Source organism: Leucopleurus acutus (assembly GCF_964270905.1).
Source record: "Leucopleurus acutus genome assembly, chromosome: 13".
Classification (NCBI taxonomy): domain Eukaryota; kingdom Metazoa; phylum Chordata; class Mammalia; order Artiodactyla; family Delphinidae; genus Leucopleurus; species Leucopleurus acutus.
Window position 1 is genome coordinate 60,898,535 of NC_139155.1, and position 71,771 is coordinate 60,970,305.

Consider the following 71,771-nt stretch of genomic DNA (forward strand, 5'->3'; position numbering starts at 1 on the left):
CTTCTCTAAGACTCAGTTTTCTCACTTGTAAAGTGGGGATCATAATGGGACTTACCTCAGTGGTGTGTTGTGTCGTAGGAAATAATGGCTGTGAATTCATTTCAGGCACTGGGCACAGCCTCACGCACAGAGCAGCCTCCAAACCCAGGCTGTCATGAAACTGTCAAGGAGGACCCTTGTGAGAACGAAGAGGGCAAACCGGCTGTGAGCACCACCCGGATACAAGTGGTTGCTCCTTGTATGACGTTCAGTTGGAAAAGGTTGCAGGGGATGCCCTCGCTGGCACTGTGAGGCATCTGTGAAGTAGGGGTGGGTTGCGACAAGGACCGGAAATGGAAAGTGATGAAGCTGGAGCCCCGGAAGAACCGGAAATGAGGCCAGTCAATCAGGCAGACATGAATGAAGGTGAGGCTACAGGTAAGGGGGAGGGAAGGGGGACCTATGCGCTAAGGGGGTTGGCTGCAGTGTCGCACTAAGCAGACAAAGTTGTAGTTAAACAAAAAACCTCCATGAAGATTACATGTAATCGCATGCTGCTTGGCCTTCTGCTGAATGTGATTATGCAAATGAATACATCTGTTATAAGACTACATTCACGAGCTCTGAGAATGACACCCGTCTTCCTTGGAGTAGATGATCAGAATTATTTTGTTTCTTCTTTGGCATTTTTATTTTTTTACCCTTTTCTTCAGAAAGTCCATCATTACAGGTTCTATCCAGCCATGTGACACTCCTGGTCCCAGCACACACCCGGGAGGCCTTTGTCCATGAGGTCAGCAACGTTCAACACACACCTGCGGAGCGGTCTGAAGTCCTACAGGCCATGGACACACTCCCACCTGAGCAGGGCAGTGACACCCTCAGCTCCCCAGCCCAAACTATCCCCCCCAAGCAGGCTGACACCCCCAATTCCCCAACCCAAACCGTTCTGCCCGATCAGGCTGACACCCTCAATTTCCCAGAAGAAACCATCCCACCAAAAGAGGGTGACATTCTCAATTTCCCAGCCAAAATCATTCCACCCAAGCAGGCTGACACCCCCAACTCCCCAGCCGAAATCATTTCACCAAAGCAGGGTGACACCCCCAGTTCCCCACTCAAAACCATCCTGTGCAAGCAGGCTGACATCCCCAATTCTTCAGAAAAAAATACCTCGCCCAAGCAGGGCAATACCCCCAATTTTCCAGCAAAATTCATTTTACCCGGGCAGGGCCACACCCACAAGCTCTCAGCCATTCTATCCAAGCTGTGTGACACCCTAAAGTTCTCAGCCAAAACCGTTCTGCCCAAGGAGGGTGATGCCCCCACGTCCTCAGCCGAAACCGTTCTGCCCAAGGAGGGTGACACCCCCAAGTCCTTAGAAGATACCATCCAGCCAATAGAAGGCAACCTGCAGTCAGCAGATGAAGCCATGGAGGTCCTGGAGGAGGACCTGGTGAAGGTGATCCTGAGCAAGGAAGACTTCGAGGTGGCGCTGAAGGAAGCTGCGGAGAGACTGGTGGCTGTGGACTTCTCGGCCATGTGGTGCAGGCCTTGCAGGTCAATCAAGCCCCTTTTCCGGTCCCTGTCCATGAAGCACAAGGATGTGGTGTTCCTGGAAGTGGACGCTGATGAGTGTGAGGGGCTGGCGAAAGACTGCAATATCGTTTGCGTCCCAACCTTTCAGTTTTATAAAAAAGAAGAAAAGGTGGGCGAATTTTCTGGTGCCCTTAAGGAAAAACTCGAGACATTCATTACAGCATTAAAGTGATCGTGTGTTCCAAAAGCATTAGGAACAGTCGGCTGTTCATAGCTTGTGATTTTTTATTTACAAAAAAAGATGAGGGGTAACAAAAGTGTGTGTCCAAGTGGCACCTGCATGTGCATCAGAAACAGTAGCTCAACCCTTTCCAAAAAGCAGTCAAAGCCCTAACGCCTATTGTGACTGTGTTCTTGTTGATGGGACAGTGTTGATATTAGAATTTCCTTTGGTGGAGATATTGGAAGTCCAGTTGTCCCCTATTTTTTAATCTTGATTTTTTTTTTCACTCACTCTTGAAAATTCAGCTCGTGTAATCCTAGTGGCAACGCTGGAAATTTAGACAGTTTTTCTGTAGAAGGACATGTTTTAATGATGAGTGGAAATTTCTGATGTTCACATACCTTTGGGATATCTGATAAGAAAGTAAAGAATTTGAAGGATTCACATATGTCTAACCTCCTTCATGTGCGGGAAGTGCTATGGAGGCCTCAGGAAATGTCACGGGCTCCACAAACATCTAGGGGATTCTTTGGTATCAGAGCTGAGACCAAGGCCATGTTTCCAGATTTCAAGTTCAGGCTTCTTTCTACTGATCCAGGCTCACAAAAAAGCTCAAAGCTTCTGGTTTTCTCAGACCAAGAGATTTATGGTTCAAGTTTAAATTAGTGTGATCCTTGGTGCCATTATGACATCAGCAACCCAGTAGCAGAGTTCCTGCTTTGTCATCCCGGTAACTGGGTTTCTGATACCTGTTCTCAGATGTCTCAGAGTGTGTGTGTGTATACACATATATATTGCACATATATGCATATATTTAATATATACAATTTGGTGAGTTTGGACATATGCATACACACGTGATACCATCACCACCATTGAGGTAATAAACCTACCCATCATCTGTTTCCACAACTTTCCCTGTGTGTCCCTTTCCTTGGTGTGTGTGTGTTAAGAACACTTTGCATGAGATCTACCCTCTTACCACATTTTAAGTGTACTATAGCATATTAACTACAGACACTATGCTGTCCAGCAAATCTCTAGAACGTATTCATCCTGGATAACTAATTTTATACCCACTGAACGACAACTCTGCATTTCCCCCCATTCCCTGTCAGCCACTGTCTTATCTTCTGCTGATCTAGAATGTTTTAAAGAATTTGAGGGTTTCCCTCGTGGCGCAGTGGTTGAGAGTCCGCCTGCCGATGCAGGGGACACGGGTTCGTGCCCCGGTCCGGGAGGATCCCGCATGCCGCGGAGCGGCTGGGCCCGTGAGCCATGGCCGCTGAGCCTGCGTGTCTGGAGCCTGTGCTCCGCAACGGGAGAGGCCCGCCTACCGCAAAAACAAAACAAAACAAAAGAAAACAAACAAAAAACTGATTCCAGTTGGGCAGCGCCAAACCGTTAATGGTTGGGGGGCTCAGCCGACAAGAGCTGGGCAAAGACTGACACGGAGAAGGTGGGGAAGCAAAGCAAGGAAACGGTTGGACTGCTGCAGCCTGAAGCCTGGTTGGCTGTGATCCTCAGGTTTCAATTTCTTACCCTTGAGGCATCTCAGGCTTTGGTTTTGGTTGGCGTGCAGAGGCCACCAAAGCCCTGGAGCCACTTCTGTCTAATGGGCTCCTTGTTTAGTTGCTTTAACAAGGGCTACAGGCCAGAGTCCTCCTGGAGCAGGCTGTGGGGTCTGGGTTACATGCCTCCTAAGGGTCTGGCTAGACGGAGGGCCTTCCTTCCCCCAGTCAATGCTTATAAGGCATATGGGGACCAGAAAAGCAGGACTCTGCTCTTCCAAATTCACTCAGAAATGAAAAATGGAAACAAGAGAATAAAAAGGTCCAAAGACGAAGAACAGGATGATCCCTATTTTATTTGAAAGTGGAATAAAAAGCATCAAGTGTTGTCATTGGCTCTCTCTGTGTGCATATTTTTTCTTTCATTCTATTTTTTTCCGCTTACTTATAATAGAAGAAAAACAAACAAACAATTAATAGAGTACTTTGGAGACCCCAGTTGCTTAGAAACTGCTGGGAAATACAAAATTTGGAAGGACAAAGCAAAGGGGAGTGAGCACGCTGGCCCAAGGTCACGGATGCTCTGGTGGAGTCTTTGAACGCTGAACTTAACCGCAGGTTCTGTGTTCCAGTTGTGCACTCTGGGCCTTCCCGGCTTTACAGGACAGATGGTCATAGAGACTAAATCAGTAGCAGTTCCTCCTTTGGAGATGAACTGCCTTGGTGATCTTGGGTGTCGTGGGGTAGGTGATATATTCGCTTTTTGGTGGCAAGTGACGGAAACCCAACTCAAACCTGCTCCAGCAAAAATGGAGGGAGTACTGGATCTTGAAAGTGGAGATTCTAGGGGGACAAACTGCTTCAGGTGGGTGTGAGTGTTCAAACAACAGCATCAGGACCTGATGTTCTCCACCTCTTGGCTCTGCTGCTCGTGTTGATTTTAGCATCACTTGCTTCGCTGGCTTGTGAACACAGATAAAAAGTGAGCCTGTTTCCTAATAAATCAAAGTCCCTGGGAAGACTTTGACTGTCTAGTCATATGCCAATCCCTGTACCATCCTGAGTACTTGGGGGAGACCTTGCAGGCCTGGGTCAGTGCCATGAAAGCATCAAAGCTAAGCAGGACCACGGGGGCAGGGGGAGGAGGGAAGAGGTGCTGGGCAGACTCGTGTGTCTGCTGCAGGGGATGGCGATGATGTTGGACACACTGCCTTGGACCAAGGGCTACACCAAGAATGTGGTCAGCGTCAATCAATTCCCAACCTGATAAGAAGATGCTGTGCACTTACCCAGTGCCTTTCAAACACCCCTTCTCATTTCATTGTAATCCAGTCTGATTTCCTTAAGTCTGTATCTATAGGACTTAGAAATCAATACACTCCGTGCCTTATTCAAATGACAAGTTATCTTACGGTAACACTTGAGTTTCGCCAAAGATGGCATACGGAATATGAATCCAAAGACAGCATGAAACACTTAGCAACTAGATACTCAGAAAGATGCAAAGGATATGAACAAGGTAAGACAGTTTTGGGGTCTAAGTGATGCTTTAGAAATTTATTTTTCTGTATGAGCAATTTGATTTCATAGTGGGGATCTATACAGACTGTTCCTTGGATTCTCAACACGTTTGTCTTTTTGAGGCAGAAATGTTCAAATAAATTATACTTAGCAAATATGGAAAAGATGTGGTATATTGTTGCTTAGAGAATTCCACTGTGATCTGGGGCAGGTTTTTAAGATCTTGCAAGGGAACTGTGAAATGGTACATTCTATGGAGATAGAAGTTAACTAAAAAACAAAATAAACCAAAAAGTACAAGGAGAAGATGGCTGCAAATTCTGAAATAATAGTGACTCTTTAATCAGGAGATCCTTCAACACCCATGGTAAAAAGTGTCAACCAGGGCAACAAGGACACACACTGGGATCAGCATAGCAGGGATCCAGGTAAAGCCTCACGGTTTAGGAAAATCAGGATTTTTTCAAATTCTAGAATGGAAAAAAATGATTGACGTGAATATGAAAAAATGGAAAGCGGTACACATGAAGTTAAGGTTGGTAAAAAGGCAGTGATTGAAACGGAAGAAGGTGAACTGTGAAAACTGAAAGAAAATGTGATCATTCTGTCGCCTATGGATAGGAAGTGTAGTGCTTTTATGCTCACATGTTGAGTCATCTTCTTTTAGGTTAAGATGGCGACTTCAAGCAAGAGTGAGACCTGGCGTGGGAAGCTCGGAGAGGAGCAGGGTCGTTCTGGCATTGAAGGTGTCTGTGGGCTTGATTGCTGCTTTCACTAAGCACCCCGGGGGGTCTCCGGCCTTTGGAGACCACTTACTGGTGGGGCTTGAGGAGGGTGGACAGAAGGGCTGCTTCTCTCTCCGTGCCCTATGGTCTTTGAAAGGCAAAGCTAAATGCAGGTCTAATGACTCATAGATCAATATCTTTCAGGGACATTAGGACAACTTGGAGGAAGTTACCAGTCAGCTAATGGTTCTCAGTGCAGAAATGTCAGAAGAGGCTAGCCGCCTCCCAGAGACGGCTTTAAAGAAGATTTCCTTTAAATCATGCCAGTTAACAAGGGCCAGCCTATAGTGTGTTGTCATGCTCTCACGGACAAACAAATGACTGGAACTGGAGCAGCCTCTCAGTGAAACGATTCAACATTAGTGGATTTGAGTGAGCTCCTCCCCGTGTCCATCCCCTTAAATAATTTGATCTCTCCCTCTGAGGGCGAAATCACTCGTATGATAAAGATGATTACTTTCAAATAATCTCTGCTTTTGCATCTGAGGTTTTTAAAAAAGCATTTACAAAGCCAAATTATAATCCCACTTTATTTTGGATTGCTACATTCATATATGTCTATAGATGTAAAAATGCTAAAATAAAATGGGTAGATGTATATGTGGCATACCAGCAGCCATTGTGTCTCCTCTTCAAGCCCCATCCATGGTACCGATTCTTTCCTTGTGTGCTTTAAAAAGAAAGGGGCCAAGATTTATTATGTGTGGTTCAGACACTAAACATGTTTATAGTTGATATTCAGGTTGAAGGCAGAAAGATGGGTGCATACGTCAGAAATGAGCTCTATTCAGAACTGACAGAGAAACTGTTTCGAATGAGGTGAATATTTGGAAACCACAGGCCGTCCTCTGGGAAAACTGTTTACAGGTACATGGAGTACCAAAAACTCCTCTGTTTCTAATTAAAATTAATAAATTGATTTCTAATTCTCAGGATTCTTCTCTACCTCATTGACTTGCTTAAATGTGAGATCTTGATAACCCTTGTTTATTCTCTTGGATGGAGATTCGATGCCTTTCCAACAATTCAAGTGAAACACAACCAAACGTCCCCTCTCCAGGAGGGAAGAGTTGAGCTGACCAGCAGGGGCATGGAGAGTTCCTGAAGGTCAAGGGCAAGCAGAGGTCTCTCATCTCAGGCAGCAGAGGATGCCAACAAGCTGAAAATGAAGCAGTGAAGATGAGACCCAAGAAACCTGGAGGGGACTGCAGAAGTTTCTGAAGCCATAAGGGTGATCTGTGGGTAAAAAAGTCAGAACCTGGTTACCGGACATGGGAACAAGATGCGCTCAGGGAAGATGACGGGGCAAGGGGTGGGAAGTGGAGGAGGTTGTCACCTGGGACAACCAGGGATGAGTGGGGCACAGGTATGGTGCAGAGGTGGGTCACCCTGAGTTCAAGGGCCGTAGTCAGGGTGGACAAGATCTTGGCATTTGAGTGCTGCCCTAGCTATTGCACTTACACTTATGATTTCTTAAGTAGGTCGTGGGGCTACACCAGAAATCTGAAACTGTATTGCTTATGAAAGTTTGAGAAACTGGATGGCTGTAACTAGATTATGTTTACCAATCTCACTCTAAATTAAGTAATAGGATGGGTGGCCAAAAAGTCCATCTGAAATACAAGATGTTTAATCCTGTAATGGGGTTTGCTGTCTTTGCTGTCCCTTGATTAAAGACAAAGCATAGTTTACATATATATATATATATATATATGTATGTGTGTATATATATATATATATATATGTATATTCTTTTCCATTATGGTTTACCACAGAATATCGAATATAGTTCCCTGTGCTATACAGTAGGACATTGTTATTTATCCATCGTATATATAATAGTTTGCATCTGCTAATCCCAAACTCCCAACCCTTCCCTCCCTCCCCTCCCCTCCCCCTTGGCAACAACACGTTTGTTCTCTATGTCTGAGAGTCTGTTTCTTAGATAAGTTCATTTGTGTCATATTTTAGATTCCACATATAAGTGATATCATATGGAGTTTGTCTTTCTCTGTCTGACTTACTTCATTTAGTATGATAATCTCTAGGTCCATCCATGTTGCTGCAAATGACATTATTTTATTCTTTTTTATGGCTGAGTAGTGTTCCATTGTATATATGTACCACATCTTCTTTATCCATTCGGAAAGATGACCTATAAGTGCTCATTAACACATTCATTGGAAGGCAAACAAGGCTATAGGAAAATAGGAGATTGCAAGGTGGTGTTTGAACAGAAGGCATTTCTGGGACTTCACCCTGGATGGGTGAAAGGGTACGTGCGGGAACAGAGGAGCAGTTAGCCGAGGGGAGCTGCCCCAATAAAAAGCCACGTTCCTGTGCTCAGTTCAGAATCCACTGGTGGAAGAGATGGCTAAGTCCCCAGGAGGAAGGAAAGAAACACTGCGATTCCCTCAGGACTGCCCAGAGGGACCTCTGGCCATTGACTCGGGTCACTATACAATGCGGAGAAGGAGGTACCCAGACTTTCCTAGGGTTGTTGGGCCAGTCTCAGCTGACATGGATACCGGAGATCTGAAATGCCACCTGTGTGTGCCCCTCAGCCTTTCCTCACCTCAGAGTCCTGGCTTAAGGGTGCCTTACAGTTGGCCCCTTATGGCCACACATCCACCTGACAGTCATTTTCCTGGGCCATGAGTGTGTAACTGTCATCGCATAGTTTCATGAAAGAGAATGTACAATCAGGGACAAAGCATCCTTTACTACACTGCTAACATGCAGTAATTTATATGTAAATATAAATTCTGGAATTTATGTACTCATTTCCACGATTACTAGGTCGTCTGGGCAGGCACAGTCTAATTACACCTTAATGTATTTCTTCTGAAACTGAACCAAACTAGTAAGATGCATGCGTGATAAACCACACATTATCCAGGCTGTACTTTATACAGAACTACAGAAACTTAAAGGATGAGTCATTCACGTTAAAATCCATAGCTCGCATCTGAATTGTGATTTCATTTCCATTCTTTAGCTTGACAGTCCTTCAAAATTCATGATTCTCTTGATCTTCGGCCAGATTAAAAATAGGAATAAGTATATCCCGTTGGCCACGTGTTCGTTTTATTTGTCTGAGCTTGTCAAATCACCTGGGCCAGGACAAAGGGGAAGAAGCATCCTGGCTGACGGCTCAGCCTGCTTGCTGACTCTCGCTTGTCCTGAAGGTGAAACCGGCCAGAGCAGGGGATGGAGGCTGCAGTGGAGCCTGGATGTGTGTGTCACGTGTCTTTGCCAGCAGGCTCCAGCCCTGGGGGTCAGTCACTTAAAGGGAGGTGGGGGGAAGTAAATAGCGTGTGAAAAAGATAAGCCATGCATGTGTGTTTTCAAGGGTTCCAGTAGTTTTTTAAAATCACATCTGTAAGGAAGTAAAATCTTGTGAACCACTGAGGCTAGGATAAATTAAATTCCTCAGAGCCTTTTTTAAAAAATGGAAATATAGTTGATTTACAATGTTAATTTCTGTTGTACAGCAAAGTGATTCAGTTATACATATATATACATTCTTTTTTAAAATATTTTTTTCCATTATGGTATATCATAGAATATTGAATATAGCTCCCTGTGCTATAGAGTAGGATCATGTTTATCCATTCTATATATAATAGTTTGCATCTGTCTCAGAGCCTTTTAATTCCAAAGAGATCCTCCATCTGAGGAAGCAGCTCAGTGAGTGTCCATGATATAGCCATGTAATTGCATTGGACTAAAATTAAATCTACGTACTTGGCTTCAACTGCTAATAAACCTATAACAAATAGACAATGGCTAGAGCCATGGTACCAAGTAAAATGCTAAGGACATTTACAGTGTTGGATGCTTCCTCTATCACGCTGTGCTATGAACTTGGTGTACATGTTTCATGGTACAAACTCTCCAGGTGAGAGAGTCCATGGGGGTCAGTGGGGTCCGGCCATACCTCCACACTGACTTGAATGAACCGTGACTCTAGGGTCCCCACCCACCTCGCAGGTGCTCCGGTTGTGGTGAGTGAACACATCACATCCATGTTTAGAATGAACTTTTCAGGTTCCTGATTGGTGACTGCTCAGGCCCCGCTAGGCTGGGTTTGTACTTAATCCTGGGGTCACCCAGCCTTCATTCGGGCTACAGGCATAAACCACTCCTTGAGGACTACAGGTCCTTATTTATATCTGCATTAAAAGGTGACCCCCCCAAATGCATTCATATTCCTATTTTTTAATCTCATGACTAGGAACTTAATATGCTGATGAGATATAGTCCAGACTTAGGCAACAGCACAAAGTTCAACAGGAGAACTAAAGAGAATTCCTTTGGGAGTAACTCTGCCAGATTGTGCTATTGAGTCTCCAGTGGTGACAGTTCAATTTTTTTTGATTTATTATTTTCTTTAGATAAAGTTATGATTCTAGTTATCCCAAGCTATATAACCTCTAAAAAGGGAGCCAAAAATGGACATTCATGCCTGCCTAAGAATGAGCAATTATGAAGTTAATAACAGCAATGGTGACATTTACTGGGCACTTACGAGTGCCAGGTATTGTGCTCAACCATTTACAAGTATCACCTCATTTAATTTTCACAACAACCCTGGGAGGTAACTAGTTGTTTATCCCCTTAGAAGTGAAAGGCCAGGAATTGAACCCAGATTGGAGTGAGCCTAAGCTCAGATCCCCAATATTGTTTAAAATGGCCAGGAAAAGTGAGGTAAAAAGAGCCCTTGAGACAGCAGACAACCAGAACACTGTTACAGATGGAAATGATTAACCATGTGTGCTAAACAAAACCAATACTTTTATTCTTTTATTTTATTGGGGTAAAATATGCCTAACACGAAAATTACCATTTTAACCATTTTTGAGTGCACAGTTCGGTGGCATTAAGTACATTCACATTGCTGTGCCACCGTCACCATCATCACCTTCAGAACTTTCTTCACCTTCTCAAATGAAACCCTGCACCCATTAAACGCTAACTCCCCCTCCCCCTCCCCCAGCCCCTGGCCACCACCATCCTACTTTCTGTCTCTATGAATTTGACTACTTTAGGTCCCTCATATATTACAGTAAATGGAATCATACAGTATTTGCTTTTTTTTTTTTTTTTTCTTTTTTGGCCACACGGCTTGTGGGATCTTAGTTTTCCGACCAGGGATAGAACCCCGGCCCTCGGCAGTGAAAGCACCGCGTCCTAACCACTGGACTGCCAGGGATTCCCAAGAATCATACAGTATTTGTTCTTTTGTGTCTGGCCTCTTTCACTTAGCATAATGTCTTCAAGATTCATTTGCATTGTAGCATGTGTTAGAATTTCCTTTTCAAAGCTGAGTAATATTCTGTTGTATGTGTATACCATATTTTGCTTATCCATGCTTCCAACTTTTTTGTTCTTAAGAAAAAACAAAAACGCTTTAGGAAAATAAATGAAACGTTCTAGTAGAAAATCTTAGAAAGGTAAGTGTGTGTGTGTGTGTGTGTGTGTGTGTGTTTACCTGGCCATAAAAAAATGCCATGATCTTGAAGTTGTCAGATATATTTGAAGCACTTCCTAGCTCTCCCAGAGTTCATTTTTTTCAGCTCCTACTCGTAACGCACGTCACGCATTGGATGATGCTTGCTTAAGTCCATTTAGACCAGTACTGAATCAAGTATTGAAATTCTTCACTACTGAAATCAAGTATTGGTTTCCTTTGTGTCTGCCCGAGCCTGTGAGATAGAGCACTTTGTCCCAAACAAGACATCAAGTAACAGTTGGAATAAATGAATACAAAGAAACCAAGGCTCATTATTTTCAGAAAACCCTAGAAAACTCTCTTTTGTTTATGAAGTATCTCATTAAGAAGATAACATTTGGTTGTGGATTTAAATGTCCAACGACTTATATAAACGTATGGCTGATATTTCAAAGGGGATATCAGATTGTGGGATCTATCATACAACAATCATTTAGTAAAAGCTTACTATTTGCCGAGCACCATGCTGAACACTTTGTACTCATGAGCAATATTAAATAGCAGTTGGACTGTTGCCATTTTATAGATAAGGTCATGAGTTTAATTGCATAACAGGGCAAAAAGTGATGAAGCCTGGATTCCAGTCTGCTGATGAGCAAATTTGTGCTCTCCACCCAGTGTCTACTCCAGGTTTTGATAGGTTCAGAGACTAGAAGGGGTCAGATAAGGTCAGATGTGGATTTATTGCTCATAGGCATCCTTGGATTTCTTCTTGGTTGGTTTCCTTTAGGAATAACTGTATTTGTGGGAGAAAACACATTATTAACTGCAGAGAATCTGGTGCTTTACAGGTGCTCTGATCTTTGTACTCTAGAGAAAGAAAATGGAATAAGCAGGAGGAGAAGGTACATTCAATGAACAAGGATGGATTTAGGAAAGTGTACAATTTTTGAGACCAAAACTATTGACCCAAACAATCCAAGGATACTTATACATGCCCCTCCTTCAGTTGCTGGTGAGGCTACAGGAGATGGACACTCTCATAAGTTCCTGATGGAAGTGGGAACGGCTGCAACCCTTTGGATAAAATGTGTGCAATATATATCGAAATAGGAAATAGCCTTGATCTAGTGGTCCCATCACTGGGCATCTCCCTGCAGAAATAAAAGCATCCTATGATAAGGATGCGTGTATAAGGACGTTTATTGCAGTGCTGTTTGTTGTGATAAAAGTCTAGATCAATTTACACGTTCATCAATAAGGGAACAAATGGTACCATAGTAGGGTAATCTAATCTATGGATTCAGCTATTAAAAGACTGAGTTAGATCTTTGCCAATTGACCTGATATCCATAATATACTGTCAGGTGAATAAAGCAACTGCATACGGTTTTACATATTTTACAAGAATTCTTATGAAGAAACGCAAAACCCAAATAGCTATGTTTTCGTAACTATGGATAAAGTTCAGGAGTGGTACACAACCCAGGCAGTTAGCATTGGTCACTCCAAGTGGAGTGAAAATTGGGAGGTATAGGAGGAAACTTTTTATTCATATGCCTTTGGGTTGTGTCACTTGTTACAATAATCACACATTGCTTTTACAGAATAACAGATTAATTGAGAAAACATTCTTCAAATGATTTTTCATAAACAAAGATTATTCCTCTTATAGTTTTAACTGCTTTACATAGTCACACAAAGAAAAAGTCCCGGGATAAGTTTTTTTCTAACTCTTCTTCCAGCCTTGATTTTATCTGGTGAAGCTTCCACCTGCCTGCTCTTGGAATCTCTATTTCTCAGGGAAGTCTGACAAATATGCTACAACAAGCACCCCCATCGTACCACACTTCCATGAGCACTGCATCCCTGTCATGCTTCCCGACCTCCTGCATGTTTCAGGTGGTTGTCACTCTCTACCAATCTATATGTTTTAGAAAGAGCCCATGGTGTGCAGTGACTGTGTTTCGTTCCCGTTGTAGCCCCAGCGTCCCCCTTTGACTCCGTGGGGTGGATGGCTTCCTGTCCTCACCTTACAGGACCGCTGAGCAGATTGCTACACCACTGACCTCCTTCTTGGTCCGCTCCTGGCTTCCCTGACGCTTCCTTCTCCGCAGCCCTCTATTATCACAGGCAGGAAGCAATGCAGCAGGGGGAATTAGGTGCTTACACGGTCTGGGGAGGGGAGGAGGGACGGGCTTTCCAGGAATGACTCCCAGGGCCAGCCCGAGCCGCTCCACAGGGCAGCTGCTCCCTCCCATGCTGCACGCCCTACCTCTGACCCAGGGATCTGGAAGCTGCACTCAAGCAGGAGCCGCTGCTCCTGCTGACCCTGAAACAACTTACCGCCTCTGGATACAGGAAGTTAGTGACTGGGTGCTGGAACGCTGCTGCAGAAAGCTTCCAGGTTCCCGGCTGCCTCGGCAGAAAACAGACAGGGGAAGAAAGCCGGCCTCCGTCTCACTTTTAAATGTCCCAGGAGTGTAACTCACTGGTCGAACTTATTCCAAGAACAGAATCCTACTTGCAAAGGAGCTATTTCACGTTTGTCTCTCTTGCTTGGATGTAAGCCTGTAAGGGCAGAGACCATGTTTACTGGCTCACCACTGAATCACCCATCACATGCCAGGCACAGCAATCATTTAACATTTAACAATGATAAGGTAACAGTGCTGGAACGAGGCACTATTCTAAGCTCTTTGTGTGTATTAACTCATTTAATTCTCACAACAAACCTCGGTTGTAGGTTTCGTTATCCTTCCAAATTTACAAATGTACAACAGGCACAGAGAGGTGAAGTAAGTTGCTATGACCACATAGCAGAAAATGGTGCTTGAACCCAGCCTGTACTCTGTATCCTTCTGCCTGAATGTCTGCTGAAGGTACGCTCATTTAAATGCTTACTGAGTTGAATTACGCAGAGGATTGATCATAAACAAATTCGTAATTATAGACCACCTCTAGAGTAAAGGTTAACATATTTAACTATGGAGAAGAAGGTAGTTGTACTTTGTTACCATTTGTACTGGAGATTGGTGGGTTTTTTAAATTATTATTATTATTGCCAAACGCATAAGAGATAATCTGTGCAAAGGTGAAAATTATTCATGATTCAAGTAGGCTGAAGTAATATTCAAGGACTTCATACCTCTTAGACTCATGAAAACTTGGGAGTTAGAGAGTATATGCTTGAGTATATTTTTTGCTAATAACTTATTAAGGGATCTTTACGTAGCCACATTAATCAATGTAAAAAGAGCAATGAACATTGGGCCCCTGTTTCTCCATTCCAAACAATAGATATCAGTTACATTTAAAATTGTTGCCTTAATGACTTTTGGGTGTCATTTTTCGTGGCTTTGGGAAGAGCAAAAATGCAGAGTAGAAAATTGTGCGACTTCCCTCCCCCACCTTCCTCCCCCCTCTATTTACTGACATAAGACGCTCTCACCTGTGTTTTCATTTCCATATTTAACAACAAAAGTAACACTTGCTAACTGTTATAAGGTTGTCCTGAGTAGCTGTGTTGTTTGTAAAGTTCTTGGAACTGTTAGAAGAAAGGTATTAATACCAAAGCACAAACCACTTAAATAGTGCACTATTGAATGAGGGTATGCTGTGCTCTAAAATAGTAATAGGCGAATTATTCCAAGCTCCCATCCTCCGAGGTCTTCCATTGCTCTCCTTTGGCACAGTCTGGTACGAATGCTAGGTTGGCTGTTCTGGAGAGCTATTCCCGGCTGGGGTCCGATGGCTGGACTGCTGTGAGAACGTAGACTTTGTGCCCGCGTCTAGGCCATGGTTCCATTTGTCTCATTTGTTTTCTAGACCCACTGGGCTGCTCCTTCATGGCAGCAGCATCAATTTGTCCTTTGTTTCGTGGTGCTTCCTAGGGATTTGAATTTGAGCAGCACTGTAACGGTTTATTTACGGCACATTCATTTTTTTCACGTTCTTGTCCCCTATTACCCTGGCAATCCGTTAAAGATTGGTCAGCAACTTTGCTGTTGGGATTTTTCTCCTTCGACTCAGTTTACTACAGGCTACCGTAAATGCTGCAGCTGGAATTCGTTGCCAACATGTGAACGTGACACTGTTTTGGTTTGGGCTTATCACTATCAGTCAAAACTGAAGAACAGATACGGCAACAAACGTTGTAGATTTTGACTTTTATTTCCAGTTTGATAACGTGTGCCTCGTCAGATCCCCAACTACGCGTCTGCTGCTTAAAGGAGGCGTGTTTCCTCTTCGGCTTTTGCATTACTGGAGACAATTCAGGAAGGAGGAGAGCTTGGACTGGAGAGCCATAGAATTTAGTTCTGCCGACGGAGGGATGGGTAGAATTAGGGAGCACGCTGACAGATCCACGCATGTTTTCCACAAGGCATCTTCTATATTTCTAATCAGGTGAACCTCGGGTCAGTCTCCAGAAGCTGTTTTTCTTTTTTAGCGCAAACGAGACACCCGCTGGGAACCAAAATGAGTGTTGGCGCGCCCCACCTCAGTCGACCCTTCTCCTTCCCGCCCGCTCACAGCCGGTACTACAACTCCCAGCAAGCACCGCGCAGCACCACAGGGGACCAGCTCCGGCGGAGGCCCCGCCCCACGCGGAGCATGCTGGGAGTTGTAGTCAACAAAGCCTGACCGCTCCTCCTGCTATTAGGCATTCCCGCTTGGGAGATGGTAATTCGCTGCCGTAGCGGGTTCTCCAGTCTCGCAACCCTAACTACGGCTAAACGGGACCGAGGATTGCGCCTTTTCGCCCGCCGTGCGCGCCGCATCCGTGCCCCAGAGCTGAGCTCCGCCCCGTCGACACCCGCTCCCTTGACAGCTAGGCTGGGCTCGGAGCGCGGCGGGCCGGGGGTGCGCAGGCGCAGCAGCCGGCCGCGCGGGGCGGTAAGGAGGGCGGGCCGGGCGCGAGGCCTCGCAGCAGCCGGGGCGCGCACGTAGGCACGCAGAGGCGTCACGTGGGGCGCCGAGGATCGCAGTGCGCGTGGCCGCGGCGGCTGGTGTGGGGTTGAGTCAGTTGTGAGACCCGGAGCTGCGGACGGGCGGGCGGCCCAGCGAGCCGGCGACAGAGCGGCGGGCGTGGGGTTCGGGAGCCGAGCGCTGGCCCCGCGTCAAGTCGGGCCGAGCCGCGCCGCAGCCGCCGCCGCCGCCGCCGCCCCCCGCCCGCAGCCAGCGACCCGCCGCGGGCGCGCCCCCGCTCTGCGCTGTCTCCGATGGCGTCCGCCTCCGGGGCCATGGCGAAGCATGAGCAGATCCTGGTCCTCGACCCGCCCACAGACCTCAAGTTTAAAGGTGGGCAGGGGCGGCCGGCGGGAGGGGCGGACGGGCGGGCGGGAGGTGGCGGCCGCGCCCGGTGGGCCCCCTCCCCCGCCGCCCGCGCTCGGCCCCGCCCGCGGGGGTGCGCGCTCCCTTGCCTCCTCCCGCCCGGCGCGCCCGCCGCCATGTTGCGGCGCGCGGCCGCCTCGCTGCGGCGGCGGCCTCGTCCTTGGCCCGCGGGCCGGGGCGGGGTCCGGACGTGGGCGGCGGGGCGGGTGGGGGTGTGTGTGGGGGGTGGGGCGGGCGGCCGGGCGCGGGCCGGGCTCTGCGTCAGCGGGGACAGGCGGCCGGACGTCCTCCGCGCTGGGCGACACCTGCGCCGGGGCGACACCTGCACGTGGACTCCGGGGGCTGCTGGGCCCGAGGGAGCGCCTCGGGCGGGTTTCTCCTGGGGATGCTGAGGGCGTGCGGGGAGCCTGCGGGGAAGCGGGTTCCGTCCCAGCTCTCGTCACGGGGAGACCGAATCCGATTGCTTGTGCAGGAGTCTGTATGTTGTCCTTAATTCAGGGACTGTGCAGAGCACGGAGCCTGTGAGATGCGTGGCCGCTCTAGTGCTTAAATCAAATCCTTCGTTGTAGTCCAAGGTTGAGTCCGAAAAGAAAACAGATTGTTTTCCATAGGAAACGCTTTAAATAAGTTTAGGAGTTTTAAAATGTTGTATTCCGACGTTATGAGAGGAGTTTTGTATAAAGCCTTCATTTTGGGAGCTCTAGTGCGTTTCCGAATTTCTTTGAATGGAAATGTCAGTGAGCTGCTTGTTAGGTAAAGATTTGGTTTTAAGACAACTCCATGAAATATTAATATTTTGAGAGGCGCTAAGTGCATTTTATTGTAGCAAGTTTATGTGCGCGGCATGATTTTACATAGTTTTAGGCGAAAGGAAAAAAAAACTTTTGGGGAATCATGAATATGATGATTTAGATAATACCTAACTCAAATAGCTATTATCTTAGGGTGGAGGAATTTAATGTAAACCTTTATGGTGTGTGGTTCTTCCGAGAATTTTAGTATTTTGCTTTTATTTTTTGGGAGGCTGAGTTTACAGAGGAAGTTTCCTCTTCTGGTTAACCTATTGATGTTGCCATAAGGGACTTGGATGCCGTTAAAACTAGTTTTAGGTTAAGAAATGTTCGCAGAGTTTGATGCTTTCTGCTTAGAGAAGTTGTAATGTTTCCATAGTAAGACACTAGTAATAGCGAAGAGGCAAGTTAAAAAAACAACCAAAAACCCTACACAGTGACTTGCCAAATAGTTAACTCATTTCAGGTGTTGAAGATTTACTAGCTCTGATGATAGAACAGGTTCTTGTGTTATGGATGAAAGTAGTTCACAGGGCCTATTAAAGTTTGGACACAAGTTGACTTAAAAAAAAAGAGTTTCACTGGAAATTTTATAGGGACACACATTCACTTGGGCCATTTACTTAGCAAACACTAGTGAAAGCTTTGTGCTGAGACTTCCTTGGTGGTCCAGTGGTTAAAACTTCACCTTCTAGTGCTGGTCGGGGAGCTAGGTTTCCACATGCCTCACCGCCAAAAAACCAAAAACATAAAACAGAAGCAATATTGTAAGAAATTCAATAAAGACTTAAAAAAAACTTAAAAAAAAGATTTGTGTCATCTCTATATTTGATTAAGAGTATTCAACAATGAGTAATTTATTCAGCAGGTATCAGCTTACATTTGGGGATTCAGTGCTAAGCAAGGTGGAGGAAAGGTCCACAGTTAGTTTGGTTTAATGGGGTAAGCATACAATCAATAACAGTAAAATGTGCTAGGTTTTATCTCAGCCCTTGAAGAACTCCTAGACGGAAAAGACATATAGATGCTGTAACAGAGGCAAAACAAGTATGAGGAAAGAAGCCCCTTCTTCCTTCCTCCCCGCTTGCTTTAGGAAGCAGCTTGCTTTCAAATGGGGAAGGGGGAGGGCTGGTCAAGGGAATGGTTTGCTCCTTTACTGATGTGAGAGAAGGTTGGCTTGTACTTAAATACCCAGTGGGTTGCTGTGTGCTTCGGTTTAAAAGTGGGGTAATGGGGAGGATTGGGAAAGAGGAGGGGTAGGATGAATTGGGAAGTGACATTTGGTGTCATTTGAACTTCTTAATAAAAGTTATTCTTTTAGTCAAAGGTAAATAGATTGCTCTGATGGAAAGCTGTCTGTATTCCGAAGAGCAGTTCAACGCTAAGTGAGGAGACTCAGTTAGAATCAACAATCTCTTTATGCTTCATTTGATGGTGGTATAAAAAGTCATTTAACTCTACCGTGAATTACCTGTAATTTTCAGTTTAAGTAAAAGTCTATTAAAGGATAGTTTTGCCAAATGTCATCTGCTGGTAGGTTTATTTGAATTAGTTTGACTTTACATTTGATTGAGATGGTTTCTCCAGGAGTGAGTCATTGAATCATTCTGAGGTTGGGTGGTGAATTTTTCTGTTATATGCATAACAGAGTCATCTTGATATGAATTATCATCACTGCACAATTGTGGAGAAGCAGAGAGCAGTTTAATAGACTTTCCACATACCTCTATTTTATTGAAGTTTATTGTTTTATACAGTTGTTTATATGAAAAGACTTTTATAATGATGTCATGAATTCTAAAGTAGTTCTTTTGTTGCATTAGTAACAAAAAAGAGGTAGATATTTTCAAATTCTGTTTTTTAAGCCCTGGCAGTAATTTGACCTAGAATTCAGATTTGAAATTTGGTATTACATGTGAGAGACTTTTTTGGGGGGTCCTTAAAAATGTTTATTTACTATTATAAAATTTCTTCCTTTGTATTATACAACATTTTTATTTTTCCAACCTGTTAGTAATTCTAGAGGAGAGTTTGGAGAAGAAAGTTTAGAAAATGCTAAAATAAATTGTGAATGTATTCTTCCTCTTAATGACCAGAGAAAGAGGAAAATAGACTAAAACCTCTGTATTGAAGGTGGCCCATAACAGTAACATCAGTAAAGAAAACTAAGCTCTCTGAGTGACGAGGGACCTGCAGTGTGTCAGCCAAAGCATCTTTGAATAGCAGCACATCACGATGAAGAGGCCTGAGTGAGGATGGGGAATACTCCTCTTCTTGGTGGGTATTTGGCACATTTTTACGTATTTCAGATCACTCCTGTTTCACAGTGGCTACATCAAATCCCTGGGGTGATTCCGGCCCCCTCTCACCCCCCCAAATAGGACATGGTTGTCTTATTACTCCATTCCTTAATAGTTTTCAACGAGCTCTCCACTGCCCACCAGATAAAAGCCTAACTCTTAGTGTGACATACAAGCCCTTCCGTGATGTGCTGTCTCCTCTTGTTACACCTGTTCGTCGGCACACGTCCACACTTTTGTCTCTGAGAAAGAAAAACCCTTCTCATATTTAAGCTTATTTGTTCTGCTATTTTTGCTGGTTAAGGTAAAAGTCTTTCATGACTCAGACCATGTTCCATCAGATATTTTCTTGGTCATATTTTCAACCACTGGCTTCTTCCTTTAAACATAAAAATGCACTTCAGTCTTTCATTTTAAAAACAAATAAGCCAACAAAATACTTCCTTGACTCCCAGCTCCTTGTGGTACTTGTCCCTCCTGTGCTTCATTTCCTTTGCAGTCAGACTTCTTGGAAAAGTAGTTCATGTTCCCAGTCTCCCTGTTCCTCTCCTCCTGTCCACTGTCCTCACAGCTTCCTGATTGCTACTGCAGTGACCACTGCCACTTTCTCTCTCCCTTGACCTCTCTTTGGCACTTGCCATTATTGACAGTTCGTCTTTTTAAAAACTCGATTCATTTGACTTCTGTGATACAGTTGTCTTCTAGTTTTCTTCTTTGCTCTTTACTGTCTCATTTGTGACCTTTTCTTAAATGCTCATGTTTCTGAGATTCTGACTTGGTTTCAACTTTATCTCACTCTGAACTTCCCTTGTTCAGGCTTCCTTGTTTCAAGGTCCTCTCTTTCCCCTGCTTGCTCACTTTTTGCACACATTGGTACACTCCCAAATCTGTGTTGAATTCAGACTTGAAATCACCTTTGGAATACATACTAATTACTTATTGACATCTGGATTTGAATGTTGCCCAGACATCTCAAACTCCGCATATCCCAAACTGGTTTTTTACATTGATGTTAAGTGGGAGAACGGTACAGGTGTGGAGGTGGTGGAGTGATGTCATATTTGTAGTTAAGGAAACACACTTGTGGTAGCAACATGGAGTAATATGGGAGGGAGAGATGAATTAGGCGGCTGCTGCTGTCCACGCAAGAGGTGACCGCTTGTGGGGTGGTGTTGGAGATGCAAAAAGTTAAAGACCGTAAAGCTGGTGAGACCCGGCGGTCTCTTAGGTGTGTGCACTGGGAGAGTGTGTCTTGAAGGCTGTGATTTCTGGCTTACACACCTGGAGAGAGGGGACAACAAGCACTGGCTGTCTTGTGAGAACGGGTGCGTTTTACCCAGGGGGAGTGGGGGAAGAAGGTCCCGATCTCCTTGGCAGGTTAGCTACATTTAGGTCCTTTCAGGGTTGTCATGAGGAGGTGAATCGTAGGCCTTGGTGGTACGGGCGTGTTAGGGCGTGTTACTCGGGAGCGCTCTGGGCTTGGCTAATTTCTTTGCTTCAGGTGACTCTCTTTCCCTTACTGGTCAGCAGCTGGTCTCCTTTTCTCTAGCATCCCCTCCCTCCGGCCTGTCATCTACATGGATGCTAGAAAGAACTGCCCTTTGAAAGATGCACACCTGATACCGTTGCTCCCTGGGTGGAAGAACCTGCACCATTTTCCCATTATGCACTTGACAAAGCTCCACATCCACCGCCTGCCTCTTCATTTCTCTCCTGCCGTAGCTTTGGTTATATGAAACCATCTCCCCAGACGCTCTCAGCTGTTGCAAGCCTCTCCAGGTGCTCTTTTCAGAGTGTTGTCCTCCCTGCTGTCAGGCAGGCTTTCTCCACTTCAAGAGCCCCTTCCTCTTGTGCTGTCTTTGATTTTCCCGGGCCACTTGGTCACTGCCTTCTTCATGCCACTATCCGAGCTTGTGCTTGTCTGCAGTTACAGCACTCACCACTGTGTAGTATTTATGTTTACGTACTTTTCTCTCACAGTCTGTACTGTAAATTACTTGAGGATATGCTCATTTATTTTTATGTCCATAATAACAAGATCTGGCATGGGATGATTGTCCAGTGAGTGTTGATTGCACTAATAAGATTCAGATGATTTCTCCTGTAATCCTTATGTTTTCTGTCTTGGATCTCTTTTCAGTAGGGTTTTTCATCTGCCTTTTCAGGTACTTGTGTTTTCAGAGTTTTGTAGTTCCAGAAAAGGGTATTTTGTTAAGAGCTGACTAACAATAGATACATTGTTCATTCTTTATGCTTCACCTTTTTCATTTGTTAAGTGAGAAGTGGGACTGGGTGATTTCTTGGGTGGTGGTCCGCCTGTCAGGGTTTGTGAACGTATATGACAGTTGAGTGCAAAAGGAAGACACAAGTTTTCCCTGCAAAAGGAAAACACAGTTTTTCTCTTTACATATGTAAAGAATTGGGAGACCTTGGTTGAGTTAAGTTCTGCAAAGTTTGGTATTTTGTGATTGTTAGTGTTGGTAATTTTGTTGTTGGTTTACTGTTAGATTTCCTTTAGGTAAGACCTTCCTTAACCATGCACAGATGGTCTGTGAAGAGAATTTGTTAGCAAGGACCCTTTTATTTTCTCAGAGGCTCTTCCTGACTCTCTTTTTCTTGTTGCTTTTCTATCTTGATTGACCGACCCTTCAAAGAACTGTTTTTCAGAGGAGATAGTGGTTAATACAGGATGGATCCTACTTTCCTTCATAAAAAGTTGGTTTAAAAGAAAATTACATGTTTGCCAGCTTATTAAACTTTACAGACCACAAAATGTATTATTTTGTATAACTACCAAAGAAAATTCTTGTTAAAAAAAGAATTAAATGCAAGAGGGGGTTATTTTTGAAAATGCTTGTTTCCTGGGTTTATTATAACTGAAAAGTGACTCAAATTAATCTGTTTAAAATTTCTTATGAAAACTTTCAAACATTCATAGAAACCTCTATACACTTAAAAAAAAAACCAAAAAAAACTCTATACACTTAATGAAACCTCTATACTCTTAAATTTAATAATTTCATATATACTTAAGTTTAATGATTATTAGTATTTTACTGTGTTTTTTGGGGAGGCAGGGTTACCACAGTATTTTAAACAAATTCTGGCTGTTAACATCTCAAGCCTAAATACCTGAGCTTGCATTTCTGATAAACAAAAAAAGGGTAATTTTATTTGCAGACTCATGACACCATTGTCACTTAATAAAACCAAAAATAATTCTTCAATAATCTGATATTTCATCTATTGAAATCTTCCCAATTACAGTCCTGGTTTTTAGTTGGTTTGTTCAGTCTGTGCATTGCATGTGGCTGTTGTATCCAGGTCATCTTAATCTTAACAGTGCCTCCACCACTTCCTTTTTATTATACCATTTACATGTTGAAAAGACCAGGTTGTTGTCCAGTGGAATGTCCCGTATTGATATTTCTGGTATGTAGTTCCTGTAAATTTGGAGTTGGATTTAAGGGCTTGAAGATTCAGGTTTCAGTATTTTTTTGGTAAAAATACTGCATAGATAGAATTGTGTCACATCAGGTGTGGATAACGTCTGGTTGTCCAACTTCTAGTGATGTTAAGTTCATTGGTGATGACCGCCTTATCCCTCCTGTGAAAAGTTGCATAAGTATGAGTGCATTTATGGTAATATGTGTGAGGGAAAAGATCAGAAAGGAAATAACGTTAGCAGTCATTAGCTCTACTTTAGGATGCTTTTGTTTTTACGTTTTTACTTTTCTGTGTTTTCCAAGATTTCTGCAATGAACATTCAGTGCTTTTAATGGTAAGAGAAAAAAATTATTTTGTTATTAGACTCAGTACTTTGAGAGATTATATCAAAAGTTTCATTTGTCCTACCTGTAATACTTTGTTTTATTTTTTATTAATAACAAGCCTTTTATACAGGTTGAAGTCTTTTTTTTTAATAATAAAGCAGTTATATTAGGTCAATAGAAAACAAGTCTGTAACTATACTGTAGCAGTTCAGAAATCAAGGCATATAAAGACAAGTAGACAATCAAGACAATCATGTTTGTTTGAAAGCAAATCTAATTTATAACTAACTGTACATACATCTGTTTTCATTGGGCTCTTACTGTTAGGATCAATTGGTGGTCTCTTGTGAGAGCGTGGTAGATTAGTTTGGGGTATTTATTTCTCAGAGAATGGGCCCTGCCCATAGACTGTATTAGAGGCAAGTAGGTCTAAGCAGCGTGTAAGTTCACAGGATCCCTGTTCGTCCAGACAGTGCTGAGGGTTCAGTGGTGGGCACCTCGCTGGCCAGCCAATATATACATACTGATGATTAGTCACAATGTGGAAGCCTCCTCTTTAAACACGATAGGTTTTAGAGTTTTAAGGTCGCAGAGACTTGGAGACAGTGGCTGATTTGGGCCATGTCAAGCAGAAGTAGCCAGTTGAGAGAGAACAGGGAGAGGAAAGCAGGCAAGAGAGGTCTTGTGGTTCCAGTATCAGTTTCTCTTGAATGCAGCCTTCTGTGAGGCCAGCTGTACCTCATGTCCTGTGTCATTGAGATTGCTTTCATCTTTATAATCAATGCTTAAGTATGATTTTATTCTTCATAATAAAATGCCTTGCTTAAATAGAATTAGACTTCAACATTTATGAGACTGTTCAACTTTATGACTGTGACACATTTCACTTTATAAAAATAACCTCAACTAATGCCTTAAATTTTTATAAATACCATTTTTGTTGCCGTGTCATTAATATACCATAGTTTTTTTTAAATTTATTTGTTTTTTGTGGTACGTGGGCCTCTCACTGTTGTGACCTCTCCTGTTGCGGAGCACAGGCTCCGGATGCGCAGGCTCAGTGGCCATGGCTCACGGGCCCAGCCGCTCCGCGGCATGTGGGATCCTCCCGGACTGGGGCACGAACCCGCGTCCCCTGCATTGGCAGGCGGACTCTCAGCCACTGCGCCACCAGGGAAGCCCTAAAATTTATTTTTTTAAAAAAATTTTATTTTATTTTTGGCTGCATTGGGTCTTCATTGCTGCGCACGGGCTTTCTCTAGTTGTGGCAAGCAGGGGCTACTCTTTGTTGCGGTGCGGGGGCTTCTCATTGCGGTGGCTTCTCTTTGTTGCGGAGCATGGGCCCTAGGCACGTGGGCTGCAGTGGTTGTGGCACGTGGACTCAGTAGTTGTGGCTTGCGGGTTCTAGAGCCACAGGCTCAGTAGTTGTGGCGCAGAGGCTTAGTTCTGCAGCATGTGAGATCTTCCCAGACCAGGGATCGAACCCGTGTCCCCTGCATTGACAGGCGGATTCTTAACCACTGTGCCACCAGGGAAGTCCCAATATACCATAGTTTGCTTAGCTACTTTTCTCTGGCATTTGGGGAGTTCTCTAGGATAGTTACCTTGAACATTTGGTACTGTTTTCAAAATTCAGGTTTAAATGAATGAGATGTTTAGTTACTTATGGTTAAGCTTTTAAAGGATGTGATTGGATTCAGTGGCCATTTTTAAAAATAGTTACGTTAAAGAATTGTTAATATGAGAGAGCTTTAAAGTACTAGTTTGTAATATAAATTGACAGATTTCTTATGGGCCTACATTTTGACAGCCTTTTATTTTGTAGCTATATACTTCCATATATATCTACTCATCCATATATATTTACACGTGTGTGTGTATATATGTACACACATACATATTTTTATTTTGGTATTTGGATAATCTGACATGAATTGGAGTGACTGCTATACCTTTAAAGGTATAGAGCACCTTTACATCATGGAGTGTGTTTTCTGTTTTCTCTATGAACAGATTTTACTTTTATAGCTTATAGGGGAAGATGAATCCCTTGGTTTTGTTTTCTAAGTACTGTTCCTACTGCCAAAAATCTCAGTAACAGCATCTTCAAAAGATAGCTTTTTCTGTATCTTTTCAGTCCCCACCCCTCCACTTTAAAAATAAAAGATTTTCTGAACAAATTAAGGTAATATGAATTCACGTTTAAAAGTCCCTTCTGATTATAAAATCAATGCTTAATGTAGAAAGTTGAAAAAGCATGGAACAGTATAAAGCAAATAAAAATTACTTAGTCCTACCACCTATAAATAACCAGTTTCTTAAAAAAAAAAAATTATTTCTTTATTTTGGCTGCGCCAGGTCTTAGTTGCAGCATACAGACTTCTTAATTGTGGCATGTGAACTCTTAGTTGTGGCATGCATGCAGGGTCTAGTTCTCTGACCAGGGGTCAAACCCAGGTCCCCCTGCATTGGGAGCACAGAGTCTTACCCACTGGACCACCAGGGAAGTCCCTAAATAATCACTGTTAACAGTTGATTATTTTTTCTGTGTATGACTCTTTTATATCCTATATTTTTTAGTTAATATTATTGTGATAATTTTCCCATGTTATAAGTATTTTGCTTATAATCTAACAGGAACTTTAGATCTGTAAATGGTGTTAAAAACATTTATTTCAGGTTCTCCCGAAGATATCCATTTCTCTCTTATTCTTTCCAATCCTGCCTACCTAGATTTTAAAAAGTAAACTCTTCAGATATGGAACACTTACTTCTGTTTTAACAAAGGTGTTAATTTAAGCATATTTAATGTTTAATCCTGAGTGCAAGCATGAAAAAAAAATTTTTTTGTGTGTACATCTTATTTTTCTCTAGAAAGTTACACAGTGGAAGGACATAAGACTTATATAAAAATATTACAAATCAAAATGTTTCATTTCTGTGTGAAGACAGCGTTGTTTATACTCTCCCACTTGTTTTCAGGACTGTGTCACAAAGATTGTTTAGGTCAGAGTGAGCAGTCTGTGCATCAGAGGGTCAGAAAAAGTACTTCTAAAATGTTTAGTAGCTTTATACAAAATGTCAGTGAGGCTGTGATCATCTAGGATTGAATTACCGGCCATGTTACAATGGAGTAGTAGGTGTTTTCTAGTTAAGGCAGTAAGTAAAGTTGTGTATAAATGTCACATACTTTGAGGGCTGAGAGGAGTCTTAGAGATGGTTTTGTGTACTGAGCTAGAGTGGAGGGTTAGACGGGGCTGGAGAAGTGACATGATTTGCTCAAGGTCAGTCACCGTGTTGATGGTGTTCGATTGTGAGCCTCTAACTCAGCACGCTGCATTATGCTTTTTTTTTTTTAACATCTTTATTGGGGTATAATTGCTTTACAATGGTGTGTTAGTTTTTGCTTTACATTATGCTTTTTACAAAAGTCAGTACCTACACCATCAATAGCAGACCCCCCCTCCCGCCCCGTCCCCCTCCCCCCGCCCCGTCCCCCTCCCCCTCAGGAAGGTGATGGATGAGTATTTAACTTTGTGCTCAGAACACTGCTGCATTAACTGAAAGTGTTGAAAAAGAAAGAAGAGACATGGTTCCTGCCTGTTGGTTACTTTTAACTATAACTTTAAGCCCCTGGAGTGGGAAAACTTTTTTTTTTTTTTTTTAATGATGACACACTACTACGTTAAGTGGATTTTGGACATTTTTTTCATGATACATTTTGAAATTCTTTGTTGATTATGTAATGTGGATAAACAAGGGCAGTGAAGCAGTTTAAGAAATCAAAGCTTTCCTTAAATAGTAGAAGGTTTAAATAAAATAGGTAGGTTTGGCTTTTGTATTAATCTCAGGGTCCATACTTTTGTAAGGTTAATTAAAACTTATAAAAAGATATGTTTAGTGCTTTAATAAGTAAAACATCTTGAATAGAAATGACTCATTTTGTTTCCCGGAAAGTGGTCTTCTGTTTATTTTTACATTAATGTTTGTACAGTAATATTTATTCAGTACTTACTATGCCAGGGATTGTCCAGCTGGGGATACAGCTGCAAATAGAACAGAGACCCAGTCTTCATGGAGCTTACATTCGCTCAAGTCTGAGATTTCAGTGTGTTTGGGAAAAAAGTACAGTAAATAAATTAAGGTAACTTCATCTTTAAAATTTGTAATGAAGATGTTTTAGGGCTTTCTTTGATGTAAAACATAAAAACTGTTTTCTTGGTGTTTGATACTTGTTTCCAGAAATATTCATCCTGTGGAACCAAGGAAAATACGATAAAATATCCAATAAAAATCTTTTTCTTATATTACTGATTTGATTACAGTTTCATGCTTTAACACTGCAGAAATCCGCCTGGAATGGCTTATGAATTAGGAAATAAATATAGCTTAGGTATTTGCATAAAATACATAGAGAATTTATGAGAGTTCAGGCTCTGGAGGCAGACCTGACTTCCCACCTCCGTGGCTTTGTGCTTGTCTGACCTTGGACAAGTATTCTAACTTCTGACTCAGAGTTGACTCATCTGTAAAATGAGGGTAAGTAATAAAAGTATCAGCCTCATAGGCTTGTTATTAGGGTTAGTGACGTAATTCACGCAAAGTTCTTGATACATGGTGAGTGTCCAGTAAAGGCTAGATTGTAAAAACTTCTGTTATCACTATTTTTACTCTTACTACTGCTGCCATGCTACTATTACTGTGGGAGTTCTTAGTAGATATTCTGTATACTGTACAGCATATAATTCAGATGTGTGATTAACTTAATGTAGCAAGACATATTCAGCAACATAACCCTTTGTTACTGGAAAGCTGTTTAATCAGCGATGCAGCCGTTAATTTGCTAACACCTGTGGAAACATTGAAGTAGTCATCACTGACTTCACTACAGCTACATTATTTATATATTTGAGCTGAGCATCCAGCCTTCCTCATTAGGATTTTTACCTGTTCTGTTTCAGCACAGATAGGATGGAGGAGTGAAAATGTCATGCTGGGGTAAATGATTTATGAATACCTAGAGTCATAGTAGAACGTACATACTTCTGATTTTTTTGTGTTTTTTTGCGGTACGCGGGCCTCTCACTGCTGTGACCTCTCCCGTTGCGGAGCACAGGCTCCTGACGCGCAGGCTCAGTGGCCATGGCTCACGGGCCCAGCCACTCCGTAGCATGTGGGATCCTCCCGGACCGGGGCACGAACCCGTGTCCCCTGCATCGGCAGGCGGACTCTCAACCACTGCGCCACCAGGGAAGCCCTACTTCTGATATTTTTTGTTGTTATTGCATGTTGACTAAGAACGATCCATGTGATTGCTTAGCCATACTCAGGTTAAGGCCAGTGTGAATTACTCCAGTTCATTCAGGGATGAGCTGGTTTCTTCTCAGGGAGCTTATAGTTAGTGGGTGATTTAAGACATACATAAATAATAAAGTGAGACGTGCAGGGAGAGAGGTAGGGACACTGTGCTATGGTAGTTGATAGTTGTATGGTCACCCTTGTTTCTCCTCAGAGATGCATGCTTTGGTTCATTGCACTTTCTGCTGTTATCCCCCCGAGGTCACTAACTCAGTCTGTACCCCATAGCCAAGAACTCAGAGCTTGTCCAGAACCGGAGAGTCTGAAAGGTGAGCCTGCTTCAGTGTTAAAGGTGCTGTAGAAGACATGGGACTCCTGGGTTTAGAGACAAAGGATGTTATTCTCAGGGCACTGCAGGCAGCAACTTCATAGTTGTGTTGGTTTCCTTTGCCCCTCAGATTCCATGGGGGCAACACAAAGGGGTTCAGTGCAGGTGGGTGCTGCCCACCTGGTGGGTTTGTGTCATAGCTGAGAAACCTTGAGTCTAGGGCCTCTGAATCTTTTGTGATGGGCTGCACAGAAACCTGCCTGACCTTTTTCCAGAGGAGGACCTGAGCATTATCACACTGGACAGCAAACAAACCTGCCCTCTCCTCACGAGGGAGATGCTAACAGTCAGATGCAAGACTGTTCACTATGTAGTAGATCCTTGAAAAGACAGTCTGTATGAAAGCCTCCAGGGCCTCCACTGGCAAAAGGTGCAGAAATGCTAGAGACCCATGGAGACTTGTCTCCCAACAGACCTCCGGGTTGCTAGTCTAAACGATGCTACGGAGTTCATGAGTTAACATTGGTGCACATAGCCTGTTTATTCTTGAGCTGCATCCCAGAGGCCTTTTCTATTTCTGAAATGCTCCATGCTATATTCAGGACCACTTATCCTGAAATAAAATTTGATTCTCTAAGCGCACAGGCTTAGTTGCCCTGCGGCATGTGGGATCTTCTTGGACCAGGGCTCGAACCTGTGTCCCCTGCATTGGCAGGTGGATTCTTAACCACTTCGCCACCAGGGAAGTCCTGCTCTAAATTTTAGGTATACAGCTTTTCATGCCGGAAATATATATTTAGGTAAAGGAGTCAGGCTAGTCTCACTTAGGACATACTTCTGGGTGAGCTGCCCTAAACTTTTCCTACATTTTTGAAGTTCCAAGTTTTTTCCAAACTTTTTAATACAGGGACCGTATTTATGTATGTTACATTTCCATCTGTTAGAATTTGGGACTGAGAATAGGACTTTGGCTTACTGGGAATGATAATGTAGTAGAGCGAGGATAGAATACTTAGTGACAGGAAGTGGCGTGGGAGATTGAAGGAGGGCAGCCTGTGTAATTAAAAGGTGGAGTTTTAAAATTTAATTTTGTTTTTTCAGTAAAAGAGTTCAAGTAAATGTTATCTGTATTGTGTGGAATTTTGTTTTATATGGTATATTTTTACATATAAACAGTGAAATTTCATCTGTGAAGTAGGAAGTCTCAGGTGGTACCTGTGGTTGGTGAGTAGTTTACAATCAAGTAATCATAAAATGGACTGTTGTAGTGATTGTTTCTAAATGATAAACTAAGCATTTATATTGGACAAATGGCAGGATTTTCTTCAATTACAGGGATCAAGTTTTAGAAATCCTCAAAACGTGAGTATTTATTTCCTATATAAGTTGCTTCGAATGTTTCACTTTTTCATCAAAACACTGCTTTTCACTTTTCTTTCAGTTTTTTTTTTTAAGCTTACACCAAGGGTCAGCTTTTCTTAAAAACAAAAATCTTTACTGTTTTTCATAAAAGAAAAATATGTACAGTTTAAAGAATTATCAAGAAGTTAGTAGCTCTGCAGTCACTGCTCAGGTTCAGAAATAGAACTTGTGTGTTGCAAAGCTCTCCTAGTACTTTCTCCCTGCAAAGTTAACTCCTGATTTTTATGGTAACCATTTACTTGTTTTTCTTAATGGTTTAAGCACCTAAGCATTGCAGGGGATGTTAGTAAAGCAGGAGATTATTGATATAATGCAGTGGTTTTTAACCTTATTTGACACGATATCCCATTTTGATATTTTATATTTTGTAATGCCCATTTTTCCATCCTGAAGTGAAATTCATATATAAAATTACATGCCAACATACACAGTTAAAATTTTTTAATATAATGCCCTAACTGTAACATAAAGGAGAAGAAAGTGAATTTGTGATGAAATATGCATTTCAGTGTGTAAATGTTTGGGCATGACTATAGTAGAAGACTAATGAATTAGCCAGATCCCTGTAACCTACTTAAATAAATGAGTTTGGATTTAAAGGAGGTTAAGCGAGGAGTTATCTGATAGAGGGTTTTCTCTACCATTTTGAAATAAGGGCAAGAGAGTATTTATGCATGTGGGTAGAATCATGTGAATGTGTCACCCATACATGTGTGCTGACTGGACCAGATGTTTGTAGGAATTTAAGTGTCCTGAGTGACATTGCTGTTGGTAGAATAATTTTCTGTAATGGTGAACTCACCTTTCAGAATTTTAGGGAAAGAGAAAAAGGTTTCTTGTTTTATACAATAGATGTATTTCTGGGAAAGAGGTGTTTTTTTTTTTTTTTTAACCAGTGTGGATTTCTGGAGGGGTATGTGAAGATCTGGTGGGATGGGGGCCTAATACTGTACTTGATTGCATGGATCTACCCGGGTGTTGTGAAATGTCTAACATCCTGTTCCTCTCTACCCCCCACCCCACAACAGTAGCACCACCCAGTCCTAATGTCAGACAGAAGTACCTGACAGTGGCAGTATTACCCTGGATTTAGGCTTGTGTTGTAGCAGATATATTACATAACTTTTCCTCTATTTTTGAGGGCCTGTAAGGGTAGATTCTATCGGGTCTGTTTAACCTGCAGGCTCCAGGAATCCACGATACACCCCCACCCCAGATCGCCCCATCTCACCCTCACCCTCCAGAAAAACCCAAGGTAAAATTGTTGTGAATATTTGCCTGTGTATGTTTTTCTGGGTTAGTATATAGTTTTCATGAGATTCTTAAAGAGTTTCTGTGACCCACAAAGGTGGAACAGATGTTTCTGCCTAAGACCTCTTCAAGCAATTAAATCTGGTTATTATGCTAGTGGTCATTAGTACTTGCTGATTTTGCATCTTAACCAGGAAAATGGGCTCAGACTCTGAACTGGCTGCTGGGAGCAACCCTTACTGTGAGAGGCTTGGTTAGAGGGACACAGTGGAGTAGAAAATTTCAAATTCATTTGTTAGGTGGCTTTATTGTAGGTAATTTTACATTTTATTGATAAGGTTAACATATTCAGTAAAGAATTTGGCTTTTGAATTGGTGGAATTTTTTTCTTTTGACATATTATCTTCATCTTTAGGTAGTTTGCATTTTTATGTCTAGAAAGACCACAATCTATTATTTAAGATTTATAATCCCTTTTGGGCAACATAAAATGTAAGTACTGTTTCAGAATTCATATGTTGATGAAAATTGACACATCGTCATTTTCTAAGTCAGTTTAAAAAATCAGTTATTTTACCTTGTTTTGGATAGTTGGTACTTTCCTCTAAAATTGGGGAAATTAAAAAAATTGAATTTAAAATTACGAATTGAAACTTACGTAATTGTTATAAAAATACAGGATTTTTCAAAATTAAAATTTTGTAAAATGTTTCCTTTGTTATTTTACTAAGAAACTTTAAAAAATAAATTTATACTTAATGCTAATGTTAAAATCCTAGTCGAAATAGTCACATAAACATGTACACATTCTCAGTTATCTGTAGTAATTTATGGATTTTCAGAATGTTAAGAAATGGAATCTATGTCTTTAAAACTCGTAGTTTTAATAGTTTAAAATGTGTCTTTAGCCAATGATTTTGTGGATTCACGCAGCAAAATGGACAGATTGGAGCTTTCCCCTTCACTCCCCCGGGCCAGTGTATGGTGGGGTAGTTAGCTGCTAGCCAAAAATGCAAGCAATTGGGATTGAAGAAGCAGCAAAGGATGTAAAATAATATATAAATGCAGTGATTAACTTGACCATATAATTCAAGCAAGCTATCCAAAAGATTGTAGTTCTTATATATATTGTATATATATATTTTTAAAAATGTGTACTTGTTGATTTAAATGCCTATTCCACATTAGAATTTTTTCCATAACTGGTTCTCTGCCTTTATATGCTTTCTTCTAATGTTCTCTTATTTCTGTCTCTTCCCTTTTATCCCAGTTCCAAATCTTTATTTTTTTAGAAAATATCTTACAACTCACAAATTTAAGCATAGGATAAAATTAATTCATTTCCTAGGACCTGAAATAAGTGCCTTTCATTTCAAGTCTCTTCTTTTCTTCTCCTTGCATCAGGCAGGTCTACTTTCAGCCCCTGCTCTCTTCCTAGTGCCTCTGCATTGTCTGTCTGTTGTTCCCCTTCAAGCCTTTGTCTAAGATAATTTTCCAGTATTCAGCAAAATGGGAAACTTTTATCTGGCAGAGTTGGGGAATCTTCTCAGTCTGGACTCTAAAACTAGAAATATTTTAAAGTTTTAAAAGACATACTTTTTCTGGTTTATTTAATAAAGGAAAGATAGCCTTTATAATAGTTGTCTTTGATTTCAGCCTTCTAGCTTTTTTTTTTTTAAAGTGTAACTTAAAATTAATTGTTTTAGAAACCACTGAAAATTGCTTTTGGGTTAGTTAGACGTGTGTGGTTGTTGCTTCCATTGAGACATATTTATCTTCAGTCTCCAAATTAACAGGTATTCAGTTTACTGTCTAAACCTGTATAAAATATCTTTAGGCTTTTCTTCTGCCAAGAACAAAAGTGGCGGTACTGTTTCTCCACACCTCACTCCCCCCTTTTTTAAACAAAAAATGGTTTAGGACTTATTTAATTCAGGCAGGACTGCATCACCTTTTGGGTTCTTTGTTTTGCAGTTTTATGTTTGGGTGTAGAATCAAAGCTTAAAAAAAACTTTGTATGTAGAGCATTTGACACGGTGCTCTTAATAAACACTTGACAAATATGTGAGTGAAAGAATGAACGAGTGAAGGGATCAAACTTAGTTGAGGTGAAGCAAGAGCACCCTGTCATTGGGTTCGTCGGCTTCTGATGGAGAGGTTTTGTGGTCGGCTCTGTCAGGTGAATCTGAAGATTGGCATTGGTTTGCAGACCACTGGAAATCCCGATCTTTTCAGTCATGTGGTAAGAGCATACTCTAGGAATACAATTTTGGGCTTATTTCATAAATTGAAACTTTAAAAATATATTTTATTTGATAGAAACAATACATGTTCATGTAGTGATTTTATAAAGTCTGGTAAGGAATGAAGAAGAAAATAAAACTCCTTTGTGTGTGTATACCTGGAGGTATATTTAGGTACACAGACTTTCAGTACATACTCTATATAAAATTGAGGTTATGTGCATCCAGTTTTGAATTCTGCTTGTGTGTGTGTGTGTGTGTGAATCCAATTAAAATTTTTTTTTCCCTGTTTTTGGTTTTTAAACCTTACAGGCCCCTTCACAGATGTAGTCACTACAAATCTTAAGTTGCGAAATCCATCGGATAGAAAGGTGTGTTTCAAAGTGAAGACTACAGCACCTCGTCGATACTGTGTGAGGCCCAACAGTGGAATTATTGACCCAGGGTTGACTGTGACTGTTTCAGGTAGCAAACCATGTCCTGAATTTATGCTGTTCTTTTACTATATGCAAACTGCTGCAGGAAATGTCTTATCTTGGGGTGAGGGTGTATGTGGTCAGTTTGTAAGCAGTTACTGTCGTTCAAAAAATGTTCTATCTATTCTTTATTTCTACAGCTTACTACCACATTCTCTGCCCGTATTATTTTGTCTTTGAAATGTTGTATCATTTTTGTGATTGCTCATCCTCATTCATTCAGATCTCTAGCTGTTGTTACGTATCGCATGCAGCTGTGGAGGTGTTATCCTAAATCTTTTGCTTAAAAATGTACAGTGCCTCTTTTTTGCCAATAGTTGTAAACTTAGATGCGTCTTTCTGCCTTTTATTGTTAATGCCAACAGTGTCCCGCACTTGAAAACTTTAGTTTTGTCACCCCCTTTTGTGTTTACTTGTAGTCCAGGGAATGTGCTTGGTTCCTTCCATGTGTGATTGCTTACTCCTGCCGTGGAGTCTGTGCTGGTGCCAGAGTTAATGCCCTCAGACTTCCCTGACGATATCCTTTCATGATACCATCTAACATAGCAGAGTGATAGGAAGCAAGTAGGAGAATGTAGTTTACTTATGGGAGAACTTCTCAGGCCTCACACAGAGACCATTTACTTGTATTTTCTAGCAGTAGTTCTCACCTCTGTGAAGCTCTGCTGTAATTGCATAGAGAGCAGGAACACACACAGACCTTTCCAGATTAGAATCTCTGGGGACACAACCTAGACATGTGTATGTTAAACAAAACAAAACATGCCTGCGTAATCCTGATAGGTATTCCTAAAATATTAAAATAATTCTGTATCAGTTTTCTAGTTTTCAAGCCCACAGTGGATTAAAAACAGAAAATTATACAAAGAGTGAGTGCCCGGGGCAGGCTCACTGAGATGTTCATCAGTGGAACCTGACTGCAGAGGCAGTCAAGGACAGACGTCAGAGTTCTTGGGGGCACTTAATCCTCCCTCAGTAACTGTGTTCCCAAACTCAGAGCTAGGAGGGCCTAGAGAAGATGCTTTTAGTGAGTCTAGTGTGGTGGCCTGGCAGGCCTGCTTTCATGTTTGTCTGGCCGAACTGTCAGTTCATGGGGAAGATGGGTGGGCAATAAGAATAGTTGGCAACGAGTGTTCTGGAAGTTGCTCTCTAAGTCCACAAGCCTTTTTAGCTCAATTGGAAGAAGATAAAATTATTTCTATCCACATGGTTAAAAATAGATTTTGGTGCAAACAGCTATATCCCTAGGAATCCATGGAACTATTCAGAAGGACTTTTTCTTTAGGATTCTAGCTTTCTGAAGTTTTACTGTATTAATGTTTCTTAAGAACCTGTATACTTCTCAAAGCCCTTTCTCTCACATAAGCCCCTTGTATTGAGCACCTGACTTACTAAAAACTCCTTACACACCAGTTACTGTTTCCATGCACACCCTTGATCCCTCTCCTCCACTGAGAACTGGCACTCCAGTGTTCAGTGCAGTGCCTTTCCGGGTGAGCAGGCACTCCAGCCACGCTTCCTCCAGCAGCCTTCCCTGATTGACTCTGTCTGCATACTCTCTCCTTTTCTCCCTCTCTCTCCCTTTAGCATGCACCTTTATGGATTTACTCCTTTAATCTGTGCTAAGATTGTCTTCCTCTTGTTACATGGTCTGTAGCCTTAGAAGTATGACTGTCATAAAGTCAAAACCATGTTTGAAGTTTTCTTTTTATCCAGTTTCTAGTGAATAGCGTAGGGTGGTTGTTCAGTGAAGGGTGTTCCTGGAGATACACTGTGCTTTATCTGGGTTATGGGCATTTATCCTGTGCATTTTCTACAGCTGTATATTTGGCCCTTAAAAATTTTTTTTTAACCATGATGGGAGTTAATGGACTTCTCAGACATACCTTATAAAGAAGATGTTCTTATATAATTGATATTTCTTACATTTGCTTCATTTCATCTGTCTTTTTGAAAATGTTGACATCTGTCTATCTTAGAAATAATCTAAATATTAGCAGGGAAGTAATCTCCACAATATTGTATACATATTGTGTACAATTGCTGATTCATTCTTTATATTCTCTTATTAGATTTATATTACATAATTTTAAACCACATGGAACGTCTAAAAACCCTCTTGTAGGCCACTGAAAATCATAAATACTTCAGAAAAAAATTTGAATATAATTATTAGGAAGCTGGAAAAAGTTTAGAAATCATGAGGCTGTATGGTTTCCTTGTACACTTTGTTGTCCTAGATTCATTTAAACAAATTAATAAACTCTTCTTGAATAGGTGTGTATTTAAAATCTATTTTAGAAAAATTAGTTATATCAGAACACTAATATATGGTAGTGAGTTTTTATGTTACTTAGAATTTCTTCTATAAATACTTCAGTTGTCTAATTTTAAGAGCTGTTATCACTAAATACTAATGTGAAACCTAAGTTTATATTATAAGTGGTTTTAATAGGCAATTTACTAGATTTTGAGTTTATAGGCATTTTAATAGTTAATGTTGGCAAAGTTTTGAAAAATTTCCAAACTTAAGTTTAGAGAGGGCAATCATAGATGGATATTTATTTATTTTTAGTAGACATTTGTTTATTTTATGGGTTGTTAAGGACTTAGCAAATCAGAAAGGTAGACAGTTTAAAAATAATTGGAAACCATAAAGTTGTTTCTGGATCCTTACTGTAAATAATCCAGTGGGTGCACCTTTCCTGGTTTTCTTTAAATTTGCAAATTAGTGAGTGAGTACTAGGAATGCAAAGAAGCAAACAAATGCAGAAGTCACTGTCCTGTGTCCTTTCTTCTTCTTTAGTAATGCTGCAGCCTTTTGACTATGACCCCAATGAGAAGAGTAAACACAAGTTTATGGTACAGACCATCTTTGCTCCACCAAACATTTCAGATATGGAAGCCGTGGTGAGTAGAGAAGTTGAATAGAAGTTGTCTGGGGAAATGTTGTTTAAACTGTGGGTTTTGTTTAGTTCTCCATTGAGAAACCTGGTTTTTAAAATTAACAAAATCTGTAAATCTGTTCACTACAGATAACCCTGACTCATTTCAAGAACGAAGGAATTTTGAAATAGTACGCCTTAGAGACAGTTTTGAAGTGCTGCTATTAAGAGTGAAGTCCTGTAATCTCTAGGGCTGTTAGTGTGATTTTAATGGATTGTGATAGTAGCTCTTCGTAGGGTTCTATAGAACTTCTATAGGAAGTTCTGTGGCATTGCCGGTACCTGTGGTGGGTGAGAATAACGCAGTGTGTACAGGCAGCTGTAGTCCTGGCTGACCTGGGGAACCCCCTGCGCACGCGCACGCACACACACACACACACACACACAGACACGCACGGCAGCTACGCTAACCCTTCAGTTGTCCCTTGAGGCGAAACCTATTTGTCCCCATTGTATCTCCTCTGTCTCATTGTTTGGTTTTGTTTGCTTTCAGTGGAAAGAGGCAAAACCCGATGAATTGATGGATTCTAAATTGAGATGTGTATTTGAAATGCCCAATGAAAATGATAAATTGGTAAGTAGGAAAATATAAGAAAATTGGAAGCTATTAAGCTCTCAGGTACTTTGAGATTGAATTCTGCTTCTGGTTTTGGCCTTTGTGATTGTGTGATATGGCTGTTCCACTTTATCAGACTCAGTGTTTACGGTTTTTAAAAACTTAATGTGTATATGCTCTTTTCATTTCATAACATTTTGTTCAAGAAGAAAAATACTTTTAGATACAAGCTGGATGATGGAGAAGAACCGCCTAATTCTACCAAAATTTTGCTACTTAAACCACTTCAAGTTCTTTGTTAGAATGAGACATGTGTATACATAAATATAATTAAATTACAGACATAAACCACTTTTTGGCAACTATATACCTGCAGTCTGGGGATAAGATTTAATTTACATGGACAAACAGTTTATTCCAAATTTGGCTATTTCCAGATATTTTGTTCACTATTGATCAAAATACATCTGATTTTATTCCTTAGTAAATAATTTTTATGTTGCTTTTTGATTAGTGTGAGGCAAATACAATTTGAGGGACTGAAGTGTATGTGCATGGAGTTTAAAAAGTAGTCTTTTTTTTTTTTTTTTTTTGTGGTACGCGGGCCTCTCACTGTTGTGGCCTCTCCTGTTGCGGAGCACAGGCTCCGGACGCGCAGGCTCAGTGGCCATGGCTCACGGGCCCAGCTGCTCCGCGGCATGTGGGATCTTCCCAGACCGGGGCATGAACCCATGTCCTCTGCATCAGCAGGCAGGCTCTCAACCGCTGCGCCACCAGGGAAGCCCTAAAAGGTAGTCTTATAGAATGGGTTGTGGTCACTTTATTCCTTTTCTGAAACGCAAATTAGAATTTTTTTCTGTGGTTTGTAGGAGGGGCTTGAAGGGTAAGTAGGTTTTTGTGTGTGTGATTTAACATATAAAATAATATGGATAAATAGAATTGTTTGGCACAATCAGATTATAATTTTACATGACTTTTTTCTTTGCCCTGGAGGCCATTTGCCCTATTGAAAAGTAAACTTGCAGATTAAATACGTGGGGTCAATTGTTGTGTTACTCTTAGGATAAGCTGAAATGAAGAAGTGCCTGAATGGTAATTAGGTGTTGACCAAATCATTTATTGTGTTTTTAATGCCTTATTAAAGGGATTTTGAAATATTTGCCAAAAACAAAAAAATGTGAATACATATGTTGTTACTGGAAAGTGAGATTTTGATGGCATGTTGATGCTTCCCATTTGGAGTTTACTTTCTCTTTTGCTAGGCTGCCAGGACGCTAATAGCTTGCATAACTCTTATTATTGGAACCAAGAAAAGAGCACATTCATCTCGGTTGACTTATTTTATTTCTAGTTTTATTGAGCTATAGTTGACATACAGCACTGTATAAGTTTAAGGTGTCAGCATAAACACTAGTGTTACATATATTGTGGAATGATTACTACAGTAAGTTTAGTTAACATCCACCATCTCATATAGCTACCCAAAAAAAAAGTTTTTCCCCCTCTGATGGGAACTCTTAGGGTCTGCTCACTTAACAGCTGTCAATATACCAAACAGTGGTGTTAGCTAGAGTCAGCATGTAGTACATTACATCCCCAGTTCTTGTTTATCTTCAATTTTGTACCTTCTGGCACCCTTCATCCAGTCCTTCCTCCCCGTTCCCCGCTTCTGGTAACCACAAAGCTGATCTCTTTCTACAAGTTTGGGGCTTTGTTGTTTTGTTTTAAGATTCCATGCATAAGTGAGCTCATACAGTATTTATCTTTCTTTGACTTATTTCACTTAGCATAATGCCCTTAAAGTTTCATCCATGTTGTCACAAATGGCAGGATTTCCTTTTTTTAATGGCTGAAATAATATTCCATTGTATCTGTATATTCCAGTCTGTATATATATACCACAACTTCTTTATCCATTCATCTCTTTTTTTTTTTTTGTGGTACGCGGGCCTCTCACTGTTGTGGCCTCTCCCGTTGCGGAGCACAGGCTCCAGACACGCAGGCTCAGCGGCCATGGCTCACGGGCCTAGCCACTTCGCGGCATGTGGGATCTTCCCGGACCGGGGCATGAACCCATGTCCCCTGCATCGGCAGGCAGACTCTCAACCACTGCGCCACCAGGGAAGCCCTAAACATTTGTTTTTTTGCAGTTTGTTTGATTTGAAATCAAAATAAAGTCCACATACTGCTATTGGATGGTATGTTTCTTAAGTCTCTTAATCTATAGATTCCCTCTGTTTTTCTCTTGTAAATTATTTATTAAAGAAACCGAGTTTGTCCTGTAGACTTTCCCACGGACTAGATTTTGCTGATTGCATCCTTCAGGTATCTTTTAACTTCTCTGCTGTCTTTGGTATTTCCTGTCATTGGATCTAGAGACTTGATTAAATTGAGGCTTATTTTTGCGGTGAGGGAGAGGCAAGACTACTTTGTAGGTGGTTATCTGTTCTCTCAGGGAGGTACCTAATGTCTGATTTTTTTTGTTTTGAAGTTAGCAGCCGTTGGTGTGCAGTGTGTAGATGAGTGGTCCCAGCCAGGGGTGGTTTGCCCCCCAACGGGACAGTTGTCAGTGTCTGGAGACATTTTTGGTTGTCACAGCTAACGTGGAGGGGCCTACAGACGTCTAGTGGGTAGGGGCCGGGGATGCTGCTCAGCTTCCTGCAATGCATAGGACTGTCCCCACAACAAAGATTCTCCAGCCCTAAATGTCAGTGCAGTTGGAAGTGAGTAAATACAGTTTAAGTCCATTGATTCATTCAAGGTTGTGTAATGGTGACTTTGTCATTACTGCTTCATTGTATTAGTTAGAGAGTAACTGGAGCTCATCTGATACCCGCTGATTCATTCAATGGTGGAGTTCTAAAGCTTTCTCTTAAGTTATAGGCTTTCAAAAAATGAGTTGGTTACAGTGTCCCTCTGATGATGTACAGTCAGCTTTCTGTCCTCCTTCCTTTCCTTCCCTTCCCTCTTTGCCGTGTTGTTATGGACTCATGGACTTAAACTTCCTGCTGTTTCAGCCCCTTGCAGTTATCGTATTGGTGATCAGATTGGCTAGTAGCCGGCTCCTGAGTCCTTTCACCTTAGTAGTCTGGTAATTTCCTTCATGTCTAATATGGCAAGATACTTCCAGGCTCAGACCTGGGATTAGACATTTCTTCAAGCCCTGGGTCCTTTCAGTGGGAGATGGTATTTCGAGACCACAAGCTGGGCACTGGGAGTAAGACAGTGATTTTTAGTTTTGTGAGAATTCCTATCAAATCATTCTTTTGGCCAAGATTCTAGTGGAGGCCTGATTGTCAGTTGAAGGCACTTTTAATGGTAAAATTTTAATGGTGAAATTAGTCAGTATCACATAAATCACATAAGATGATGCTCATCCTTTTATTTTTTGAGGTGTTGTGATTGTGTTTAATGGTTGGGTTATGTTCTTGAAGCTCTTGGATAATTCAGATTGTGTAAAATCCAACACTAACTGAGAAGGATGGGCAGGTCCTCTTGTGCACCAGCTGCAGTGCTGTTGGAATTAGCAACTCATATGGCTTCTTAGCTTTGCTGTTATGCTTCTTGATGGACATTTTTAAGTGTTTGGAATTCACATTTCAAGTTTGGCACATAAAATGAGACTTTTAATATTTCAGTATATCAGATTTATATAATTCAAATGTGCAAAAATATTTGTATCTATACTAGAGGTGGCCTTAATTGATTAATGTGCGTGTTAAAAAGAAGGGCTGAAATACAGCTGTGTTTTTATGAGGCGGTGTTTGCCAGAATGTGTTGGTTTGGAAGGGCTCTGTGGTCAGATGAGTTTGGAAAAACGCTATAAATAAGCACACTGCATATTTGCACATTAAAGGCTCTGAATAAAGAAAATCTGATTAACCTAGTATTTCTTTTTTGTTTCATATAATGCAATTAACTTCCCATGGAATGCCAGATGTTCTGTAAAATACACTTTTGGAAACGCCGTTCCTGTGTAAGCTCATTCTTGTGGAGCTGCTAACCTGCAGGTTCTACGAGAAATCCCCATTACTGAGGGATCACTGAAGTGGGCGCAGCCTGGTACAGACCTGGTGCTGTCCGAATTGTTGATTAGTGACTTCCTGTCAAGTCATAAGCTTACTGTTGCATCGCATCCTTTACAGAAAATGTGAAACCTCAGAGTAACCAAATCTGGAGTGTTTATAATAGTATAAAATATATAAAGTTTTTGTGTATTTGTTATAATGATTAAAGATGAAACCTTTGGGCTTCCCTGGTGGCGCAGTGGTTGGGAGTCCGCCTGCCGATGCAGGGGACGCGGGTTCGTGCCCCGGTCCGGGAGGATCCCGCGTGCCGCGGAGCGGCTGGTCCCGTGGGCCATGGCCGCTGGGCCTGCGCGTCCGGAGCCTGAGCTCCGCAACGGGAGAGGCCATGACGGTGCGAGGCCCGCGTACTGCAAAAAAAAAAAAAAAAAAAAAAAGATGAAACCTTTTACACACACACACACACACACACAAAACACCTCTTTTCTAATACTTTATTCATGTGGTAATAAAACCCTGGTGGTAAGACCCTAATGGTATCTTGCCATTTCTGGTTTAGTATTGTCTACAGATGAAGTTGATGAAACTGCTTAAAGACCATAGTATCTCTAACATACTGATTTCTTTCTAGTATCCATAGATACAGTTACGAAATTACTTAATATCCTTTTTCTGTATGTCTGTCTTCAGTTTAGTATGAACTTTGTCTGTTAGGAAATTAGGGCATCATTGAGTAGTGTTTTACCTAGATAAAGTTTGTCAGTTTACTACAGACAAATTGGTAAGATGCCATATGAAGCTGAATCCTGACTACACAAATTGATTAAAGATGAAACGCCCTTATTCAAGGAAAACACATTTCTAAATGTGCAAGATTCACAGAAATATGAGAACTGTTGGCAGCCTGTATTTTTAGAAGTAGAGTACAAAATATATTTTTTAGTTTATATAGTCACGATTGCTGTTAGTAAATTCCTATAGTGACATGGTTTGACCCCTTATTTATTTTAGTTTGTTTGTCAATATGTTTTAAAAAGTTTGTTAATTTAAGCAAACTTCAGTTTAGTTTTTTTTTTTTTTTTTGCGGTACGCGGGCCTCTCACTGTTGTGGCCCCTCCTGTTGCGGAGCACAGGCTCCGGACACGCAGGCTCAGCGGCTATGGTCACAGGCCCAGCCGCTCCATGGCATGTGGGATCTTCCTGGACCGGGGCACGAACCCGTGTCCCCTGCATCGACAGGCGGACTCTCAACCACTGCGCCACCAGGGAATCCCCCAGTTTAGTTTTTAACTAAGTTGCTGGTGACAACTTTTTTTTTTTTTTTTTTTGGTGGTGACAACTTTAATACACAGCTCTCTCCAGATGGCACATGTACTTTGTGTTCAGCCTTAGTGTTCAGAGCAGTGGAGAAGCCCATGTTCAGTTACACATTTACTCCAAAGAGTTGCTCATCAGAATTTATGATCTTTAGTAATCAACTTAGAAAATTTTGGTTTGCATCCAAAGCAGTTAGATAGCACAATAGCTATCATGGTTATTGATACTTTCTTCTCAGAGTTGGTGTAGGTAGCAGGTAGCAAAACGTGCTGTTGATTCAGTGTTTCTTATGTTGGGCACCCCATCCCACTCTCACCCCTGCCCGCAGCTCCTCACCCACCTCCCCGAGCCCTCAAAAGAAGTAGACAGTCAGTCAAGTACGTTATGTAAGTACACCTTTCCCTGTTCGAGGATCTGGATCTTGTTAGGTGTGCTGTTAGTTCTTGGGCATTTACTGTCTCTAAAGACAGTTGAAAACGGCTGTGTTATTATTTTGTTGATTTCTTTAGGTTTTTTAGGACCTTGATACTGAATATATAACTCAGAAAATGATTGAAGTTTTTAGTCATCTTGTAGGATAAGAAAGGTGCCAGCTTTAGAAGTATGGTGGTTGAGTCCATGTTTTTATTTTTATGGTTTAAAGAGATCATTTTTGTGATAAAACAGTCCTAATTTATTTGGAACCATCATTAGAATACGGGCTTCTTTTTGGAAAATAGCTCTCTGATTTGGATCATACATAGAATGACCTAGGAGTCCAAGAACCCTTTTATTTTAGAATAAAAAGAGGTACTATTAATAGTTATTCCTGGACAACAGGCATTAACTAATACTGCCCTTAGGCACTAAGGTGTGTGGTCCCCCTAGTCCTCGGGGACAGCAGGACTTTGGGTGCATTTCAGTAAGGTAATGGCCCACAGCCTTCAAATGAGTTATGTTCAGGGCTACTACTGAGAACCGCGCAGCACATTCCCTGGGTTGTTGACAGCTGGACGCAGATGATACTGGAGTGTCGACTACTTTCTATTTTACAAACTGGAGTTCTGTGAATTATTAGCTCTTTTTAGTTATTATCAACTCTATAGTATGAAATCTAATGTCCAGTTAGTGGTTGTGTTTTTTTTTAGGATTGAGTGTGGTTTTAATTAACTTGTTATGATGTTTTACAACCTCTTCAATTCTTTATGTTGAAATAAAAATTTTTTTTGGTTTATTTTAGGCCACCAACTCTACTTGACATTTTCCAAATTTAGAAAAATTACTACATTTCATTTATGCCCTCCATTTAACATCTATCTGTTAATGACATATTTTCTAGGGAAAAATACTTGTCATAATGAAGCCTGAAGGACTGTTAAGAATAGGGAATTTCAGGGGCCCTATGTATAAAGGCTTTTTGTAATGAAATATACATTATTTTCTGTTGAGACAAAGAACAGATTGGGGACAATGCATTATTAAGTAAGATGGAGTTGTCTTAGTTATGTACAATGACCTGGATATCAGTAAGTATTTTATTTGTTTGTTTTTATTTTTGGTTGTATTGGGTCTTTGTTGATGTGCGTGGGCTTTCCCTAGTTGCGGTGAGCGGAGGTTACTCTTCGTTGTGGTGCACGGGCTTCTCATTGTCGTGACTTCTCGTTGCAGAGCACAGGCTCTAGGCGTGTGGGCTTCAGTAGTTGTGGCATGCAGGCTCAGTAGTTGTGGCTTGTGGGCTCTAGAGTGCAGGCTCAGTAGTTGTGGCGCATGGGCTTAGTTGCTCTGTGGCATGTGGGATCTTCCCGGGCCAGGGATCGCACCCATGCCCCTGCATTGGCAGGCGGATTCTTAACCACTGTCACCAGGGAAGCCCTCAGTAAGTATTATTTCAGAGTCTGCTCCAACCTTTTTGTATAGTATTATTTTTATGTGTATTAAAGGAATTAGAGAAGGTAGGAAGAGAACTGTGGAGATACTAATGGAATACTAGAATGTTCTGTGTGTCTTTGTTTCTTGATCCTGGGGGGTAAGTGGGTGTGTGTGTGTATGTGTTTGGGGAGGGGTGTCGTTGAATACAGGAGAGGTTTATAAATCATTGCAATTTTCGAACCCTTGAAAAAATTCATTTTAACATTGTTCAGTTAGAGTGTTAGCAAAGGTAAGAAAATATGAAGTGCTTGTTCTTCAGGTACTGACAAGTATTGAGTAGTAACAAAAATTAAGAGCCACACAGAGGGTACTCATTCTAGGACAACGTGAGGCTGGCTTAAGTTTAATAAGGTTTCTACATTTAGTTAGTGAACATAATGCAAGTTGATTATAGCTAATTAATAGAAAAAGTTGAGAAATGTGTTGTATTTTTTGCTTTAACATAGCTATTATTTATTATTATTATTTCTTACGCATAACACATCTTTATAGAATAAGGTGATTGTTTTAGAACCTAGTGATTTCTGTGTTAGTCATTCCCAGTCCCACGCAGGAGAAGTCAGAGCTTGGTGTGAATCTGAGAATGTGTTTCCTCTGCACCTCAGGGTGTTGCTCCGCCGGGGCCGGCCCTGGCTGTCGCTCCGTCGAGCAGCATCAACAGCACAGTTGCAGCACCTGCCAGTTATAGCGCGAAGAATGAGCCCAGGGCACTCAGTGTGTTCAAACAGGAGAAACAGAAGGTTTGTTTCAGGGAGCTAACAGATAGACAAGTCTGCCAGTGTCACTGGTTATGGTGATGTGGTCACCCAGCACGTACGAGGTGTTTATTGTGTGTTGTGAAGGAATTAGAGTTGAAAATGTCAGATATGTTTAAAATTACAGTAGAACCACAGTCACTTAAAAACCAGGCATACAAACTATTCTGTTCTAAAACAACAAATACCACACTTAATAAAATCTCCGTAGTGAGCAGGACAAATGTAAGTGGCAACATTATTATGAAATTGGTGTAATTTTCCCTGGCACTGAGATTTGGGGAGCATCCTCTAAAAAAATGTGAACAGACCAGCAGGTGTAGCAGTAAAGGCGGGAGCTGGTGAATGTCACTCTCCAGGCAAGTATTTGTGTTTATATATTTAAAAAGAAGATCAATGAGATTACTGCTTTATGTTTTCTTATCCAGTACAAATAATACTAACCCTTCTTTAACTGTCATTGTTAGTTATTTACAGTGCCCCAGGGTAGGAGAATTTGTGGCAGAAGCCCTAAAGATCTTAGGTCATATTTGAATTTATTCATGTCTCCGTGTGTGTGTGTGTGTGTGTGTGTGTGTGTGTATGTGTGTACACTTAACATTCACTCAAGTGCAATGCCAGCGCATCAGTAGATGACAGTGACCTCCTGGTGGTGTCCTGGATGCTATATGATTCCCTTTCTCATTTCCTGCTTCTTGGGAGCTCCGGGAACCCCACAGTTTGAACAGGCTGCTGATACTTTGATTTGGCTTTGCAGGGAATGTGTATACTAAGGCTTAAACAAAACCTGATCCTCTATCTAAATGTCTGATACTTTTAAAATTTTGTGATTTTAGTTATTTACTTCTGGGAATCATGATCCTAGAGAAAAAGAGTAAGTGGGTTGTTCAGAGTGAAAATATATCTTCGGTAACTTTATTATTCAAATACTACCTCTTCCCAGTTAAGGCCTTACTCAGGCCTTCTGACAGTTTCCTGCTGTGGCTCTTGGCCTTGCCTTTTACCTCCCTGTAATACACTTGATCCCTTACTCTTAACAGGAGTTACGAGAATGTAGCCTCGTGTTTACATTCTTTGGCTCCTTTGTCCATCCCAAGGCTTCAGTGCAAAAACTGAATTTGCCTTGTATTTATATTTCCTTTTCTGAACAGTCCCAATGTCCTCGCTTTTTCTAATTACCCCCAAAAGGAATAATTTAGAATATTGGAACTGAAATTCTAAAGGTTGTTTAAAAAAAAGTGCAGAAGTAAATTCAACTTATAGATAGGAGATTACTGCAGGTAGGCTAAATAATATAAAAGAGTGGAAAATGTACGAGATACCGTGTTTTCTCTTATCTCGATACCATGGCCTGACCGTCGAGTCTGTTCTGAGTTGCAGTGTTAGATATAATGTGCGTGCAGTGTCACTCCTCAGCTGCCTCAGAATCAGAGCGTGTCAAGTCCCTCCAGTTTGCTTGTTCCATGGTTCTCAGAACAGCCAGTCTCCTCTTTCGGGACCAGTCTGAAGCAGCTCTCAAGGAACACACTGTTTTTCTGGAGCCAAACCTCACCGTGGCGCTCCTGAAGGGAAGCCTGTAGCTGTCTCAGCAGCCTTAGTGTTCCCACCAGGCTCCCCAGCTTGTCTCCACACCCGTGACTCTCCTCCCACCCCACCCACTTTAACCACCGCCCAGGTAGCTTATACATGGTTCTACTTAAATTAATTACTCAATCAATATATTAGATTTTTTTGCCTCTGCTCTGTATGTTGCCTGGTTTGTAGGGGGCTAAATGGTCGTGAGCACGTGGGGTAAGTGGATTTACTCAGCGTGACTGTTGTGTGACTTGCTTGGCTTACTTTGGACAAGCGTTTAGGCTTCACTGTTACCATTTGCACTCTCGTCTTAACATTTATGCTCCACAGATTGGTTATGACATTTCTTCTCCTTTTTCTTGTAAAAGCAATATATCAACATTAAGGAAAATTTTCAATAAAAAGAGAAATCTAATTCTGCCACCATGAGAAGATATTGATTGACATGTTAATTAAAATCCCAGAGTGGGAAGCTACCCATCAAATGTCTAACAAGAGTGAAATGTTGAAGTAATTTTGGTAAGGCACAGAATAGAATATTTAATGACATCGTGTCATTTAAAATGATAATTAGAAGATGTACATATAAATGAATAAAGATTAAAAAGTTACATGTATGCTGATTTTATAAAATATGCATATGAAAGAGAATATTGGAAGATAATATATAAATAATAGTTATTTTAGGTTGATGAGAGAATGGGAGGTAATTCCCTTTCTCCCTCTCGTAATTCTCAATTTTCTGGAATTTCAAGAATTTGTTTAAAAATAAAAAGCCAATTGTGAAGAGTTTGATGATTCCTCATTCTAATTTTTTTTCTCTTCACGTTTTGGCCTTTTGTATCTCCTCGTAATTTCTTAGTCACCTTTCTGGTATGAGTGTGATATTTTCCCCCAAACCTAAAGATTGCTGAGTTGCCATGTTGTTGACTGTTCGTCTTCACAGAGGAAGGCCATGTGCCATTCTGGTTCCCAGAAGCTGGACTAGTTCTAGGTTGGAAAGTGCACACTTGAGAAGTCATTTTGAAATGAATTCTAATTACTGTTAAGGAAGAGGATAGGAAAAGAAATTGGTGGAGAGCAGAAACATCTGAAACAGGATTTGTAAGAGTACGATGAGATTGGTTGGGACGGGGAGGACAGAGTGGAGAACAAGAGGCTCGCACAGGAAGCACAGTGCCGGATGGTGAAGCAGGCTTCCTAAAACCCGTCACAGCGGGGATGCTTCTGAAGAGAAGTGGGAAAATCTGAATGATGACTGGAACCTCAGTACAGTACTACTGATTTTTACATGGATTTAGACAATGGCGATCAAATCACAGCCCCTTCATACGAAATACTAGTTTTGTCCCTGTTTATACTGAAAGTAAATTCAGGAGCTGGGATGCTGTGTTAGGTGTGTGACCTGTAACTAAATCTTCCTGATGAGTGCTGTGGAAAATGCCATAAAGTTGATTTTGGAAATGTTCTTGTTAGAAGTTTATATCTGAATAAAGCAGTTTATACCTTTCTTTTTGAAAAATTAAATTTTTAGCAAGTAAAATTTTAATTAAAGACAAGAATAGTGCTAGTCCTATTAGGGAGCTTGTGAAGGCAGAGATGAGATTCCGGTGGATGGGTGTTGGGTTGAGGCTCAGGGATGCTTAGGCCCTGCCCTGTGCCTTTCTCTCCATGCCTTTGCCACTAGTTCCAATGGGTGAGTGCTGGCAGGAGTGAAGATTTGGGGGCTCATAATTTTAAAGGTGCCTGAGTACCACTGTGGTTCCACATTGAGTTTAATGAGTTAAAGCAGGTAGTGTTACTAATGATTTGAAGGGATCGTTTATATTTGAGTTTAAAGTCGTGAAGTGGACTCCCTCCCCTCTTTTTTTCCCCATGATACATGTTTGTGTTCATCATCTCCCCTTCGGTGCTCATATCCTTCAGTTATTTTTCCCCATGAATAGAAGTTAGGTTTTCTTTCAAGTGTTTTTCTTAGGTAGTCTCCTGATTTCATTGTGTGTTTGCAATAACATCCCCCCTTCCCTCCAGAACCCCATTTGAATTGCAGAATCAGAGCACTGAAAATGAACTTCATGTTTGGATTGGTTGGCATCACTCAGCATACTTATTGAGTAACTACTGTTGGCCACAGTGCTGGGTTTAGGGGTAAATGCAAAGAGGAATGGCTCTTGCTTTACTCAGGCTTTGAAGCGTTGTAGGAAAGAACACCAAAAGTACAGTGTTGTGCTGTGTGCTCAGTGCTCTGGTGGAGGTAAGTGCACAGGGTGGCGGGCGCAGAGGAGGGGTGGTTCACGTGCTTTGACCTCGCTGACTGCTGGTGTTTACGGCTGTCGTCCTGTGCAGTTGTTCACAGGTGACCGGGCATTGGGTATTTAAAAAACTTTTTAATAATGAAATTGAAAACTGTCAAAACTTTGCATGTAAATAATTTCTTGGAGATGGATGTTTGGAGTTTTAAGTTGTTTAAAAACTTGTAAGGAGAGTTAGTCAGTTGAAAAACGCCCCGCCCGCTGTCTTTGTGCTGCAGAACGACATTGAACCCAGCAAAGCCGTTCCCCTGAACGCTGCGAAGCAGGACGGGCCCGTGCCAAAGCCACACAGTGTTTCCCTCAATGATACTGAGACGAGGAAGCTCATGGAAGAGTGCAAGAGGCTCCAGGGAGAGATGATGAAGCTATCGGAAGAAAACCGACACCTGAGAGTAAGTGCTCGCTCCTGGGAAAGGAACTTGATTGCAGTGAAGGCAGCGGGGAGGTGAACGTTGTTGGGCCATTTTGTCTGTCAGCTTTTACATTTACCCTTTTTCAGTTTTCTCCTTTTCCCCAATTTGCTTCTGTCCTGGCCTTGGCTCCCCGCCAGCCTCTTCTTACACTTGGGCGGTGGCTGCTTCTGTCCCGTGCTCCCTTCCCAGCAGCTGGCCTGGGTGTTGGGGTCTGGCCGTGGCCTTGCTGGCTTCCTCTCTCGCTTGTGCAGCCTTCTCATTCTGGGCCCTGGTTCTGTCACCTGCTGCAGCAGTGCTGTCCCCAGACGGGCACCCCGTTGTCCAGGGTGCTTGAAATGTGCTTAGTTGGAATTAAGATGTGCTGTGAGTGACATAGTGCCAAAAATAACCAAAAAAACCCTCTTTTTTTCCGTATTGTTACATGTTGAAATAATATTTTGGTTATATTGGATTGAATAAAGTATATCATTAAAATTTTGCCAATTTTTTGTACCTTTTTAAATGTGCTGTTAGAAAATTTAAAACTCCATGTAGGGCACCCATTGGAAGTGCCTCTCCAGGTCGTGTCAGTCAGCACTGGGCTGGGGGTCCTGGAGGAGCCTCCTCTGCTATAGCAGGAGCACTTCCCTCCGAGGGCGGCCCGGCGCCCTGCCCTGCCCACGTGGCATGCACACACGCACACACGTCTCATGGTGCTCGGTTCTCATCACCTTGTCAGTATGACCTTTTCTGGGACTCTCTTCCCCTGAAAAGAAAAGAGAAACAGTCTTGGAATGCTGCCTCCTCTGTTTCCAGGCTACCGCTTACCTCTTCTGGCTCCCATTTGTCCGTCTCCCTCCAGCGGGCTGGGGTGTCTCGGAGGCAGGGGCTGTGTTCACCGCCTCTGCGTTCACGGCACATGTGCACAGCGTTCATTCACATTTGAGTGAGTGAGCAGTGGGCTGTGGGATAGTGTGGAGTTTACTAATATTTCAAGACCTGAAGACCTTTAAGTTGCTTTTTGAGGCTTTGTTTGAAGCTTTTCATGTCAAAGTAGATAGTATTGATACTAAAATGTACTTAAAGTAAATAAGCTAAATTGTGGGATGTCATCTACATCTGATTATCTCATAGCCTGTGGAAACTACACTCTGAATCAAAGGCACTATGTCTTGGCTTGATGTGCTGAGACGGCTTTTCAGGCTGTTTCTTCCTATTCCACAGCCCCGCCGCAGAGGCCCCTGCCCCCAGCGCCTGTCTGGAGAGTGGAGAGGTGGTCTCATGTTACACCCACACCCACGCCCTGTGGAGTTTTAAGGGTGCTGTTTTTTGTTACTTTTCCTTTATGTGCCATGACTTCCTCAGTCCTGTATGTGATGGAAGACGTGCTCCTCAGTGTACTGAGAGCCACGGCCCGTCTCCTGGCTGGGAGGGAGAAGTGCCTGGGTCGGGCCGGGCTGGGGAGATAGGTGATAAGATTGATTCCTGGTCCTGACTCTTTATGGACTAACGTTCTGTAGATGTTATTTGAAAAAGCGTTCTGCTGTTTAAAAGAGAAAACAAAAGAACCTTGAAGACCACTGGTTTACAGAGTCAACTTCTGGACCTTTAACAGTTCACACTAAGGCCCATCATCGCTGGTTGCCAGGTTGACTTCCTTGAGGGGTCTCATCACTGCCCTTTACGTTCCGCAGCCCTGGCCTTCTTCATCCAGCCTGTGCATCGGAATCTGCTGTGAGCTCTTAAACACACGTGTTCAGGCCCTCCCGAGACCCCGGGAGGCAGAATCACCTGGAGTAGCTTTTAAAGTTCTTGCCGGGACTGAGCATCATTGTTCTGTCCACACGGGACTAATAAGAACAAGACCCAAACCCGCAAACCCTCAGAAAATCCAGTCATGCAAATAAAACAGCATGACGTCAGGTGCACTCTTCCCCTGGGTGTTATTAGTGCACACACTAGAGGAACGAATCAGTGTGAGAAAGTAAACAGGAGCGTGTGCTGAGGAGGTGAAAGCCTGCCCCGTATTCATCTGGTTGGGATGATGGACCAGGTAAAGCCCTGCCTAGGTAAACCGGTGTCAGTATTTTCCCCAAGGTCATTCTGCAGCTGGTAAAGTGTCATAACAACCTCCTGCTTAGAGTGACTGCTGTCCTGTTACTGAGAAACCTGGTCCCCTAAAGTCACAGACTGACTGTCAGAAGCTTCGCTGGGTGAGGCTGTGTCAGTCAGCACGGAGCAGCCACCCGGTCTGGAGGATGGGAGTCACTGTGATGGCAGAGAAGCGGCCTCCCTTTCTGGTCCAGTTGCAGAGCCTCAGGTGCGGGGCTCTGCCTACAGCATCCCACCCCTGTTGTATTTGTAGTTTCCAAGGAAACGATTCTGTCTCTCCTCTACAGTCCAGACTCTGGTGCTGACCCCTTTACACAAAGACCTCCTGCTTTGCTTTGAGCACATTGAAACGCTGCGTTTAAATTCCATCCTGCACTCCCCCTCCCCAGTCCTGTAGAGTCCTGTCTCTTCCCTGCGCTCTGCTGTGTGGGGCCCTGCTTGTGGCAGGTCAGACTAATGACCTAACTTTGTTTCTGGTGGTCTTTGGCTGATGGAGTCCAGCGTGAAGATGCTGTCGGCCACCTTGGGGAAAGTGCGCGCGTAGAATTCTTCTTTAATTGTGTTAATTTTAGTGGGATTTTTCCTTCTGTGTAAATACAACCGTAGCTGATTTTTCAGTTTTTTAGGAGTATATTTCTTGGCTCTAGTTTTTAAAATAAGCATTATTGAGGTATAATTTACATTCCATGAAGACACCCGTTGCGAGTGTACAGTTCAGTGATTTTTTTTTTTAGTAAATTTATGGAATGTGCAGCCATCACTGGAGTCAGGTTTTAGACTGTTTGTATCACCCTAGAAAGTTTCCTTAGGCTGGGTAGCAGCTTGTCCCTGCTCTTGCCCCCAGTCGTATGCATACTGACCTGCCTTTTATCTGTATATTTGTAGCTCACTAGTCGTATGAATATTTGTTTTTAAAACCTCTTTTTGTGCATATATTTTTTCTAGGATGAAGGCTTAAGGCTCAGAAAGGTAGCACATTCGGATAAACCTGGATCCACCTCAGCTGCGTCCTTCAGAGATAATGTCACCAGTCCTCTTCCTTCACTTCTTGTTGTAATTGCAGCCATTTTCATTGGATTCTTTCTAGGGAAATTCATCTTGTAGAGTGAAGCATGCAGAGTGCTATTTCTTTTTTTTTCTCTTGACCAGAAAAAGATTTGTTTACCTACCATCTCACTGGTAGTGTGGCCCACAGTGACCATTCTTTGTGTGTACAGCGTCATATAGGCCTCGCCTGTAACAGTCTCACGGTTAGAAACACAGTAAGAGCAGAGTGTTGGGCTCCCGGACAGCGTGAACGTCACCAGACCATCCCTAGCAGGTGTCATTGCACATTCAGTCCTTTATGAAATTCATAAATAAAGAATTGTTCTTTCTTTGTGGTTTTAATAAGAGTTCAAGAATTGTTCAGAGTCTTGTAAATGTTATTTTAATAATCCCTTTAAATTTTATCTGTTGCTGTTACCTCTTGAAATATGATTTATTTAGATTGCTAATCCCACTCATTCAGGAAATGCCAAGAGGTATTCTGTGGGGAAATGGTGCCTCTTACAGTGTAAATTTTCTCCTTTACCTTTGCTAATATCATGGCAGAATTTTTCTTATCCCTTGTGAGGCAGTTGTTGACTGAGTTTTTCATCCTTCCAACCCTGTCCCATGGTATTTAACACAAAAATAATAAAACTGTTAACAGATTCTTGCTCGATAGCTTGTGTTTGTCGTGTCATTAGATGGGATGCCAGGGAGTGTGCTGTGTGGTGATCTGGGTTATAAAATGCGTAATTTATCTCATGGAAACCCTTGCGGATATTAGAGTATTTGTGGTTCAAAGTCCTCATTCTTTTAAGGAAAGGAATTGATAAAATTTCAGGCCATTTTTGGAGTTTTGGAAGATCATAATCCATTTGTCCTCAAGATAATATAAAACAAGCAAAATACCATGAGTATAAAAGTGCTGTAATTTCAGTCAGTTTACATGTCTGCCCTGTGGCTCTACTGTGTTTAATTTATCCTATTCTTAATAGGTTCTTTTAGTGTCTTCTCAAGAAAGACCGATTCTCCTTGATTATAGTCACTGCTTTTTGACCAGCCTAAGAATTCCTTTTATTTTATAACATTTCATAATAATAGTTAAAAGTAGGTTTTTTCCCATCCAGTTTGACACGCACAGTAATTTCCATTATGGAAATTTGGTATTACTAAGTAAACCTTGGGAATTCCTTTGTGAAAAATGACCTTATCCTTTGCAGATCTCTTTGTCAACCACGTGAAATATGTTTGCACTATAAATGCGTGACGGTCTGGCGTACTTTCCTGTACTTAGTCTTATGTCTCATTTAGTTAATCTCTGTTGGCATAGAAAGTTTTGGAACCAGAAAAAATAGATTCACTTTTTCTACTAAGTACAGTCTAATACAAGCGAATTTTGAAAATAGGTGTTGGTTTTGTGAAAGATGCACTTATATTTGAAAGGGAAATTGGACTCTGGGACTTGACATGGTGCAGTGAAGTATGTTGGCCCCAGGTCTGTGTGTACCTTTTATAATGGAGTGAGATGCTCTGAAGTATTTTGGTTGCATTTTTATTTCAAGTATGTTTTGAACTCGTCAGAGCCCGTGTGCTGTGGTGTTGCGCTGTATGTTATCTTCTAGAAAACCCCTTGCTTGAGTGCAAGAGTAAGAACAAGGGCACGTCTTCCCCTCACGTGCTGCAGGTGCCGCCTGGCGCCGTCATTGTAAAAGCTCCTTCCCGCTCGGGTACCTGGGAAAGCTGCCAACAAGCCTTGCACTTCCGTCCCTCCGTGCAGAGTCACTAATTCCTCGGCTTCAGTCTCTTTCTATAATCAGCGTTAGTGGTGATGAGCATCAGGCTTGAGATTTCATAGCTATCAGTTTTTAAACAATTTTAAGTTCTCAAAAATTTAGTAGAAGCCTGTTTTATGGGAATGCTCCTTAGAGTTCATTTTGTTCACCCTCTTTGTCTTATAGTTGAGGGATGTGAGGCCTTCACGAGAGCTCAGAGAACTTTCCTCCTGTCTCACAAGGGCAGAGGCAGGGCTGGACCTGAAACCTGTTCTCCTGACTCTAGCTCAGTGTCTGTTTCTGGTAACTTTGTAGGAAAAAATGTACCCCAGTTTGATACGACTGAATAGTGGACGTAAGATGCTCAGAGTGTGAGGTTTCCTGTCATAAGACTGTACCACAGGCAGCTGTGGAATAGTCTCACGCACATGTCTGGTTTTAGTGTTTAGGCTAGAAATCCCCCCTCCCAATTGGAAACAAATAAATGCATTTTTAGGTAGGCATTTCACAAGATGCATAATGCAGTAGTTGGTCTTGAGCTAGAATGTAGTCTGGGTGTTGTCTGCAAAATAAAGTCCACATGGGCTGCTTTACTGCTTTACGTAGCAGGACACGCTCCGACTGTTCAGGAGACTCAACTGCTGTACGAAATGTGATCAAATTATTCTACTACCGACAGAGTCCAACTGTATTAATTGACTGGTAATATACAGATTAAACTGTTCGTCTTCATTCCTTACGTTTACATGTTCAGAAAGTTTTGCGTTGTCTGCCTGCTTACTTGTCAATGTCAGCATGAGGGAAATACACCGTTGCCATCACTGAAGCCACAACCAGGTAACTAAGGCCTTTAAGTTCTTACCTGACACTAACTGCACTACCTTCCTTCATTCTTTCTATAACTAGTGTACCTTAATTTTGCCCATTCTTGTATTTACAAGAGACAGATTTAAGAATTGTATTCTGAGTGTGCAGTATGTTACCTTAAAAAAAAAAGAGGAAATGACACTTGGAAAAAAATATGTATCAAATTCGGAAGTTCTCGTCAGAGAAAAATAATATTCTTAATTTCTCCTTCAGTTATCTTAGTTCAGAATATGCCACTTTGAAAACAGCCTTTATCAATAAGATAAAAAATACAGTTCCTTGTAGGGTATATCCCCCAATTTTAATCTTCTGCCAGTTTGAAAACATTCAAGTACTAGTTTTCCCAGAGCTTTGCACATTCCTTTCAATGATTTTGGTATGTGCGTAGATTTTAAAAAATTCACCTTTACGAGAATTAGGGAAAGTCCAGTTTTACCATATGGAAAAACAATAAAATAAGGTAAATAAATGATCTTCATATTCTAGCTTTCAAAGGAAAATAAACTGTTGTGTGAATAAATAAACTGTTTAAAAATGTGGTGAAGTGTCATTTTCCTTTCTGAAAAGCAACAAAAAGGAATTTGATTTCAACAGACGATGGTGGTGTGTGTATTTATGTTCTATCAGATAGTAACAGCTGGTCACTGGGACCCGGGTCCCGCTGGCAGGTGGTCTTTTCTTAGTGACCTGGAAGTTAAGGGCTCTTTGGTAGGACATGGGGACACCTGCTTCTTCAGTTCCACACTTGAGAGCCCACCTTGGTAGAAGCCGTGCTTCTGGAGAGTTCTGTGCAGGAACAGTGGCCTCTTTGGAATGCCCAGCCTGCAGGAACTGGTGCAGAGAAGTTTGAACATCATCCTTGAAGGGAAAGAAAGTTCTAGCTTCCTACATTTCTGCTCGTAGAAATAATGATGTGTGCATCTTAGGGAATTCAGAAAATAGTTTATAAAAAATAAATGCTAAACTGCATCGGTTTTTATGAACATTTATTTCCTTATAATACTGGTGTTCTTTAAGCATAATCAAATTACATATACAACCTTGTATCTTTTTTTTTTTAATTTTAATCTACTTTCTCTGGTTTATTGAAAACCAAGTATAAGTGACTGCAAAAGTACTTTTTATGATTCTAAAATATTTTTATGATCATGTTTGTGACTGTAAGGTTATGAACATTTTATTTACAATGTAAAGCTCTATTGGCCAGGTAATTCTCTTTCTAATTATGCATACACTCCTATTACCACATTTCTCTTGTTTTAAAACTGTGTTTCTTGTTGTCCAGTTATTCCTGTATGTAACACCCACCTTGAAAAAAGGTGCAGGGAACTACTAAGATAACTATTCATCATGCTAGATTTTAGTGGTGGTATGCAGCTACAGCGTGTGTTAACACGTGTGATGCGCTCCAGAAAGTATCCTGACATTTGGACGGTACCTGCAGATATACCGCCTGAAGATTGGTCAGGGGTGGAGACCCGGCTCGGTCATTTGTTTTTAAGCTCCAGTCATTTTAATCTGCAGCCGAGACAACTGCTTTAGAGGCTTTTAAATGTCAAAAGACAAGATACCAAGTAGGTTCAAGTAAGACGTAAGTCCCGTAGTATAGGGAACCTGGCATTTTCAGAGTTCTTTATATGTTAATCTTTTTAAAACATTAAGTTGCAGGAATCAGCTTGAGGGGTTGCTTATTGCAAGAGCTGTCTTTGGGAAGTTAGCGTTGCTAGAACACCAGTAAAGGGTTTTTGCTCGCAAATAGGTCTGAGCTGTCTGTGCAAAAATAAATGACTTCAGAAATGTGGGGTTGAGCTTTAATTACCACTTTGCTAGCAGACACCCAAAGTGATTGCCCACCTAAGCAATTTATTTCACCCATCGTGTGTTTCTCAAAGCATGAAATGGTCCTCAAGATGCTTATCCCAGTGCGCCAGGTGTTAGTTTTATGTCAAGTCATAATCCTCCCCTGGATCCTGCGATATAGGTACTGTTCTTATGTCCTTAGTAGGGGACGAGCAGACAGGTTTAGGGAAGTTAGGTATGCTCAGGTCTACACAACTTTAGGTTAACAGCACAGGCTCTGGATCCCGATGGTCTGGTCATAAGAGCGCCGGCTCTTAACCACTGTAATCTACCACGCAGAGGAGATGCTTTCTATCCTGTCCAAATCAGGTACTGTCTCTAGTATGGTCCTTTTGTGATGCCTTTGCTTCACTGTAAAGACAGTACAGTTGTCCCTCTGTGACCAAGGGCAGATTGGTTTCAAGATTCACTGTGGAAACCAAGATCCAGGGATGCCCAGTCCCTTGTATAAAATGGCTGAGTACAGTCAGCCCCCCTGTATACACTGATGCGAAGCCCACAGATGACAGAGGGTTGACTGTAACATTTCTTTGAGGAACCTTGTGGCCCTAGATTTTCTAAGACTTTTTTCTTGCTTTTATCTACCAAAGAAGTGAGAAGAAATAACTGGCCATTAGCAATCTCAGCTCTTAAATAAAACCAGTATGAGCATAACTAAACAACTTTATTAACGTTATAATAAAAGAAGGGGGCTGTGGAACTCATTGGTTTATGTAACCTTCAAGGCTGGAGAACAGTGTGACCTCAGTCTTTTCTGTATATGGTCCTTAAAGATTTAATGATTATTTAAACCAGGTGTGTGGGTTTTGATAATTCATGGTCTAAAATCGCAATACATGGGCTTCCCTGGTGGCGCAGTGGTTGAGAGTCCGCCTGCCGATGCAGGGGACACGGGTTCGTGCCCCGGTGCCCCGGTCTGGGAAGATCCCACATGCCGCGGAGCGGCTGGGCCCCATGAGCCATGGCCGCTGAGCCTGCGCGTCCGGAGCCTGTGCTCTGCAACGGGAGAGGCCACAACAGTGAGAGCCCCGCGTACCGCAAAAAAAAAAAAAAAAAAAAAAAAAAAATCTCGATGCTCTTTGTAATCCTACAGAGAACAAAGGATGTCAGGTAATGTACACACTTAAGGACCTTGAGAAGAAATATAGATCTTTTTTTGGGAGAGAGAAATTATTGACAATTAAGTTCCAAACCAAGTTATGGAGGGTTGGAATTGCAAGTGATTGTCTATTTTACATTCCTGAGCAATAAGAATTACTCATTTTAGTACATTCCATGTTTCAAGACGTAGAGGTTTGTCAGGGGTTATATAAAGAGTTTAATGTAGTTTTGGGGGCAAACTTGCTTTTTCATTGTGTACTATTTTCATCCAAAGTGTGTGTCCTTAAATGTGCAACATGTAATAGATAAATGTATGAGGGTGTGTATCAAGCTACTTTGATTTAAATTTAGGGAAATACTTAATTTGAAAAATCCAACTTAAAGATAAACTTTTGAGAAGCAAAGGAGAGCTTTGTTGCAAAGTATTTCTTTGGGTGCTGTTCTGTACTTTGCCATCAACTAGGTTTTATGAAATTATTGAAATAAAATTCAGAATTTCTTGTAAAAGTTTAATGATCATGTTTAATTTATCAAATTAAATGAATTCTCTCTCAAGGGAAAAATGCTCTTACACTGTGAGACCCACCCCGCTGCCCCCATGGAATTTGTCAACTGGAGAATTTCCTTACATGTTTTAAGAAATCAGTTTCTTATCAAGATTCTACATTCTGTAATGAGGAAATGGCTTAATAAGAACCTTAGTTTTTGATTGGGTAAAGTGTTCCTTTGTCAGACAAGTGGTGGGTGGAATTTCAGAGAGATAAGTACATTGGAATATATACTTAGGTTCTGGATGTGAACTTTATAAAGTGCTAAAAATTTGTGTGTTCATCTTTATAATGTTGGCATGGTGAGGCCGTGCAAGGGACACAGCTGCCGTTCTTGAGTTTTTAACAAGTCTTATAACATCTCTGCATTTGGTTGAGGCAGTAAATGCTATAAATGTTCCCAACGAGTAGTGTTCACACTATTTAAATATGTAAATATTTCCTTCCATCCAATACTTAGATCTCTTAACTCTAAAAAAGGACATTGCAGAAGCTGGTGTGTTCCCCACCCCGCAGTGGGGGGTAAGGTAAGCTGTAGTGCCTGCAGAATGGGGTCGCCTCCCTCCTTGGATTTTATTTTTTTCACTGTGAAGTTTTCTTCAGCTTTGATGTTTTATTTTTCCATATTTGCCTTAGATTTCTCGGCTGCTTTTAAAAAGTAAATCATCAAAGATAATAACCGACGTCCCCTTTATACCCTTCCCTGATGACCTTTCCCTCTGGCAGGCCACTGACCCGAAATGTATGTGGACCATTCTCATCCTTGCATCAAGATTTTACCCCACTTGTATGTAACGGTCAGCATATAGAGTGTTTTGCATGTTTTAAATGGTGACGTAAACGTGTCCTTTACTCAGAATATGATTTCTCTAGTTCTCCCCTCACCTAAAAGTTCTTACTGGGAAGCGCACACTCTTCCAAGTATCCCCTCGGGACGTCTCGTATGTGTTCTGTGACCTAATACACCATTTTCTCCTCTGCTCTCCAGCTTGGACCCATCGTAGGAATGTTTTCTGTCACTGACAAATCTAGCGTGGAAATTGTGACGCCAAGACCTCCCAAAGGTCCCGCCCCTTCTGCTGAAGCTGCATCTCTCAGGGTTGGGGTTTGTTGACAAATGCTGCCCTGAAAAGCCACCTGCCCTGTGTGCCTGTGTGGACGTAATGCGCACAGAACTAGGGAAGGAGGTCAGTCAGTCTAAGGGGGGGGAGGCGAAGGGTGCACGTTCACGTGAGGAACCCTCGCGTGGCCGCACGTCCTTGCTGTTTGTGTGTTTCTGCACGTGCTGCGGACCCTTATGTTCGTGTGTGTGTTGGATGGAGGTGGTTTTTCTTCTATGTTTTGGAAATGGAGAAATTTACATAAAAACTGGGGATTCGCACTTTGGAAAACCTCAAGGTACGGATTTGGTTCCCACATAAGAAGATTGACTTCCTGTTTCAGACTGTTTTACTTCTGAGTTACCTGTGCAATTCCCGGATTCACCTGAGCTTGTGAACCTGGCTTAGGTCTTCATCACATGTTACTGACGTTGACTCCTTCCCTGAGCCAGGCACTGGTGGCCGTGGGCTGGGGTGAGATGACACCAGATTGGGATTTAGTTTTGGATGGTGGGATCCAGGGGAATCCTGTTCTCGGGAAGCAAAAGATACCTAAACACACTTGTACCTTAGTCAACAGGTGGTTGGGCCCAGACGGTCCAAAACGTGGTCAAGCAGCCTTAAAATTTGAGGAGCAACGGAAGCTACTTTCAGGGGTACCCATTGTATGTCAGGTGCTTTATATAATCTCCTTTCCGGAACAAACTTCTAAACTTTTTAACAGAGGAGAAGAGCTGGGAGGAACGGGCTTGTCCAGGCCCGCTGGGGAGGAACGGGCTTGTCCAGGCCCGTGTAGAGCCGAGTCCGGGTCCCAGGCGTGGGCCTCCCCTGTGCCCTGTGCCTTTGAGAAGGAGGGGGATGAAACTGGAAGTGGCCTAATGGCGGTCAGTAAAAAACGAGAGCTCACTTTGGTCTCAGGCACTCAGTACTGAGAGTATTAAACAGTTTTCTGCTTTTGAAAATCTTGGCGTCAAGAACAACACTACACACTTATTACACACTGCATTAGTGGCTAGAAGCTGGGGCGTGGCCGCAATATGGTTTCAGAATTTAAGGTGTTTTTGCAGTCCAGGCTCTTTATAGCTGGGCTTTCGACCAGCTAATAACTTAGATGACTAGCTATATAAATGGTGTTTAGCATTATAGTTTCAAGTATGAAACATGAGTGGCTTGGGAAGGAAGCCTGTCGAAGAGGTTACGAGCCTGGGCCCTGGGCTGACAGGGCATAGGTTATGGTTTGGGCTTGGTCACTTCCCTAGTTATGACCCGGGGCGTTTCTGTTCCTGTGCCCCAGCTTTCCCCTCGTAAGGCTGCTTCACCGGGTGCGAAGTGGCTGGAAGAGCAGACACTTAGCAGATGGAAACAGGTACTGTCCACCTACAAGTGAGGTGGACGGTGGGCGAGTTGTCTGATTATTTGGGTCAAGAATTCAAGTGAAATATCCAGAGAGTGGGTATTGGCTTGACATGATCAAGTCAGGAGCCAGTTCTGCAGCTGAAACAGTCTCTGGCCAAATGCAGACACCTTTCACTGAACCTGTAGAGGCAGCAGGACACAGCGTGGGCTTCAGAGGAGGGACGAGCCAGGATTCGGATCTCAGCTCTGCCCTGGCACACAGTGGAGCCTCTGCAAGGGCCCCTCGTCAGCCTCACGCCTGCTGGTCACGCTCCTCTGTAAGCCAGGGAGGGGGTGTGGTGAGGACTGTAGGGCATTTTAAAGAACCCAGCATAGTTTTGGGAACATGATAAACATATTAAAATTGCATTTATGCTCTGCCCTTTAGTCACGTATCAGAAAGATACAGCAAGAGTTTAGAAGTTTCTAACAGCTGCTTAGTGGAAATGGATGATCCTGAGTTAGAAAATGTAAAAATATCTTAAAAATTTAAAGGAGGCTTTTCTTACAGGTAAGCAGCCAGTGAGAATTATACGTCATGCACTTTTGTTTTCTGATTTCTTTTTCTCTGAATATGAGGGTAACACTAATTGATTATAGAAGCTTAGAAATTATGGAAAAGCCTATAGTAGAATTCCGATATCCCACTCCTTAGACAACTAACTAACAGCTTTAATGCTGAGCTGAGTATCAAATATGTATAATTAACATAATACTTAGTGTAAATATATATTAATACTGTTAAAATCAACGTGTGTCTTTATAAGCCAATTAACAAAATTATTAAAATTATTCACTTTTGATCTGGAAACAGTTTTTGAAATTATTGTGCACAAAACCCACTCATATACCCTTTAGACAGATTCGTCAGTCGCTAACATTTTGCCTCATTTGCGTCAGCCTTTGTGCTCGCTCTCCACACACGAATACACATTTTATATGCACACACGCACATGCACGCACTACCGGCGTGTGGCACACGTACACACACGTGCACATTCACACGAGCGCGTATATACCCATGCACACATGCACCCACGTTTTATTTTCTCTGAACCAGCCGAGCCTAGGTTGCATGTGGCGTGGAGCATGTATGATCCATCCGTCCCCACTTCCGTGTGGTTTCCTGGGAAAGCTCTCCTCTCACGGGTGTGCAGTGCAGTTGGCAACCTCAGGAGGTCGAGCGCTGATTGGACACTTTGTCCGCGTCATTTACAGCATCTCCGCTTCAGTGCAGGATCCAGGCTGGGCTCATGTGTGGTGTTTGGTCGTCCTGTCCCTCTAGGCTCCTTTACCCTGAAATAGTTTCTCAGCCTCTGACTTTTATGACCTTGAGGCTTCTGAAGATACGGTCATCCCTCACCTCCACCGTTTAAAGTTGCTCATTTGGGCTTTTTTTGCTGTTTCCTCACTATTAGATTCAAGAAATGGGTTCTTAGCGGGAAGACTACAGAGCTATTGTCTTCCTCAGGGTCTGGTGCCCAGAGGCCCACGAGGTCCTGCCCCTTGTTTGTGGATAAAGACACAACTGAAGGGACGGTGGGGAGAGGACTCACAGGCTTTGTGGTTGAGGCTCGCCTCAGACGGCCGGGGTTGAGCGCTGACCTTCCATGTGAGCTTTCAACTTTGCTGTCTCAGTTTCCTCATCTGTAAAAAGGGGAGTGGTTCTGAAGGTGGCTCTTGAACTAAGGGAGGGAATATGTGTAGATTGTTGGAAAGAGCAGCTGTCCAGGACGAGCACCACATGGGACAGCCATCGTCATGGAGGCTGACTCTTCCCATTAATGGGAAAAGTTAATATGGTCACCAAAGTGGAAAGGTGGGGGGATAAATTAGGAGTTTGAGATTAACATAGACACGCTACTGTATTTTAAACAGATAACCAACAAGGACCTACTGTATAGCACAGGGAACTCTACTCAGTATTCTGTAATAACCTAAATGGGAAAAGAATCGGAAAAGGGATAGATAGATGCATGTATATGTAGAACTGAATCAATTTGCTGTACGGTTGAAGCTCACAGAACACTGGAAATCAACTATATACTCAATACAAAATTAAAAAATCCCCAAACAAAAAAAAGACAAAAAATATTAAATAAGAAAGTCGCTGAAATGGTAGGTGCACCATTTCAGCTCACACAGGTAGGATTCTAAGTCTCAGAAGTTAACCCTCAGTCTCTCCTGATTCGTGACACCTCCAGTTTTTACAAGCTCTGTGGAAGCATCTAATTTCTACCGAGTAGATTTGAAAGTTTAACCCTCAGGAGGGTTTATCCTTGTGTCGCAGGGGTGGCACCTCCAGGAACAAGGGTGGAGGGAGTGGTTCCCGCACTCACGCTGCCTGGAGAAGCAGATGGCATGGCTGTCTCTCTGCGCCTTCGAGAAACGGGGACTCTGTCCCTCGCTGTCAGAGGGGGCGTCACCAAATAAAACACATGAAGTGTATTTTGATAAATCTTTGATCATTTGTGGAAAATAGTTGGAGCTTTTTAGTGTAAGAATGGTGCTGATTTCCAAACGGACACTCAGGCATTGTGGTAAAATTGGTAGTTTCCCTTTATGTGTGTTTGCATAGAACTGGGATGATCTGGGAATATTCCTTTCTTCGTTTTTGAGCGAGGCCTCCTTTTTGTGCGTTAGGACAGGCAGAGGCATGTCAAGAGCAGTCTGGTTCCTCTCCTCCCTCGTTTGCTTAGATACTCACTTAAATTTAAAACTCACCTAGGTCTCCAGCCACGTCACTTCTTATTTTGGGAAGGGGTTTGATTTCATTGATTTTGTAGGGGAACCACAACGACCTGAAAACTCTATTCCAACAGGGGCAGTAGATCCATGAGCAGAACCGAGGCTCTTCTCACGGGCGACAATTCACTCGACGCGATGCAGGAATCCCTGGGCGGCCACCCACTCCCGAGCATCTTCCTCGCCAGCCTGCGAGGTGCCAGCCCCGCCTCCTGCCCTGCCGCCTGCCCCTCAGTCTTCAGTGGGTTCGGACGCCAGAGTGGAGAGAATGAAAGGGGCTGTGACCAGCTGTGCTCACCGAGTGGAAGACCTTCACTCCATCTTGCTTGTCTTGTAGATCTCAGGCTTGGCTTGAAAGGTCAGCAGGGCAGGACTGGGTAGCAGGCCAAGCCCAGGGGCTCTGGGCCCTCGCCGGCCCCGCCCCCCGGGGTGTCCCTGTGAGCATTCAGGGAGCAGGCCTGACGAAAGCCCACCATCCAGCGATGGAGATAGCGTGGCCTCAACGTGGATAATTTGGTCAGATTTATACCTGACTCTAGTTCTGTGTGGATTGTACTGGGTTGAGATAGGAATCGTCTTGGGGAGTGTTTTGGATCCTGAAGCCTGAGGATACCCCCTGCCAAGAGCCCTTCCCCAAGACATCAGGGAAGAGTCTTCTTCCCACCTTCACCCCAAGATGCAGCAGCGCGTCCTCTTCTTGTCCATAAATCGTTGGCTACATCGCCTTGTCTTAGGAAATTCTCCTTAAAACCTCAGCCCCAGTTTTTTTTCTCGTATTTTTCTTTTTTTTCCAATATTTTAACTGTTGTGACATGTTTGAAATGAGGATCGCCAGAATTCACTGGCTTCACGTGACACCTGTGCTTGGAGCGTCTCTCAGGCTTTCTAAACGTAGGTAAATAACTGTATTTGGCTTCCTAACCTCAGAGCCTCGTCGATTCGGTTTTGGCTGAATGGCACGGCTGGTTTTAAGGTAAACAGAAGGATCTTGGAAGTGTGCTGCTTCCTCCACCAGGGGCACCCAGAGGCCACTTACCGGGTTCCAGGGTTCCAGGTGTCAGTGGGGTCGGGCTTTGTTCCCCAGGAGGGATGAGACTAATGGCTTTTCTAAGATTTGGACGTTTTGTTTGAATTCGGCACCTCCAACCCCCTGTCCCTCAGACTCTTTCATTTTTCTTGAAGTTAAATGATAACCACTTTTTCATTGCAAACCGAAGTCTGGCAGGCTCTCAAAATGAATCATTGTAAAACTCGATCCTGCCACCAGGTGGCAGTGTGGTCTTTAAAAAAATTATTTATTTACTTTTGGCTGTGTTGGGTCTTCGTTGCTGTGCGGTGTGCGCGGGTTTTCTCTAGTTGCTGCGAGCCGGGGCTGCTCTTCGTTGCGGTTCGCGGGCTTCTCGTTGCGGTGGCTTCTCGTTGTGGAGCACGGGCTCTAGGCGCACAGACTTCAGTAGTTGTGGCACGCGGGCTCAGTAGTTGTGGCGCACGGTCTTAGTTGCTCCGTGGCATGTGGGATCTTCCTGGACCGGGGCTCGAACCCTTGTCTCCTGCATTGGCAGGCGAATTCTTAACCACTGAGCCACCAGGGAAGTCCTGGCAGTGCGATCTTAAGTCCTGAGGCCGGACCCCGGAAACCCCCAGCTAGTGGGTTTATCATCTCAAACAAATCGGACTATTATGTTTTTTATTCAAAGTGTAGTTACCAACCGAAGGAAACGTCTGTCTTGATTCTAAGGGTAGATACAAAACTTCTCTCCTCTCCCTTAGAAGACAACAGATAGTTGATGTAAAGTTTGTTTTTCCATTATAAAATTGGGATAATTATAGCAATAATGTGGGTAAACCCTTGTGATGTCTAATGAAAAGATGCTATAGAATAATACCTTTAATTTCATTGTTAACTTTCATTGCAAGCATTAAGTTTTTATAATGTCTCATAATTGCTTAATGTGTTATGTGTTGATTTGTATCTGGTCCTTCACTCAAATGTTGAAGAGCTTTTTTTTTTTGTTTAAATTTTAATGTTTTGGCCATGCCCCGAGGCATGTGGGATCTTAGTTCCCTGACCAGGGATTGAACCCAGGCCCACAGCTGTAAAAACGCGGAGTCCCAACCACTGGACTGCCAGAGAAGTCCCAAACAGCTTTTTGATTTAATAATTGAAGAGGATAAATTCTGGGTTCTTTATGTATCCCTCCTGCCCCCTGGGCTAATGTGTAAGAGGCCTGTCCTATGTACCAACTGTCAGATTGAACCTCTAGCAAGGGGAGTGCAAAGCTTGAACAGGGGCTTAAAAACAGAAAATTTCAAAGCAAAAACTCCTCCACTTTCTATTGTTAAAAGTGTTAATGCATAATTGTCTTGAGCTTAATGTGTTGAACTCTAATGAGAGGGGTCTCATTACCTTTCTGATGTTTGAAAGCTTTGGCTCTCCTCTGCTCTCTGCCTGGAGGGGTGGTCATGGGGGTGCTGGAGGGGTGGTCACGGGGGTGCTGGAGGGGTGGTCATGGGGGTGCTGGAGGGGTGCTCAGGTTAGAGCAGGCTTCGGGCCCCTGCTGGGTGAGGGTGGAGCCCTCCACAAACGGGGTAAACGCCAGTTCACTCACGGTTCACGCCATCCTTCCAACAAGCCCATGCCCCCCGCTTTCTCAGAGGAGGAAGCAGGTCCCTCAGAACGGCAGACAGAATAATGTCCGCAGAGACGTCCAGGCTGTAAACCCTGGAAACTGGGTGTGCTGTGGACCATGGCAAGTGGTGTGAAGGCTGCAGATGGAATTAAGTGTGTTTGTCAGCTGAATTCAAAGTAGGGCGATTACCCAGATTATCCCAGTGGGTCCCGTGGACTGGGGACCCTCCCCTGGACCCTCAGGGGTCCCCCGAGGCTGCTGGCTTTGAGGACGGGGAGGGAGCTGCAGGCTGAGGAATCTGGACAGGACACCACCTGCCAACACCTTGAGACTCATTTGAACTTCTGACCTCCAGACTTGTGAGATGATAAACCTGTGTTGTTTTGAGCCCGTCAGATTGCTGTGCGTTGTCACAGTGGCCACAGGAAACGAGTGCCCGGTGTCACACGGCACCGGTTCCACCCGCAGGGGAGGGTGGTTCCTGCTGTCTCTTGGCTCAGAGGACTGAGAAGTGGCAATTCCTTTGTTTTATAGATGAAGTGACCATTCTCACCGACCTCCTCCCCTGCATGTAGAGGATGAAGGGAAATGCACTTCTAGTTCTTCCTGAAATCTAGTCTTAATCCAATAATTAAAAAACAATCCCTTCAGGCCATGCTGTGTTTTTATAGTTGTTCACTCTCTCCTTGCCTCCTTGGTCACCTGCTCTACCTGATGGAGTGAGTGCAGGAGGTGACTGGCGGCAGCGGGGAAGGGTCCTTGAGGCCCCTTGGTGCCCGCAGGCAGGCTGGGCTCTGCAGACACATGTCCTCAAGTCCACCCACCCTCCATGGATGCTGCTCCAACTGGGTCCACAGGACCTGTGACCTGTGACCCACGAGGACCCTGCCGGCTGGGCTGTCCCAAGCTGGCCTGGGCCTCTCTGGTGGCCTTTCAGAAGGTTCTAGGCCTGCTGACCCTCCCCCCTCCCCCCACCCTCTGGTCTAATCCTAGTGACAGGGAGGGGGTGAAATTGATGGAGTTCTCCAACTTTGGTTTTTTAAAAACTAAAGGAAGTCGTAATACCCTTCCCAACAGGTAAGCAAGCCTGGTTTTCAGGCCTCTTGCCCCAGGCCGGTCACTCTGGACACCACAGAGGAACATGGTCTTTAAAGTGGGCTGTTGCAGTGCAAGAGCTAGGATTTGCTGTACGTGTCTCTATAGCAGAGGGTACCTGTCAGTCTCAGCCTGTGATAGCGATGCTCCTGGCTAGGCATGCCTGGGGCGCTCACCTGGGCCCTCCTACCTGCAGCAGCCTCCACAGACATTTCCCTGACCAGGATCCAGTGATGTGGCTGGACCGGGCCTTGTGGGCCTTATGACCGCAGGATGCGCCTCAGCGACAACCGTCAGGGAACTTTGGGAAAAAAGATTCATGACTCGCAGGTCCTGGAGGACACACAGCACACCTGGGACCACGCGTCGAGGTCGGGGTGGAGGGAGGGAGGGAGTGAAGACCTGGGGCTCTGCCTTTATTAGGGTCCCAGGTGGGGCGTGTGAGGTTTTGTGGGTTCACTCTTTATTGGCGAATTTAAAGCATAAGAGTGGGAACTGGGGTGCAGGAAGGAAGAAGAGGGATTACTTGAGTGGTCACTTACCTGGGTCACCCAGGGCCTTCTGAGAAGGGACCTTCCTGGGTGGGCGGCCGGCTCCTCACCTAGTTGTGGAGCTGGAAGTCTTTGAAGTGGGTGCCTCCACAATCAAAAGCTAATTGTCAGGCACTTAACCTGTTCCAGGGGTGGAGCTGGCACTGGATCTCTGTCCTCAAATGTGCAAACCCTACACCATGGGCAGGTGGGCAGAGGTGGAAATCTGGTTTTGTGGCCAGTCTGGAGGGGAAGGACAGTGTCGCCCTGCTGTAATGAAAGGGGTGCCTTCCCCTCTGCCTGGCACAGTGAACCAGGAGAAAGGGAATGACTGGCCCCCTCTGCAAACAGCTCCTTCTGAAGCTGTCTGCCTCGAAGGGAGAGCAGAGGGCGGGGGCCACTGGGACCGTCTGCTTCTCATTAGGCTGTGCAGAGAGCATAGTTGGGTGGAGTTCATTAGCACCGTTAGATGGTTTATCCTAAGGATGAGTAAATACACTGCCTCGACCTACCTCAATGGAAAGGAATGATGCCTCAGGACACTTTCAATTAAAAAAATCTGATTTTTAACTTTGGGGAACAGTTTTAGGTTTATTCCTCTGCATTCCATTTCTAATGATGTTCTTTGACTTCTAAGAGGACATTTTTATTGACCGTAAAGAATAAAACAATCTCTGTGGTGTCCAAACCATGTTCTGTAGATTCAGCCTGGAAGCATCTGTAAAAAGCAAACAAACAAACTGTAAAACTCCACACAGACTTTCAGAGAATAGAATGTAACTTTTAAGAAGATGTTTACTGCTCTGAGTAAAAGACATTTTGGAAATCCAAGCAGGCATTACAATGAGTTTTTACAAAGTTAGGATAATGGATTTCCTGTGAAACTGGCATGGCTGCAGCAGCCCTACCTGCCTTTTCTCCACCCCACTCTCCCTTCCTTCTTCACCCACAGAGCCTGCTGTTGTTTGGAGTAGCATTTGCTGGACGAAAACAATGACATTTCTTGTTGGGGGGGATAATCATGTGCTACTGAACAGTCAGAAGTAAGTGGGAGACTGCTGGAAATTTCTGGGACATTTCATTTTCTTATTTTCACTCCCATCACTTTTTTCCTGTTGTTATTTTCCAGACTGAAACGTGAATTTGGTTGGCTTTACCTCTAGTGGTCATCTTGGGACCATGAAGTAAAGACTAAGAATTTCAGAACTTCTCTCCTCCTAGCCTCCCTACGCCTCACAATTGACCAAAGGTGTCCATACTGCTTCCAAAACCAGGCAGAGAGAGAAATGCTTCCCAAACGATGCTGCTGTGGTTGAAAAGTATTCCTGAGCTCTGATGCTTCCTATCCTGCCTTTGCTACAGCCTTTTATAAAATTTATCTGAAAATGTCATCATTTCATCTATATTCTGGAAGGAGATATATATATATTTTGCGGTACGCGGGCCTCTCACTGCCGCAGCCTCTCCCGTCGCGGAGCACAGGCTCCGGACGTGCAGGCTCAGCAGCCACGGCTCACGGGCCCAGCCGCTCCGCGGCACGTGGGATCCTCCTGGACTGGGGCACGAGCCCACGTCCCCTGCACCGGCAGGCGGACTCTCAACCACTGCGCCACCAGGGAAGCCCTGGAAGGATATTTTTGCTGGGTGTACCATCTGGGTTTGCCGTTATTTTCTTTCAGTCCTTTAAAAATATGCTTCCATTGTCACTGGCTTCCACTGTTTCTGTAAGAAGTCAGCCATCAGTCTATTTATTGCTCCTTTAAAGGAATTTGTCTCTTTGTTCAGGCTTCTTTAAGGTATTCTTATTGTCTTTTTGTTTTTAGCAGTTTTACTATCATGCAATGAGATGTGGGCTTGTTGTTGTTTGTTTATTTGTTTGGGATTTGGGAGACTTCTTCTCTTTGTGACTTGATATTTTCATCAGTTTGGGAATATTTTCCACCATTATCTCTTCTAAGACAGCTTCTACCTAAATTCCTTCTTCTCCTCTAATGAATTTCTAATTATTTATATGTTAGACTTCCTTATTGTATCCCCTGTATATCTTACCCTCTCTCCTGAAAAACATTTTATTTATTTATTTTAAAATTTATTTATTTTTAATTTTTTATTGAAGTATAGATGACATACAGTATTATGTTACTTTCAGGTGTACAACATAGTGATTTGACAATCAAATACTTTACAAAATGATCACCCCGATAAATCTAGTAACCATCTGTCACCATACAGGGTTATTACAACATTGTTGATCATATTCCTTATGCTGTATATTATATCCTCATGACTCATTTATTTTATAACTGCAGGTTTATACCTCTTAATCTCCCTCACCTATTTCAATTAACCTCCCCCCACCCCCACTCTTGCCCCCTCTAGCAAAGACCAGTTCACTCTCTGCAAATGTGAGTCTGTTTCTGTTTTGTTATGTTTGCTCACTTGTTTTGTTTTTTTGATTCCACATATAAGTGAAATCATATTGTATTTATCTTTCTCTGACTTATTTCACTTAGCATAATACCCTTATTTCACTTAGCATAATACTCTATTATTGTATTATTGTCAATTTCTCCTTTTATGTCTGTTAGTATTTATATATTTAAGTGCTCATACATTGGGTGCATATATATTTATAAGTGTTATATCTGTTTGTTGGATTGATCCCTTTATCATTACGTAATGCCCTTCTTTGTCTCTTCTTATAGTCCTTGTTTTAAAGTCTATTCTATCTGATATAATAAGTATTGGTACCCTAATTTTCCTTTCATTTCCATTTCCATGGAATATCTTTTCCCATCCCCTCACTTTTAGTCTGTATGTGTCTTTTGATCTGAAGTAGGCAGCATATATATGGGTCTTTTTTTTGTTGTTGTTGTTGTTAAATTCATTCAGTCACCCTATATCTTTTGATTGGAGTGTTTGGTCCATTTATATTTAAAGTAATTATTGATATAGTTACTTATTGCCATTTAA

At 42.6% G+C, this 71,771-nt stretch overlaps 2 protein-coding genes across 3 annotated transcripts; both read left to right on the forward strand.

The window, feature by feature from the left end:
• Positions 1-332: 332 nt before the first annotated feature.
• On the forward strand, positions 333-1,750 carry TXNDC2 (thioredoxin domain containing 2; the record flags this gene model as incomplete). Its single annotated transcript, XM_082853720.1, has 2 exons — positions 333-417; positions 693-1,750. 2 exons carry the CDS (start codon positions 333-335, stop codon positions 1,748-1,750), a joined length of 1,143 nt encoding a protein of 380 aa, XP_082709846.1.
• A 14,248-nt stretch (positions 1,751-15,998) lies between these two features.
• On the forward strand, positions 15,999-53,529 carry VAPA (VAMP associated protein A). 2 transcript variants are annotated; one of them, XM_082853452.1, is made up of 7 exons: positions 15,999-16,314; positions 34,066-34,218; positions 37,036-37,139; positions 37,668-37,748; positions 45,586-45,720; positions 49,841-50,014; positions 53,072-53,529. In XM_082853452.1, the coding sequence occupies exons 1-7, from the start codon at positions 16,236-16,238 to the stop codon at positions 53,228-53,230; spliced, it is 885 nt and encodes a 294-aa protein (XP_082709578.1). In that variant the 5' UTR covers positions 15,999-16,235; the 3' UTR covers positions 53,231-53,529. The 2 variants fall into 2 exon arrangements, with proteins under 2 accessions (XP_082709578.1, XP_082709577.1); XM_082853451.1 differs by lacking the exon at positions 45,586-45,720.
• The last annotated feature ends 18,242 nt before the right edge of the window (positions 53,530-71,771 follow it).

Bases quoted from the DNA above. Each gene is read 5' to 3' on its own strand.
- VAPA (XM_082853452.1), top strand. From the start codon at position 16,236: ATGGCGTCCGCCTCCGGGGCCATGGCGAAGCATGAGCAGATCCTGGTC. The intron at 45,721-49,840 runs GTTTGTTTCAGG...TTTGTGCTGCAG, and splicing joins TCAAACAGGAGAAACAGAAG to AACGACATTGAACCCAGCAA. The intron at 50,015-53,071 runs GTAAGTGCTCGC...TATTTTTTCTAG, and splicing joins AAGAAAACCGACACCTGAGA to GATGAAGGCTTAAGGCTCAG.